This window comes from Antedon mediterranea, chromosome 6 (assembly GCF_964355755.1).
Source record: "Antedon mediterranea chromosome 6, ecAntMedi1.1, whole genome shotgun sequence".
Taxonomy (NCBI): Eukaryota; Metazoa; Echinodermata; class Crinoidea; order Comatulida; family Antedonidae; genus Antedon; species Antedon mediterranea.
The window spans coordinates 20,199,022-20,271,110 of NC_092675.1; the positions used below are offsets into that span (position 1 = coordinate 20,199,022).

General features: G+C 33.7%; 3 protein-coding genes and 1 pseudogene across 3 annotated transcripts; 1 reads left to right on the forward strand and 3 right to left on the reverse strand.

Moving 5' to 3' along the window:
- Nucleotides 1-6,049: 6,049 nt before the first annotated feature.
- Nucleotides 6,050-27,174, reverse strand: LOC140051054 (chondroitin sulfate synthase 1-like). The gene is made up of 2 exons (XM_072096132.1): nucleotides 26,239-27,174; nucleotides 6,050-10,291 (listed from the first exon to the last, which is right to left on the reverse strand). Exons 1-2 carry the CDS (start codon nucleotides 27,034-27,036, stop codon nucleotides 8,747-8,749), a joined length of 2,343 nt encoding a protein of 780 aa, XP_071952233.1. The 5' UTR covers nucleotides 27,037-27,174; the 3' UTR covers nucleotides 6,050-8,746.
- Nucleotides 27,175-28,937: 1,763 nt separating this feature from the next.
- On the reverse strand, nucleotides 28,938-30,162 carry LOC140052464 (uncharacterized). The gene is made up of 2 exons (XM_072098075.1): nucleotides 29,647-30,162; nucleotides 28,938-29,006 (listed from the first exon to the last, which is right to left on the reverse strand). The coding sequence occupies exons 1-2, from the start codon at nucleotides 30,160-30,162 to the stop codon at nucleotides 28,938-28,940; spliced, it is 585 nt and encodes a 194-aa protein (XP_071954176.1).
- An 88-nt stretch (nucleotides 30,163-30,250) lies between these two features.
- On the reverse strand, nucleotides 30,251-31,009 carry LOC140052465 (uncharacterized). Its single transcript, XM_072098076.1, has one exon. It carries the CDS (start codon nucleotides 31,007-31,009, stop codon nucleotides 30,251-30,253), a length of 759 nt encoding a protein of 252 aa, XP_071954177.1.
- Nucleotides 31,010-51,904: 20,895 nt separating this feature from the next.
- LOC140052467 (uncharacterized) lies at nucleotides 51,905-60,597 on the forward strand (annotated as a pseudogene).
- The last annotated feature ends 11,492 nt before the right edge of the window (nucleotides 60,598-72,089 follow it).

Consider the following 72,089-nt stretch of genomic DNA (forward strand, 5'->3'; position numbering starts at 1 on the left):
AACAAAATTTCAATGTTATACCAGGGAAGAGTGAAATTACTCTTTCCTGGTTAATACTAATTTTGTGTAATCATTACAGTCAACAATATTCAGGGGATTCCATTTATTCATTCATTTCTTTATTTCGGATAGTACATCCATATACAAATCAAACAAAAAAAAAAACAAGAAGAGAAACAATTACACTAGAAAATTAACAATATCAGAAACTTCCACAAAAACTAACCTACAATATCCTAAAAAACCAATTTGCACCAACGCTGATGTGGGTTAGATTATTAAAGTATTATTAAGAAGACACTTTTAGTTTCCAAAGTTTCCTTAATTTAATAGGTGTTCTACTAAGTAAAATACAATACATTTATACAAAATATATAACAATTAAAAAAGGTTAGAGAAGGTTTACTTCCTGTCAATTTTATTTTTTTTTAAATGATATAAAAGAATAAGATTTTTTAACTAAGGGACCCTTTGTAAATATCAACAAAAAACCCCAAATCTTCAAACTTAGCCTTTTAAAAATGCATTCACCTCTTTGAATGGTGCTTTTAAAACCAATTTAATAACAACAATTCTTCTTATTGCAATAAAAAGAAACAGACCTCCAATTTACCCTTTGGATGTACAATACCCCATACATAAAGCACTTTATAGATTAACAGAACTGGACATATTTAAGAAAACTCAACAGCCGTGACTGCTAAAAGTTTGTGTCATGGTCGACACAAGATACTGAGTTAAAATCCTGACCCTATCATAAAAGTGATAAAAATCAATAAACTTTAATAGCATCCTTTTGTTAAAAGTTGTGCCACTCACGTGTAATGGTGATGCAAGAATGCAAAAAGAAAAGAAATACAAAAACTATTTATAATATAAAATGAGCAAATAAACTTATAAAATTAACAAATTATACCATAAAATAAAAAACAGCACCTTTATTCAAATACAAGAAAGTACTAAGTATTTATATATTTTGTTAACATTTTGTATCAATTGCAAAAATCACCAAAAAAGAATTACATTCACAACAGCATCGAACATTGAAACACGAGTCAATGCAAAGGTAGTAAAATAGACATGAAAACATAAAATACCAAAATCTATATAAAATATCATCATTAAAATAAAAACGATTGTGAGTACCTAAATCAACACCAGTACATACTAATTAAGTTAAATAACATTCATTTTTCAATTATGATATTATTGTTAAAGTTCAACAAACTATTACTATCAAACTAGTTTGACAAAAAAAGTGTGATATGTACCCAAATATGGTAGTGATATGCCCAAATATGGTAGTGATATGCCCAAATATGGTAGTGATATGCCCAAATATGGTAGTGATATGCCCAAATATGGTAGTGATATGCCCAAATATGGTAGTGGTATCATGTTCATATATAGCATTTGTTTGTCACTTTGATACTGTAGTGTAGACAGAGCTTAAGAATCTGTCTTCTTTGCAGAAATAGTTGAAAGAGCATATCTATATATAAATTTACGTAAGGGCAAAATTCGGTAAATCTCGGTTTATTTCTAGAATTTCTACTCGATGGTATATAAAGTTGGTTCATACTTTCGGTACTGATTTTAACCATCTGATGTAACCCTGTTTACTAATTAAATTGAGTTAGGTAATTAGTTATTGATGATTAAAACGAATTTAGGTTCAACGATTTGCCCCAAATAGGGGTGTTTTCCGATCGTGGTATACACTGTCTAATGGATGTCCATCTTGAAAAATACCCGCCACAAAAATACGAGGAGGCTTCGCATTTTCCTATCTCCTCCTACGATAATTGTTTTTAATAGCTGAAAACTGGTTGAACAGCTAGAGTACAGCATCATAATGTTGAAGACAGGCCGATTTTCTTAAAAAAATACTATTTTGATAGATTTAATATACGATTATACAAATGTATTGATTTGCAATGAATGGAACATTCCAATCTCTGTTTCACAAGTGTCTATTCCCTCAGGCGTCGTAAAGGCAAGTACAGTACTGTATACTCGAAATTCGATCCATTTTTGTTTTCAATCTGTGCTGCAGAGGTTGGATATAATTTTTTTTTAAACAGATAATGAGCTAGCGTTTTCAGTCGCCGTATATTATGTACAAATCTTTATTATTGCAGTTAAACCACCCACATCATCACCTTTCCCTCACTGGCATGAGTAGCGTTGTAAAACCAGTAGAGAATAGGCCTACGGTACATCACATGCCCTAAACGCAGAACAACTTTGGTGGGTAGGGTAGGAACCAACTTAAGTATGAATTGGCTCTAAGAAACAATTGAAAACCATTAGGCCTACTAATTAAGTTGAGTTAGATAATTTAATATTTATTGACGATTAAATCGAATTTATGATTTTCCCCGAATAGAGGTGGTTTTCACAAATTGTTTTACATTATATTATAAACATATACACGTCGTAGTGATGTATCGTTACATGTGCTGTACTATTTCAATCGACTAGGACGGTGATAGTTTCAACAAAGTATTACATCGCAATGTTTTACTGTGTTTAGTGGTATATTATTTGTAAAACATGAAAGCAATTAATATTTCGTTACTAAATGGATAAAGAATATATTTTAACATTGTTCCTCTTTGCACCCATCCTCTTCCCCATCCCTCAACCCTGTCTATTTATTCGTTCCTGTACACGACATGTAATATTATTGTCCTGCGGTACGTACATTTGAAATCGCCAGTTTTTTAACGCTGAAATTATTATGTATTCGAGAACCATCTGTGGGCACGACCTAGATGGTACGCGAGCGAAGCGAGCGTACCATTTAGTATTTATAATTGAGATAATCAGACTCTAAATGCGAAAGGCCTTTTTACAGACTCTTTTAGGGTTTTTTCCATCCTGTAATTCCAGCCAATTACTTGTTGTTGAATGTGTTAAAATAAAAAAGAAATGTCCATCATCATCATCAACAGTACTTAATAGCAATATAATTTCCACTAATGCATTTCCTATTTAATAGTTGTTAAAATTATAAATGAAAAGTGGTGAACCCTAAACTTTCATGGACAAACCACACTTAAAAACTTTAAAACCTTTTAATGAAGGAAGACAATTCAGTTTAGTATTCAATGAATTGAGTAGGATTAACTGTGTATTTAACAATTGACAAATTTGTCAAAAGAAAATCACTATATGAAGCATGCAGTACCATTACAAATGAACTGAATGAATACATCAGCTTGTAACCAACATTATTTACAATATATAGTGGCTTTCCATCAGATCATCTAATCATCAGGGAGGAGAAGGGGAGAGCGCTGAACTGGTTTCCCCCCCCCCCCCCTTCTTCATGGATCCACCTTCCAACTCCCCCTTTTAAAATAAGTTAAAAGTGACTTATAGTTTGCTCTTAAATGTTTCTTATTTCAACTATAATATGCAGCTGATAGACATTCATATCCTTCAACAAGACCTCTTATACCTTGGCCCCATCCATGATGGAAATGAGGTATAGTGCACTGTGTTTCCTCCATTTTCTTATATCTTAGCCTCAGAAAGGTCAGGTACTGTAGGCCTAGATTGACTATTGAATTTATTACAAAACATTATTATATCTAAATATCTGTCTACACTACACTACAAAATGTCATGATGTCATATCACTACCATATTTGGGGTTATCACATTTTTTTGTCAAACTAGTTTGATAGTGTAGACAGAGCTTGAGACATCGTAAAAATGGTCTATAAATTCAGGGGTTGATCCAAAGGGGAAGCCATTGGGTGGAGCGCTTCCCTATTTTAACAGCTAAAAATAACATTAACTTTTTGATATTATTAATAAATTGTTAGCTGATCCCCTGTTTAAAAAATCATAGATCCGTCTCTAAAATTCATTGAAATACGAGAAAGCATCTTTAGCAGTAGCCCCCAGACTGCTCAGTAGGGGTGCTCTGTGGGGTGCTATACCCATATCATACTCACTGAAATCAATGTTTTGTTCAGCCATGACATGTGACAGGATGTAGTCCAATTCCCTCCTGATTTTTGTGCAAAACACCTGAGCATGGGGACAAATATAATGGTTCTCATGTAACATGATAGACAACTCAAACCAGATTTCTTTCAAAACATAAATGCAGAGAATTATGTAATTGATATGTACTGGTAAAATAAAATAAACATATTATATCGCATAATGAATACATAACAGGCATTGGTTAAAAATTGATTTTGATATCAATATAAAAACATGATATTCAATACCACAGGGGTCAGTTATTTATTTCAAGGTATTTGCAATTAGCGAAACGGAATGCCTATTAAACTAAATAGGCAAGTTTAATCCGTGAAACCAGTTAAGCCCATCACTCTAAAGGCTTTCTATTGAATTAAATTGTGGTCATAAATCTATCAAGTAAAAGTATATTATCTATATTTAGAACTTGTTGATTGATTAATAGAAAGTACAAGAATAAAAAATAATCTTGTAAAGTTTATCTTGACAATCAAATAATTAGATAACCTAATTCAGGTTAAATCATGAATTTGGAGTTTCTTGAAATGGCAAAAAAAAATCTTAAATGCATATTGAATTACTAGAATGACATGGAATAAAGATAAACCTAAAGTGCATACCCATATGTAAGTCAATTGGGTCCCTTCTTCCCCTTTCTTGCTGCATCTTACTTTCAGCGAGTGAGTGGACGAGCGGTTAAGACAGTGGAACCATAGCATCAGCAAGGGTTCAATGCTCACTCGCTCCATAGTTCTGGTGGTAGAACGAGTCTTCTCGGCTAAGGACTATAAACCATAGATCCAGTGTACACATCTGCTTCATGTGCACTGTACACACATAAGAACGGTAGAAGACCTGTGTAAAAAGATAAAGCAACAAATCTGTGTCCTCTCCTTAAATAGAAAAAAAAAAACAGGTTAAGGCGGGTTCGAATTTGTGGTGTAAGCGGTGCTAAGCCATGCAAACTGTGGTAAGGCTACTTAACACCAAGTGACAGACAGATCAATACTACTGACATCTGAGACAGGGAACCTGATCTTATTAATTCATATGGATAAACATAATCCCTTCAAATCCCGAGGGAAAGAAGACTTTGCCGAAATGTTTAACATAATCATTCTATAATCTATTCAGATAAAGACGATCAGTAGCATAGCCTCCTTTCTCCTTTCTATTTATGCAGCAGGCATGTGTTTATGCATTTTGACTCATAACACAACATACATAAGTACATCTAACATTCAGAAATAAATAGTGTGTAAATTTGATTGGAATCTGATTATTTAAATGATTATTTGTGACCGTTTGCAGCAATGTCTGCTATACCTGTAGGTTTTCTTTGATTTGTTTTAAAACATTGGATAAAATACAGGGTTGATTGTACGATGGTGTACATTGTCCAGCAGCCTGATGTTTTTGCAGACTGGAAGCGATCAGGCTTTTATGGGAGAAGAAAGTTACATAATATGGAACATCTGGCCTCAAAGCTGAGCTGTCATGGCTGGGAAACATATTGGCACAATTTGCAGCTGGATCTTGCAAAGGATAACCACTAACTGCGGGTCCTAAATGGCACAGTGAAACCACAACAAAGCAACACATAAAATAAAAGCCAGTGTTTTCAACTTGCTATAATTAATTTCAGTAATGTCCGTAGTATACAAAATGTCAGTAACCTTTAACATGTCACGTTAAAGATTCACATATTTTCGAGCGCGAGCTGAGTTGTGTAGTGTTGTTTGACGCATCATGAAAACAAAGGCCACCATTCTCTTTTTTTACTCATACTGTCGTGAAAATGTGTGATTTTTCCATAATTTTAAGTTTATATGTATTTCTATATTTATCTCCATTTCTGTAGGCTCATATTGGATAAAATTTCCGTAGCAATTCGACATTCAGTAGTACTTGAGAACTCTTAAAAAGGAGACAACCAGAAAACTTCTTATAGCTGTCTACATAATGTCAACTTAATCCAAGACCAAAATGGTCCGCAATATTTATACAAATACATCATTCATAAAGACAAAATCATTCTTAATGAAAATTTTATGAAACATTTATTATACACCATCAAAATTACACAATGTATAAAGAGAGAAAAAAATAAATGTATACAAATCACCTATTATTAACAAATTACCTCATGAAAAAAATAAACTGAGGCTGCTATTATACATATTTGTTTATTAATACAAATATCACTTTATCCCTTTTATATATATAATATGTCACCATATTCTTTAATATTTATATATGTACCCTCCTAGCCCTTACATTTACACTTCTGATTTATTTAATTTTTTTTGAATTTGTTAAGTATGTATAATATGTAATTGTTGTAATAAATACAATGGCAGTGAAAAAAGGCCATTTGGTTTATTTCCTGCCTAATATACAATATACCCCTACCTACCAGTAAATAGCTAATTTGGTGTCCCATCTTGTAGATAAACACAACAATCCTGAACTTCTAGTACATAATTTGTTACCTATAGTACTATATCATTTATTTTAAAACCACCTTGGTCCCGACTGCTGCTACAAAAAAATACAATAAATTAAAAAAATAATGCAAACAATGAGTGTAACTTTGTAGAATTTAAAGTTAATATAAATATACGAGAAGAATTAAAGATTTATAAATTCAATTTTTAAACAGTATGATTTATGTTAATAATTATCAAAGATAATAACAGGATTATTTATAATTAAACTGAAGGATTATCTTATTTATTTTTTAATTTATAATTCTTTTCATTGATAATTTATTGTTACGATATCCTGATAATAGCATGCACAATAATTGAAAATTGAATTTCATTTATATCAAATAATACTTAGCAATATTTTGAAGTTTAGTAACAACAAAGGAAGTACTGTACTGTATGTACATACTGTAAATGTCACTTGAAAGGAAATGTAGTAATCATATCAAGCAACCTACATACACCCTTGATCTGAAAAACTCAAACAGGACATGAATTTAAAAACAATAGATTGAACAAGATAAAAGAGTATATAAAATCACCTCATGAAAAATATAAGAGGTTTATCTTCATGTCATAGCTAATATAGATCCTTCATATGGGTTGACCTTTTGTCAAGTTCAAAGGCATATCCCATATGGTAACCAGACTTATAAATATTATTATTCATCCTAGGGTTTAAAGGTCAAAGTTGACACACAAAAAACATACTGTGGGTATAATTTTATATCGCTATGACTTTACACAACCATGGTATAAACAACTAATGGTTTAAAATTTGTTACAAACAATTAAAATAAATTGAATTTTTCACTAAAACAATTATAATTCTTGTTGGCAAAAATACCATGCTTTGTTGTCGTGAATATGGACACATTTATTATCTCTTTTTTTTAAACTCAAAAACATCTTAGACATGAACATAATGTTTAATTGGAGAATAAAACAAATTATACTCGGAAGACATGATTAAATGTAGCACATTCATGGTCAAGGTTCATACATTACAAATAATAATAATATATTTGTAATTTCCTTTCACCTGAATATTATTTTAAAATCTATAAAAATATGATTCAGTTACTGTATACCTAGATGTGATAATATTACTTTCAAAATAAATAAATTTCTGTTACAATTTACAGTACTACATTTTAAGACAGTTATTGAACATGGTTGATCAAAATAGAAACATACAGAAATATCTAATATTTTCTCAGAATTTTGTCTCAAATCCTGGTGTGAATCTGGTAGGTGAAGATTGTGATGGGGTAAGAAAGTTGGGGTTGACTTACCATGCCCATCTTGCTCATGACATTACACATAACTATTATAATTAAAACAAACATGATATTTCCATCATATTCTCCTCACAACCACATTCTAAATTCATTTTAAGAATATGGTTTATACATATTATTGCTAATAATACACACTACAACATCTATTTTACTACTTAAAAGTGTTTAAAATGTAGTAATCAAAACAAGAAATACAATTTTAAAATGTACACATAAATAACTATTTAAATAGACATACAGCTTTTAACAATAAATATATGTCCAATTAAACTATGGAATCACTATCTTTTTTCATTAAAAATTAAAAAAAAAACATATTCTTTGCACATTTCATACTGTAGAAAATTAAATTAATATTCTAGCACCAAAAAAAAAATTGAATAATGGTCATTACAATTTTAATTGAGAAAATGAGTTGTGGTGAAAATGGTGGCAATAGTTCCAATAACTTCAAAGCACTCTTAAGTTCCTAAAAGCCGACATTTAAAATTGCATTGAAATAATATACAAAAATATAGGAAATATGATTTGTGATTTAACAAATGACATAAAAAATATATATACTAAATGTATAAAAAAGAGTTTTGATAACTTTCCCACTCTGAAGATACTCTGCTGAGCAGTAATACTTCAATTTTTTGTGACAGCAAGTTGTGTTATGCTTTAAACTGGGTTCTTTTTCAACATGATGCTACAAACATTTGAATAACATTGTTATATTTCTGATCATAGAAGATTTCTTTTTCGTTTCTATTTAACATGAAAATAAATCTGACACCAATGCAACAGATACTAAGAATTACATTTTGTGTAGTTGCGGAAGCTATCACAAATTCAGATGACAACACATTCAACAAGCATACTGATCAAGGATGATGACACACAATTTAAATAAATCAACAAATAATAAGATGAGTGAGAGAATGCAGAATACTAGCAATACTTTTGGAATCTTCAGGCTGCAGTTGGTTCTTTTTTATACTTATCTAGCATTTTCACAAGTTGTGCATTACTAGCGTATGTCCCAGCTTTTGACCCTAAGCACATATGATACTGACGTTGATCGATGTTTTCATCGCATACTACATTGTGGTAAATATGCACAAGTCCAGGATCAGGTGCACGGAATATAGTTAAATTGCTAGAAACAAATTTTTGAAATAGGTCAACGTCTTCCAGACCCCAACCAATGATTGATGCATCCATCCCGCCTACTGTATTCAGGTCTTCGTTGTATAGACAAACCAGACCATAACCATAATGGCGAAAAAATCCCAAATCTTTCCCAATAACAAGCGGGCTGTTTGGTCGCATATTCTGTCCATAAACTACATTTGGATTATACTGGCTAAAAACTTCGGGAAAATAAACTTGTTTACCACGCTTTGTATTTTCCCTACATCTATCTAGGAAGCCTTCAGATAAATACATATCGACGTCTACAAAAAACATCAACGCATTGCTTAAGTACTGCGAAGCACCAAGTTGTAACGCTAATCCCCTCGAGAAATCGCCAATTGCACGTAGAACTCGCAACTCCGTCCATGGATAGCGTACTTGATAACTAGCGACCAGCTGTTCTATTTCCGCTGACGGATCATTCTCTGGCGCTTTGAATAAAACAATTAAAAGTTTAACGTTCTCTTTTAGTAGAAGGCACGTTTGTTCAAAGTTTGACATGAATCGCTGGAAAGTATCATATCTACCAGACAGAGGCATTATAAAGTGAATTGCCTCTTTGACTTGTCTTCTTTGGTTTAAATAATATAAACTTTTTACTGGCGACAAAATAGAGTTTTGAGATAGACTCTCCGACTCTTTGATAAATTTTTTACTAAGCTCTTCGTTGTCGATGAATTGAATTTCACAGAACGACTGTTGGACATAAAGGTGACGACGCACTGGAAGCTTCCGTGTCTTTCCTTTATGTTTATTATATATAAGTAATAAATCAAGAATGTAATCCACGCCAAAGTGCGGAACTACTCTTGTATATCCATACAAAATTTCTTTAAAATCAACGACTCTTCCTACTTTCATAGAGTTCGCATTTGTAAGCAGCATAACTTGTAGAATAATATCCTCCATAGCAGATACTAATGGCTTGCTATTTCTTTTTCTTGGTAAGTCAGTTTTTTCACTGAATGTAAATTTGGACATAAATTGCCACGCTAAAACATCTTCATGTTTTTCAGGTAAGTACTTCACCAATCCTGGTTTTAAACCAAGTTTAGCGGTAATTGAATCAAATTTTCTTCCACTACGATCAATTTTTTCATTAAGTATGTTTTTCATACTAAGCATTTCTCGGTGTAGGTGGAACTTTTTTAGTTGATAATCCATTGCTTTAATTGACATTAAATAAGTATGTAGACGGTACATATATGGTGTCCGTTTGATGGGATGTAACGTGATAGCTTTGTGAACGTCGGCAGTTCTTAAATTCCCTGTGTATGCGGTGTCCGATTGGCTGTAATTATTGTAGAATAATGACTGCATCTAGAAAAGTAAATTTTAAAAAATTTTAGTTTATGATGGGATTAAAGACATGAATTAAATTAATGCTTATAATATAGTCATTTTGGGTATTGCTAAACACCGCAAACCCCGCAAACCCCCGCAAACCTCAAAAAAAACATAGCAAACCCCACCGAACCAACATAAAAGTGATTGAATCATGTAGTGTACAACCCACTGGGTATATCCATGTAAAAAAAATATTAAATTTCTACTGTTAACAACTTATTTTTGGGGTAAAACATCATTTTTTGGTCAAAAATGATTGTTAAACCCCGCAAACCTCCAAAAAACCATAGCAAACCCCACCGAACCAACATTAAAGTGATTGAATAATGTAGTGTACGACCCACTGGGTATATAAATATTAAATTTCTACTGTTAACTACTTTTTTGCGGATAAAACATCATTTTTTGGTTAAAAATTAGCAATCATTTTTTACCAAAAAATGATGTTTTACCCCAAAAATAAATAGTTAACAGTAGAAATTTAATATTTTTTTTACATGGATATACCCAGTGGGTTGTACACTACATGATTCAATCACTTTTATGTTGGTTCGGTGGGGTTTGCAATATTTTTTTGGAGGTTTGCGGGGTTTAGCAATCAATTTTGACCAAAAAATGATGTTTTACCCCAAAAATAAGTTGTTAACAGTAGAAATTTAATTTTTTTTTTACATGGATATACCCAGTAGGTTGTACACTACATGATTCAATCACTTTTATGTTGGTTCGATGGGGTTTGCTATGTTTTTTTGGAGGTTTGCGGGGGTTTGCGGGGTTTGCGGTGTTTAGCAATACCCGTCATTTTTATCAACAATTCCCTATTTATTGGAATAATGAGAAACTGGTAAACAAATAAAAAATTGTCTATTATTAAACAGTATATCATATTTTTTAATAATATTGTATGACAGACATCAAGTCCGGTAGTTGACTGTCCCATTGTCAGGTATGAGCCTAAAGATAATAATTTAATTTATTATTACATGTTTTAATAATATAGATTGAGTATAATTTCTATTAATTTCTGGACAATAAATTAATTAAGAACCTCGTAAATGTATTCCCTCCCATCACAGAGAGAGGATATTGTTGGTTTATCCAGGTAAGCTTGCACGATATAGACTATTCAGGTTTTAATATCCAATAAATATAGAAGAATAAGGTTGCATAGAAGAATTGAAGGATTTAATTTGATTTTATTCCAAAAATAATTTATAATAATAGTAGCAAGTATTAACAAATAAACATGCACCTAAAACAATTGATACTATAAAAATACAGTGTTAAGTAGGACACTTGAAATAAGAGCATTTTTAAAAACACAACCATACTACTTATATATGCACTCAAATCAACCCTAGTCATCACATAAAGTGCGAATGCTGAACTATAGATCCGGAGGTTGTTGGCTTTGTTTTGAGAAAATCACAAGAGTTCTCAAATATAATAATATGAGTACTGTATTCGGTTCAATTATTTCATTTCATTTATTTATCGGACTTCACAAACAATGTTTACAAGTTTCAATTATGTCACAGTTGGGCAAAACATGTTGTTAGTCTACTTGGCTAATTAGCAACAAATATTTCTTTGTATACGGTAAATAATTATTTTCATAGTTAAAAACTTATTAAATTAAATATATATATTTTTTTCATTTATAATGTAAATAATAACATCAAGAATGAACTATATTCATTATATATTCTGTTTGCTTACTCAACCGTAGCAATTGTATGAAAATTTGACATTAACACAAAATACGCTAAACCCTGAGGAATAATACTAAAGCTTTATGGAAAGAATACAACAACAGGATATTGGAGGGATACTCTTAGAATTGGATAATACACTGAAAGCTGTACTATAAACACATTATACACTTGATCACTTGTGACAATATAAGCACATTACATAATGCAAATTTAGTCCATAGTTACAGCACATCTTTAAGCAGCTGACAATTTTAATATTAGTTGATTTGGTTAAATCAGTTTTACTTTTTGTGTCTGCTTCCCCTAGAGTGGGGTAATATGGGGTGGAGTGGACATAATGTAATTGCAGTAGCCACACCGGTGTAGCTTTTGGTATGGTACAATTATAGTAAGAAAAACTTTGCACATACATGCAGATATGCCAGCCCTAGGGCCAGATAAGATTACCACTGAACATACCTGAACTACAAATGTCCCTACTGTACTTGGGGACCTGTATTTCATAAAGCGAGGGCCTTGACATTGTATGTCAATGTAATTTATCATTGTTAAACATTTATTATGAGGATTTTTAACACAATAATTATTTTTATTACCACCAATTTGGCCTTGGAATATACTATTGCTATCTATTACTATAACTTGTTTTGTACTCTTTTTAATGGAAACAAAGTATTTTTTTAAAATAAAGATTTCAATCACTATCACTAGAAAGTACTTAGACCTTTAAACTGGTTAAAGTATGTACAGTACTTGACGCGAGTTTGAAACCCTTATAAAATAATAAACATTGCCCTGAGGTATGAGAATCTCTTGCAGCTTTCAGTAGTGATGATTATTATCTAGAAAATAATATCTCAATAAATCTCATTGTAAAAAGAATATGCCTCAAGCATTTAACATTAAATTCGCCAATAATTGATTCTTTTTCATTCTCAGATTGCAATGCATTTTTATTACGCTGCCGAAAGTAAAATTCCACCAACCACAGCGACAGAACCCCTGTAGAACGCATACAAAGGTTGTGACGCGGCCAGGTCTGCCAGCTGTCGTCATCTGAAGTAACTTTCAATCGGTGCTAATCAAAGCTTTCCAACAGTGACTGTGGAAAGAGTTAAGTAGACTTGGTCCGTTATACTCTAACATCACATTAATAGTTAATTGATTTCACACATACACACAGTAAGGCTGATTGCATGCATAATTATATACATCTTTATTGGTAATTTGTCATACAGCAGAAAAAATCCAATTCATGTTTGAGTATTAAACCATAATCTAATTAAATAAAGGTGAATAAAGCGAACCTTGAAGAACAGTAAGCAAATTATACTAATTTAAAAATAAATATAAACTATTATGAATATACTGTTGCATTTGGTTAACTAGGAATATGATGAGTAATAAGTTATGACTTCTGGTTAATGCCGCAAAGTTCAATATCTCAATTATGTTCAAAATCCCATTTGTATAAGACACATTTTAGTCATACTACTGTATATACAGTAGTTTTAAAAAAAGGTTACAGTAATATTTAATAATATAAATAATTGTAAATATGTTATATAACATGAACGGCCTATACTTTTAATAGTCGTATTGGATAATATATACTAGTCTTATTCAGGCCTTGTCTTTCTAAAATTGTAGGTGTGCTATAAATGGCACTCCTCAATACATTCATGGGAGCTGTAGGTGTGCCGTTTGTATTTTGTTGTGTAGAAGTTTACCCAATTTTAATGTACTGTAAATCGCACTCCTAAAGGGAAGTTTAGGAGTGTGCTAGGTGAGTAATCGCACTCGCTTACCTCAAAAGAAAAGGTCTGCCTATTGTAGTGCTTAGTCAGTCTGAATCAATATAATATATACAAAAAAATATTGAATCTTAATTTTTCCCTTGGTGTAAGGTAAAATACTTAAATTGAAGTAATTAAAAGTACACAGAAGGACAATGGCCTTGACAAACAGCCTACTATCTTAATACCAATATATATTTTATTTATCAGGCAAGAACTATGGAAATATTGTCAAGCCACTTTTTTGATCACCAATAAATACTACACAGTCTGTTACTATTGAGAATAGCATTAAAAATTAATGTTTTCCTAGCCAGAATCTGATTAAATTATGAATAGATTTAAGTCGTAAAAGTAGAAAGAGTAATATATAAAACATAGTACAGTGGTGCTGTACTACATTATACGAGTACCACTAATAAAAACTACAACACTCCTACTCTCAACTCCTTGGTTTATACAGTCAGTGTACATAGTTTTTTTTCTCTTTTGTGGCGTTAACCACTATTTTATTCATTTCATTCTCAAATGATCAATACAATGATTTTACACTTCATCCAAATATATATTCCCTTGTTATTCTGTTCTGTTGTTTTCTTGTACTTTCTTTTATCTTTAGTACGATTTGATCGAAAACAATTCGGTCAAATATATATATATATATATTTATACTTTTATATGTATTATCCACTTTTTTCATTATTTTCTTTTATTTTAACTATTCCTTTCTACAATAGGTCTATGTCTCTGTACATAGTTACTGAACATTAAAAATATTGTTATGAACTATTCACGACCTAGCAAAACATTAAGGCTAGAAGTCAAGTAGGGTAATTATTTCAATTCAATGGTGAGAAAGTTATGAAGCAGAGTGATTTTGTAACCTGCTGACTTCAGAAGGCCTGCAGATTGTCTTGCTTAAAAACGTCAAGCAAATAGCCTTTGTTTTTTACCTAATTGAACACACACATTAACAGGCTACAAGTTACACTAAATGTGTTCATATAAAATTATGTATCGGAGTGAATTCTTTACAGTGAAGATTAATATAGATCATGTTTTGACATAAAGCGATTCCAATATTCCTTTCCAATATAGGTCACTATGTAGTACGTATAATATGTAGGTGTGAAATAATAATATACTGAGAGTTTATAATTTATTACCATGCTAATTTATTGTTCAACTACTACACTAACAATAACATCCACTCCTGATTGTGCTATTAACACCCCCACAGAATGTTGGTTGGTTTAGTTAACCATGATATCTTTTCATATTACAGTACTTATGTTATATAAATTTCCTGTGTTTGATGAGAGGGCTATTGTCAATATATGTAACTTACTAAAGCTAAACACAAAGTACAGTAGACACAGGCTTTAATTTTGCTACTAAAAAAGTTTATGTTTATAAATGTAAACAAAAAATCCTTTTAAAGTTTTTTTTTTTTACAATTATGTGAAGATGCCAGCAGCCAATTGGTCAACAGATTGGTCAGGCAGATTTTGTAATGTGAAGATGCCAATGGGTAAACAGTCAGGGCTTAAAAATGCCAATAGGTAAACAGAACCTAGGCAGATTTTCACAGTATTTTTATTACCACACTAAAAATACTGCTCAAAGGCACAGTTCCCATTATGAACTTTGTGCAAAATCATGTCAATATCTAGGGACAGTAGAAACATGTTTTGATTTGGAAATTGCTTTTTTTAATAACTGTACAATAATTATGCCAATCAAGATTAAAGAGTGTAGATGTATTTCTGTATATTTTGATACATTTCGTATGTTGGACGTCTAGCCTCTTATGAGTCATAGTACTGTACTGACCATCTGTTTGGGGTTTAAAGGAATGTCAAATAATTTGCAATATTAAAGAGAAATTCTTTTATAAAACAACTTGTAACCTATAATTGCTCTTTCGTTGGAAGAAGGCATTAGCATAAAATGTTGTTTTCATTCATTTTCAACTAGTCTCGAAAGTTTATACAAGTTATAAGCTATAGTTGACACATATTTTCTATATCAGAGTTGCATTGCAGTTTAATTAGTCAAGCTAAAAACTCAAAAGCATTACAAAACAATAGGAAGCTATTAAATGTATTCACAATGTAAAAGTTCACTTTCTACATTAAGGAAATAACTTATGACAATTAATAAATGGTATAATGAATAGAACAAAAGATTAAGAAAATCAGTATAATGGTGCAAGTCCGTAACCAGGGGTTCATAGGGTTTGTTAAGCTCTGTCTACACTATCAAACTAGTAAGTGTAAAGTGCCCAAATATGGTAGTAATATGATGTCATCGTTTCCATATATGGGCACATCACAGAGCTTTAGGAAGTGGTATGATGATGAATAGTATTGAGTCTATCATCTACTGTACTTAACAAACTATGTCTACAGTAATTCAAAGGGATGCTAATTATCTATTAACCAATTTCTTATCAGGACTTGACATCCTAACTTGCAAAGCTATGTGGTAGAGTGCCAAGTCATAGCAAGTTTGAAATTGTCACCCGCTTCACTCAGCTTTGGTCAAATTGTCACTTGATTCACTTAGCTTCGGTCAAATTATCTGAAGATGGTTTGGTTAATGGGTTTTAATCTTTAAAATCCTAAGAGCTAATCTAATAGCTTATGAAATACAGGACCAGGCCACAACAGTTAATCATCAGAGTTTGGTCTAGACATTAGCCAGTGCTGTTTATTCACCGTTAAATCTGTTACAGTAGTACATGATTGTTAATAGTAATACACTGCATGTCTCCGAATAAAATATATTTTTAAAATGTGAGTTAAAAACTACTGTAGTGTAAAGTAATGACAAATGAAAGTAAATGTGACAACTAAACATGGATGAATAATCATTAAAAAAACTATGGAACCCAGTACAGATAGCATATATCTGGGATGGACAAGAACCTCCCTTTCCTACACAACCAATATTTCAACAGTAATAAAGTGATTTTCCTCTCTCCATAATCAATACAGCAATATGCATGTACAGTACTGTACATCTAATGTCATGATTGGGCGCACTGAACTGCGACAGGCATTAAAGTCGGGCGATTTCCTCAATGTAGGCTTTTGGAACATTTTAGCAAGTTCAAGTTCAAGTTCAGAAATGATTTTCCCAAACACATTTGTATGAAAAAAAGTAACAGGAAGACAAACAATTGACATGACATTGAAAATACGATAACTGGCAGCTGGCAATCAATGTCATTTAGATATAATACAGTTGTTTCTGATCCAAAAACAAAATTATTACTTTATCCAATTTGAAAAATCCATCTTTCGAAATTAGTTGTGGTAGTTTTTTTTATCCAAAATTGTTACTATATAAAACTTGGTCTATCCGTTTGTTATGAAATGAAAATTCAATCTTAAATAGTGCATATAAAAGTTCTTAATGCATTGTAAACATTATTAACCCAGTAATTTTAGATCAAACACAGTAAGTACTTAGCCTGTGGGTCACCTATCGCTAACCCCAAGCTTTACAGTAGATAATAAGATTAACGACAAAGTAAAATCACACTATAACCATCTCTAGATCAGTCAGTTACAATACTTCACCTAAATAGATAAAGAAAATGTCATGTACTTGATCAAAAGTAATGCAAATGCACGGTTGATTGACAGTAGCACACTAAAGCTTCCATTAAATTTATATAATAGATTTGTACCCATGGAATGATACACAAGGTTGACTTCCCACAACCTAGACAAAAGCAAACTGATCAAAATCTTGTATTCATCTAAAACGTTTCAGAAGTTCGTTCCAGTACAATACTTAGAGTAAGCTTTTAAAAGTCTACACATTTAAAATAGCTAATTGAATTGGCTTTCTTTATTAAATTAAACAGGTACAAAATACTATTAATAATACAAAAGTAAATTTATGACAATAGTCCATTTTTAGCACACTTTTTAATGAAAGAAATTTTTAAAAAAATTAAAAGATGCAGTGGCGGATCTAGCGGGGGGGGGGGGGGCGTGTGGGGCGTACGCCCCCCCCCCACCTATTTTTTAAAGATTTTTTTTTTTTTGAAAAAAATTAAATAGATTTTAAAAACACGTATCGTTTCGACGGTCATTTTCATAGTGAAAATAGTACGTCGGAGCACATCGTCAGCTTGATCGCATTCCACCAAGCATGTACGTCGAAATCCTTTGTGTACTATCAATCTCTAGCGTTACCAACGATCATTCACAGTTAAGTGTAAAAGGAGCAAGTTGATAAAAGCCACGTGGTGAGCTTGGTCGCGTCCTACTAAGCAGGTCGGCATCCTTTGTGATCGTCACTCCCGTATTGTAGAGTAGCGGTACCTCCGACGATCAATAGAGTTTATGAAGTCACATGGTCAGTGCTACTATACTACGCGCCCATTTATTAAGTACAATAAAAACAAAGGCTAGGACTGTATAGTGCCTATGAAAATTATCCCGTTAGGCCTATATTTTATTAAAACATACTACTATTAAAATATTAACAATGCTGCAGCATTTCATGACCCTTGTTGTTTTATTTGCTTTTCCGTCGATGATTCTCATAAACAAATCGCGATGACAAAAGAGGTGTTTTGTTTTTTTCAAATCACTAAATATAATGTAATGATGATCGAGCCGGACCGCTAATTTTTAAACGATCGTTTAAAGCAGGTCGTTGAATATGCCATGATTTTAATTGTCAAAAACATGATCGTCAGTCGATGGCTCGGAGTTTCGATAAATCTCGCGTCGCATGTGTTACTGTACGTGGTGGTGGAAAACACTCTCAGCAAGTTTCCTTCATTAATATGCATTAACGTGACGTCATTTTACTTTAGCTGCATGGATGGATGCGAAGAAGTAGTCACCGCGATCGACCCGGCGCGCGTGTAAGAAAATAATACCGGCCTAGGCTAGAACAAGTTTATGCTTATATAAAATTAAAAGCTGAAAAACATCGTCGCGTTGTAAAAATATAGATGTAAAGTACAGGCAAGTTGTTAGCTTGCTTTGGTACCCTAGGTAAGTATCAGCTGCATGTTCCACATGTCGTAATTTGCGAGCTTTAGAGTGTTTGGTAAATGACATTATGAGATGTTTGTAAATCGTTTTAAACGAATTACAATGCGCTAGAACGCCAACATTTCCTGGACCCCGACCGGGGCCCCTTGGCGGCCCCCTGGCCCCCAGCCAATGTTTGCTCGCTTCGCTAGCAAGGCTACGCCACCCCTATTTCAAAATCCTGGATCCGCCCCTGAGATGCAAGCCTTGTTCACATTAGACTTGAAAAAATGGTAAATTTTTTACCAAAGTAATGAAGGTTTAGCCTTGTTCGCACTAGACTTGTGGTATCATTTAACACAAAATTAGAACATGTAAGCCATGTTCACATTAGACTTGAAAAATGGTAATTTTTTAACAAAAGTAATGAGGGTTTAGCCTTGTTCGCACTGGACTTGAAAAATGTTAAATTTAACAAAAGTATGAAGGTTTAGCCTTGTTCACACTGGACTTGAAAAATGTTAATTTTAACAAAAGTATGAAGGTTTAGCCTTGTTCGCACTGGACTTGAAAAATGTTAAATTTAACAAAAGTATGAAGGTTTAGCCATGTTCGCACTGGACTTGAAAAATGTTAAATTTAACAAAAGTATGAAGGTTTAGCCTTGTTCGCACTGGACTTGAAAAATGTTAAATTTAACAAAAGTATGAAGGTTTAGCCTTGTTCATACTGGACTGGTAAATTTATCCAGTAATCAAGGTTTATCAGTGAATTTGACAATTGTTTATACTTGGATAATTTCACGCAGATTCCCTTAGCTTCAGTCAAATTATCTGAAGATGGTTTGGTTAATGGGTTTTAATCTTTAAAATCCTAAGAGCTAATCCAATAGCTTATGAAATACAGGACCAGGCCGCAACAGTTAATCATCAGAGTTTGGTCTAGACATTAGCCAGTGCTGTTTATTCACCGTTAAATCTGTTACAGTAGTACATGATTGTTAATACACTGCATGTCTCCGAATAAAATATATTTTTTAAATCTGAGTTAAAAACTACTGTAGTGTAAAATACTGACAAATGAAAGTAAATGTGACAATTAAACAATTAAACATGGATGACTAATCATAGTTTTAGTCCATGGTAAGTAAGTTATACTGGGCAAGTAGTAGTCTGTACAATTCACTGCTGATCTTGGTTAAGAGGGAATTGTCAACTACCATATGAGGGAAATATATGTTTTAACACTACAGTATGACAACCCCCTATTCAGGGGACACTTTTTTGTGAAATGGAGGATAACAAAAATGGGACATATTTCTAAAGTAGAAATATATAGAACCGTACTTTAAGAACCCTATTCAATGGATACTATCCAGTGAAACGAACTATAACAATCTATTAATGCAAAATTTCGAAATATAATTCAAAATCAATAGTTTCACTAGGACACTGAATACAAATTATGTTTACGACAAATTATTTAAGAGTATTAAAAGTGGTATCAGGGGAGTGAACGAGGCGAGACACGAAAACAACCTTGATACTGTAATATTATTTGTAAGTATATATGTCTACAACAGTCTTATTAGTAAATATAGATGACCTATTAAATTGCAAATGATCTTTTTAGGACATCAAGACAAACTTTATTAATTTACAAACAGATTGTAAGGTCTTGTCGTAGTATAAAAATATTCTAAAGTACATGAAATGAATAAAATTCACAATTTTATTTTAAATTGCTTCTTATGATACTTTTTCATTTCTATTGTTCTGTATTGTAAATTAAGTTTTTTAGCTGGACTTACAGGAAAAACAATTTATAATATTGAATGAATATCAACAATAAACACGTCTATCTATCTAAAATAAAATTATTCTCAATTTAATTCAATCAAATTAAGTACCAGTTTTTGTGGTTTTTTTTTTTCAATTAAAAAAACCTGTACTACCTGAACTGTACTACAACAATATTCTAAATACCACAGTACAAAAAAGCCAATAGTCTATTCTGCTGTACAGTAACAGAATTTTGGTGAAACATAATACTGTATAATTTAAAATATAAAGAATGGAATTTGAATGATTTGCCTTCAAGGTATCAAAAATTAAATTGGGTGGAAGGAACAATTCTGATCATGATCGAATCTTTTTTTAAAGGGAATACTATAATCTTTAACACGTTGTATGCAAATTTCGAAGTGTAATTTATGAATCTAATTTTTTTTATAAAACACATAAACAAATGTCTTGAAAATTACGCAAAGATGGTCTTAGAAAAATGTAATATTGATTATCCTATTATTTATAATAAATGAGAACAATCAAAACATCTAAGTATGATTGAAACATGAATAATCATATATATATAATTACTGTAGTATTAGAACAGTAGTATTCCTTGGAGCTTCTCCAGTCATTAAAATTGTACAAAACATGCCTACTGTTCCCTAGCTACTAGCTAAAATGAAACAAATTTATACAGTTGGGCCAACATAATTCGAATACAGAATGTTGTTATATTTTTACAACTTGCCAAATAAGGCATAAATAACATTTTCCTGCCTAAATAATTGCACTCTGCTTTCTTCTATTTCAACTTTTCTTCAAGTTGTTCTATTTATATCCTTCGTAAATCTTGAAATAATATTGCAGAGGTCAAGTTCAATCAGTCTCATTTTACTCTAAATATTATAAAAACAAAAATTAAATTGATAGGCTAATTTGTTTTAATTTTTAAAATATAAATGGGGGGTAATTTGAGAATGTACAGTACCGGGTTTGCAAAGTTTAATTTAAAAGCAATACTACTTATTATTTTTCATTGTTTTTTAACCATTACAATACATACTGTACTTACTGTATCCTTGGCATAATTATTGCTAGTGGCTAAAAGAAGATTCACGTCAAATTCGGTTCAATATGGTTGGCATTTATGAATATTCTTTAGCACATAAAATTTAATTTTCTTAGCAATGGCGGCGTTAACAACAAGTAAAGCAAGTTACTTTAAATCCATTTCCTCTTAGCAATGGCGGTGTTAACAACAAGTAGTAAGTTTTATAAATCTGGCCCCAAATATTATAATATGATAATTTATGATGATATGGTGTATATACAGTAATATACCATTTTAGCACGACTTCTAAAGCACCTTTCAGAATATATTCCTATATCAGACAGCCCACAACTTTGGACTTTTACTTTTATCATGCACAGAACCGGAAAAGAAAATGACATCACATATGAAAAATAATATTTGTTTCCAAGAAAAAAGCAAGAATACTGTTTTAACTATTCAACAGTCTGTGTTATGGAGAAACAGGAAGTAGCGTAATACTTTAACAGGATATCTGAATGCTACGCCATAATTAAATGATGTCTAGACCTAATTTAAATATCATAAAATTTTTCGTCCACAAACACCTTCTGTATCTCTCTTAAGGTGAAACTGTATAGTTCCACTTTAGACTTGAAGAGTTTAGCATACTCGCCGTAGCACTACAGGATCAGTGCCTTGTCTTTTTAAAATTGTAGATGTGCTACAAATTGCACTCCTCAATACATTCAGGGATGCTGTAGGTGTGCTGTTTGTATTTTGGTGTTTAGAAGTTTACAAAATTTAAGTGTGTTGTAAATCACACTCCTCACAAGGGCAGTTTAGGAGTGTGTTAAGTGAGTGATTGCACTCGCTCACCTCAAAAGAAAAGGCCTGACTGATACTATTGCATACATTTTAGTATTTAATACACTACAGTAAAGGTTTTCGGGATTTGATGGGTTTGGCAATACCCTTTATGGATACTCTGATAGGCTTCAGCATGTACATTAACATTACACAAACATACAGTAGCTTTAAAGAAATTTAAACTGTAACCTTTAAATGTTTCCTCACGCCCTTTCACATTTCATTATTTCACATAGAATATTATGTTTTTATAAAACCTAAAAAAACAAGCTAAGACCAGTAATAATAAATATTCCAGTTGCTTTAAATTAAACCTCCAATGGCAATTATTATTCTATAGATAATTAACAGTGGTATCTGACACCGGAGAGCAATATACCGTAAGCTTCTTGCTAATGGGAAAATACCTTCATAGGATATCATAGATTCCCAATCATTTCCGGTCACTTTCTTTTGATCTATTACACTGACCTCTATCACACTGTGCTTATTGTTAAATTTTCTGTACCAAAGCAATGAATAATACATTTCTGCCATGTACACCCTACAATTTGCTATGATACGGATAGCTACAATACAGTAAAAACATGTGAAAAGTATCTTGAGTAAGACTAAGGCTTAGTTTACACTATTAAATTAAAATTAAATATTGTTGACAGCTACCTAAAGTATAGTACTGTTAAGCAATAGTAGAACCATCAAAAATCAAAAACACATTTTTGTGTAGTACTGTATTATTAGTATATTATATCAGCCAAAATAATGAATAATTTATTGTGTTTTATTTGTGTTGTTTATGTTCTCTTCTATACTATAAGTGTGGTGAATCATGAGTTTACTGTTGAATGGGAAAAGAAAATAATAAATAAAATATATTCCACTGTACATATGATTGATATTTCCTGTTCTGAAAATAAATAAAACCGTGGAATTGATTGTGTACAGTCTATGGTTATGGCTGCACCTACTATTATTATTAATATTATAATTATGTACTGTACTTACAATTCACACCATACATTAATTTATATCATGCCTTATTAATTATTTCTGAAGCAGACTTTAGCAACAATGTGACCCAGGGTCAACTAAAATGTATCCAGATGTGTATACAGTACTGTGTATTAAAGGATAAAACATCATATACTGTATGCCTTGTGACACTTATTGTTATTTATAATTAATTAGTTTAGGCAATCAAGCAAATAATGCTACTAGGTAGAATATATTAATTTCAATAATAATAATTTTTATCAGTAAGTCCGCCTAAAGGATTTTGAGGAAAACCAAGTGGTACAGTATGATGACATTAATGATTTTCCAGAAGCATTCTATTTATAATTAATAATTTTATTCACACAGCACCAAAGACATTAGTAGTATTAAGTACAGTTAACAAATTACAAGTCTTGCTGTATTGGCGCAGAAGCAATGGAAAGGTATTTTGTTTAATGTACAAAGCATTGTTCAAGTACTGTATGAATCTAAATCATTTTAATCATTAAGATATCAAAATAAAACATTAAAAGGACACATATTGATACTACAGTCGACTCCGCCTAAGTCGAATCTAATGGGACCGGTATAAAAATTTGAGTTACGCGAACTTCGACTTACAGATTTGTCAAAAAAATGCTAGGCCTAGGTTCACTCACTAGCTGCGCTATGGCTAGGCCTATATAGTGGACCCTGCCCTGTCGCGATCGCGGCCCACGCGATGAGCCTTCTTGAATTGAATTTGCTTAGCTAGCTAGCTAGGCCTAATAAATGCTAAGCCTCTTTATCGACAATGATAAACTGTATTTTTCCGAAACAATACAAAACGTATATTTATAATAAATACATTTCGGTTCTTATTCGAAATCGGTATCTATTGTTTATTGCCATCTGTCTAGCACAAAATAGGTACCCACAAAACGCCGCTCAAGTTCTCAACTCTGAAACAACTCATACACTATACACTAGCGCGAGTTGTAGGACGCCGCCTATACTATACAACCTGCTTGAGAGAACCGATATGGTCCCACATTTTTCCCTCTGTTGTTTGTTTATCGAATTACGTACGTTTCATCGGCTTTTTTAACGCGTTGTTGCCACGTAATTTGTGAATTCGACTTATACGATATAAATCACTAAAGAATGTGTGTGTTCGGACCGCAAAAAGACGTCGACTTAGACGAATTTCGACTTAGAAAAATTCGACTTAGAAATAAAAATTACACAGTATTGTATAGGAAAGAATTGGGACTTTCCTAAAAATTCGACTTTTGCGATTTTTCGACTTACGCGAATTCGACTTAGGCGGAGTCGACTGTATATAGCCATACTACTACTACTGTAGTTGGCGTTTACTGTATAGTCACTCTCATAGACATTGCACCAACATGGTTAACTTAATAAAGGACATGAAAGTCTTTATAGTATTGCATTTCAATTTCAAATCAAGGTGGTGGTGGACCTGGTTAGCGACGTCCACATCTTTAACCCTATAATATGTTGACATGGGAAGACTGTTTACCCATGTTGAAAATGGTAAGATCCTTTTTACCCTATAAATATGTAAAATCATTAATACAACATGTGTGTAATCATAATTAAAATATAAAGCAGTTCCAAGAATGAGATTGGTTATGGCGTGTGGACGTGTGGAAGTTTGGTTCTTCTATCCTACTGTACTGTAGACCTTTTCCAATTCATCAAACAGTTTTTTGAATAAAAAATGTCCATGCCTACACACTGGTTTCCGACTTAATCAAAATATTACTATAAATAAAACAAATTCTGGCTATCCAGTGTTGTACAATAGGGTACAACTGTACCATATGTTTCTAAACCGCACCTGATAGTGTTTTTTTGGATCAGTAGAATAATACAATGACTAATAATACAGTAGATAGAAAATATGTGTGGGTTTCAAATGTGGGGTAGTATGTAAACAAAGAAATCTGTTACTGGGCGTAAACAATTTGTAGTTACTGTAGTTTAAGAAATAAACCAAACTGAAAAGAAGTGTAAAAATTCAGTAAAAAAAAAATTGAAAAATTGTTCATAGTTCACACAAGGATGGAAAGCTTATTCTTCCTTGCATAATACCTCAGGATACATACCACCTATTGCTTCCTGCCTCAACCTTTAATATCTGTGTAACTTAATACAGTACCTTCATCTTCCATGATAATATTCTACTTTGTTTTCATAGGCAGATCAAGGAGGGGTGGGGTGCGCAAGATCCAAGTGCTGTATATTGAAACATTTAATCATAGAACAGAGGGAGACGATCTTAGTGATGGCTAGTTTGTCATTGAGGGACTCTAGACACGAAATAGTTATTTTTACATGTAAATAATTTCTGCTCATTTATATTGATTAATTAAATGTTTTTATGAACTTGAGTAACACTTAAAAATTAAATACATTACAAACAATATAACATTTCAAAGAAAACCATGAGTAAAGACTCAGCTGTAGTTATTAATGGATATCCCATTTCATTAGGGTCCAATGAAAAACAAAATCCCTATCTTTAACAAATTTACCATGTTCGATAGAGTATATTGTAATTCATATCGTATGATACTCTAGTCTGTTATTTATAAATAAAAACACATAATCAGTTTATGCACCTTTATTTATGCATTAAACTCTGCTGAAATAAACAGATATTAATTTTGTTGTGTTGCGTTAACTGTTTAATTTTTCGTTGGCCACATGCTTACCTCAAATGACCAGGTACAATCAACACCAGCAAATTTCTTGACACATCGACCGACCTCGACATCCTCATGCGTACTCCACAAATTTTTTAAGCAATAACTTATATGAGGAATCATACGCCGTAGAGTCTCCCGGCTAAATATCATTCCTGGTCCTCCCATACAAAAATTCTCTCCTTGTTTAAGATACAATAAACCTTCTTCATCTTTACTACCTAGACCAGCTTGTCCAATAAAATGAGTTTTACTACTGTTGATGGACCGAAGGAATGTCTCCATTTTATCTCCACGAACATAAACATCGTCATCTGCTCGCATAAACCATTCATACTCGTCTATATAATTATCATGAATATATTTTAACATCATAAATGACTTCTTTTGTGGTGGATACGAGTCATCTACACTTGTTAACTTTACCACTGGTAGTTGTTGTAAACTCTCATTAACTTTTGATGTTCCACTTGTAAAACACATAACTTTACCAGGTATTGTGTTTGCCCAAGTCCTATGTACAGCTAAGCATCTTGTTGATAAATATTTTTCAGCAGTCATAACACCTACAAATAATAATTTACTACTGGGAGTGGGTTGTTCCCGTGAAGTTCTTTGATGAAGATTTTTCTGTAAGCCTATATCAAACTCTTTAGAATCCAAATGTTTGCAGCCTACATCCTTCGGACTGCCTGGGGAAACACTTACGCCGATTCTCAGCCACGTCGTCAGACAGAAGCTCACGACTAGGCTTACAAGAATACTCCATACTTCCCGTGAATATAACCTGGATCTCCGCATAGCCATATTGAAACTTTGCTTCCTAGCCTGAACAAATCACCGAATCTAACATCACATTTGTATCAAACACCGGAGCACATGTTTATTGAATGTGAATAATAAAAATTTACTATAAATTCCACACTCCATCGTAGTCCAAACAACAATGGTGACTACTTGAGTAGACTGGTAAAAGTACAGTGTGGTCGGGCGGTAATGCAATTGGATGATCAGAAGGTTACGTCATAACTACTTTGCATGCTAAATCAGAAACTTAGTTTACCTTTGACCTAGTTTTAAGTACCACCAACTAACTACCACGAATAACCAAGAAGGAAGGATATTGACATTGTCAATGACAATTTTATTGTTATATCATATCATATTTGTTTCTCAATCTTTAAATAAAATTACCAGGATTGGTGACATTTATAGAAACTTGCGTCAACTCAGAGATTATAGTCATTCATTTTCCGTCCGGGTACGACGGTAAGTATAAGGCCATGGCAGTTACTTGTGGCACCATATGGAGTAATCTTCACTCCATGCTTGTGGTGGTGTACTCGCTGCCTGCTAACAGGCGATGTGAAAATTGTACTCGCGTCCAATAACGACAATGGCCTTTATTTATTACCGTTCTGCATTTTATGGCATTATCAATCAATCAACTTATCAATCAATATTGTGTTCCAAACACTAGTTATAGTTTATTAATTTACAAAATCGAAAAGCAAAAGTGAACTTTTATTTATCTTTATATCCCCTGAATAATTATGCAAATAAGAGCCCATTTTTGCGAGGAAAAAAAAGTATAAAATACACCACTAAACAATGTGTCCACATATACTTCGATATTAAAAATCATATAATCAATCAAGCCATCAAAATATAACCAAGCCTCATCAGTAAAATTTGAAAATTATACAAAATGGGATATTATATATATATATATATATGAACACATATGCAAATATTGTTGAAAAGTGATATTGTACTTTGAATCTTGGTGCCAACCTAATTATAGCTTTAACCATGGAGGTATTTTATACCTCCATGCTTTAACATTAATAAATACTGTATGTCTATTGTATAACTTTAAAAAAGAAATCACAGATATATAGGAAATAATGTTTCTTTGAAGGAATAAAATGTATAGGCCTACTTGATGTCAAACTTTCCAGACGGGTATATCGCTTTAAGAGATGCATGCGCATCAACCAAAGACGAGGTTGAAACATCAGATTCTCTTATGTATAAAGAAATGTCTAATCACTGTTCATTCAAAACAGAGATACTCAAACACATTTATTTATTTTATTTGTTCTTTCTTTAAACTGAAATACACTTTCAATACAAATGTACTGATTTCCAAAGTGGTTCAGTAAACATATTTACAACAAAAATAAAATATAAAACAAAAACAAAAAGAAAGAAAACCGATATAAAACTATTTACAATTGTGAAGGCAAAAGGTTAAATATATATATGTTTTCTATAGTGAAGATTTAAAAGTTGCCAAAGACATATTATAATGGAGTTCTGATTTTATGTTATTTGGTAGAGAATTCCATAGTTTAGTTGATCTTATCTATAAACAAAACTTCTTTTAGCCTGAGAGTTATTCCATGAAGTCATTTTCACATATACCCAAGCACATTATCTATGTATTTTCCACTCTGTCTGATCTAATTAATACCCCTTTTTTTGACACTGCCAAGCTATGTGAAAGTGTTCTCTTCCTTTTATTATTGTATAGTTTTGCAGTTTTAATTTTTGTTTTATTCATAGTCAATTGACTATGTTTTAGTGTAGTGTATTAAGTATATGAGGTTCTACAGCTAATTAAATATGCGAGGTCTTGTACTCACACCTCATAAATATTGGGCATAGGTATGTAAACAAAGACAGATATCATGTATCAAGTTATCTTAATCTCTACAATTCACTTCTATTATAACATCAGTGCTGTGAACATCATAGTCTTTTCTGCAGAGTTTCTTTAAAATTAACATTACCAAAACTCAATTTTGTAATTTGTTAACTGTAGTGTAAGTAAAAATCAATATTACAATTTTCTTGTTATACAATTATGATTTAACCATGTAGGTTTATGTAATGATTTAGTTTGTGTTATTAACATACAGAACAGCATGTACAGTGTCACAATGTAATGGTTATAAGGGACATAAATTATTTTGGACTAGTAGGTTAGGACTAGTAGTTGAACCTGATTGAATGGCATACTGTTACAGTGTTTTGTATAATTATTTTAGTAGGGAGTATCGGTACCTCATTAACAGTCAATGTATAAGGGTTGCAGTGTTGCGTATGTCTTTATACTTTCCGTTAATAATAATTAAACAATTATCTAATCAAACTTCATAATCTAGTAATATAATAAAGCTCTTTTTGAAATCAAATTTTCGTTTTTCATGAAGGTGGAAATAAACGTTAAAACTTTACAAACGTTTCGTGCGTTAGCATCGCACTTTTTCAAGGTAGTGGTTTCAGCTTGGTTTGCCGACACTGATCATGGCATAGTCACGTGATGTTGTTGTGACATGCGCCCTCTCTGAGTTATTTCTTTAATACATCTGGGTGAATCCCAGGGGGGTCCGCCCCGGCCGGCCGTCTCACTTCTAACAGGTCATCATATATGTGTGGCAGCCACTTTCCTCCTTGGTCTCTGTTCATGTTGTTTCCAGTTTTTCTAATTGTAATTGCTTCTTGCCATCCTCTCTTGTTGATGTTTCCCTCTTTCTTTAACACTTTCGCCTCCCAATTAGGTGTATGGTTTTCCTTTATAGCATGGTCTGTGATTGCAGATTTATGTGTAATGTTTGATTGTGACATTCTGCTTGACCTTGTCATGACTCCTTTCATGTGATCTTCTACATCTTTTTTATGTTCTTTTATTCTGTTTCCCAGTTTTCTACCAGTTTCTCCTATGTATATTAAGTTGCAATTCATACAGGGTACACCATACACTACTCCACTTGTGTCCTCCGGCTTAATCTTATCTTTTGGGTGTACTAGATGCGATCTTAATTTGTTTTGGGGTACGAAGTAAGAGTTAATTTTATGGCTAGTGAGCGTTCTACGTATCTTTTCGGATAGCCCTCTCACATAGGGTAAAGCTACGCTGCCACGCATGTCTTGTTTGTTTTCTCCTTTTTTCTGGCTATTTTCTTTTTTTTTGTGTATCACTCTATTGATGGCCCAATTTGGATATTCACATATATTAATTAAGTACCTTTTGGATGTGCTTCATCTCTTCTCTTTTGCTCTGCTGTGTTGTTACAATGTTTTGGCATCTGTCCACTAGTGTGTTGATGACGCTCAGCTTGTGCTCAAGAGGATGCCTTTTTGATTTGAAGTTTAAGTATTGGTCAGTATGTGTGGGTTTCCTGTAAATCGAAGTTTTTGTAGTACCGTCAGTTTTTAGGGTGATGAGGCAGTCCAAGAACGGAAGAGTGTTATCGGTAATTCTTTCTGTAGTAAACTTGATACTTTTAGTAGGGTCTATGGTGTTAAGATGTTTGTTAAGATCTTCTATAGATTCTTTTTTGACTACAGCTAACACATCATCTACATACCTTCGCCAATAAGTGGGTCTGATGTTGTCATTTGCCCTGCTTATGGCCTCAGTCTCCAACCATTCTAAAAACAGGTTAGCAACGATTGGGTTAATTGGACTTCCCATAGCTATGCCAGATTTTTGCCTGTATATGATGTTTCCAAAACTAAAGTATGCGGTGTTCACGACCAGAGACAACAGTTTCATAACATCTTCTACTTTCAGTTTTGTACGGTTTTGTAGCGTTTGGTCAGCCCTCAAGCATTCATATATTATTTCCAGTGATTTTTCTGTAGGGGTTTTTGTAAACAAAGACACTACATCAAAAGAAACAAAGGTTTGGTTAGGTGACACATGAAGATCTTTTAGTTCGGTGGCTAGTTCTTTAGAGTTGTTTATTGAGTGTGTGGTGTTGCCAACCATTGGTTTTAGAATATCTCTTAGAAATTTGGACACCTCATAGTAAATGGAGTCTATGCCGTCAACGATTTGCCTCAAAGGCCAATTTGGTTTATGAATTTTAGGTGTGCAATATAGCCTCGGAGTTTTTTCCGCTGTCGGGAATAATTTACATTTTTCCCCATATGTGATTTTTTCACTTAAGCAATCTATTTAGGGTGTTCACCAAAGCACGTTTATATTTTGGAGTGGGGTTTGATTTGAGTTGTTCATATACTTGGTCGTCGGATAACATCTCACTAACCTTAGCTTTATAACCTGTTGTGTTTCTACAACCGTAGCACATAAATTTCCATTTCACACCTGATTCAGAACCCGGAAAGTGTCAGACACTGGTTGCGTGTATTTACACTGCAAAATACCAACCCGTGTAAATGTTCTAGATTAATTGAAATATCGCCCTCTCATGGATGAAGAGACACCCTGTAACGGTCTGCTCATTATCACCTTACTTTTTTTATGGCAATACAAACAAATTGTGTCTACTCGTGAAAAATAATATTTCTGAAAAAAAATAACGAACAAATAACTATACATTTAATTTAATTATTTAATATGTGAAAAAAGAAAAAAAATCTGTCTTAATTGTATGTAAATTAAATACTATAGTGAGCAAGGATAGCAACCAACCGGAAAAATACGCTGGACTGTTTACACCGCGAATACGCAAGTACATAAGTTTTTTCCAGGTTGACTTGATGCGGAATACATTGCACATCACTTAAGGGCCTTTCACACCTGTTCCGGCATGGTTCTGGTTCGGCGAATCGAACGGCAATGTTTCGTTTTCACTATGCTCCACATGGCTATGCGCCAATCGATATGCGCATGGCCGCGTAAAAATGAAACATTGGCTTTGCCAGCGCCAGACTGGAACCGTGCAGACGGGCCCTTTACCCGTGTGGTTCAGCGACCGGGTTGACTTTTTACGTTGTTTAAACCGGCCTGAATTTCTGCGTCCCAGGTACAATTCGGGTTACTTAATTCTGGATCAACTTGATTTGAGTTGTTATTTGTCCTAGACTCCTACTGTAAATTCAAACTATACTTTCAAATGATGTTTTTATTTATTTACAATATAATTTTGTACACAATTTTAATTTCAGTGATTTTTTTTATGAATGTAATTTCTTTTTTTCAGTGACTTCTTGAAAGTGTACCAATACCCAGCGGTTGACAACCGGGGCAAGTCAGGCTTACAGTACTTATGCCATCTGTGAATAATGAATTTATACAAATGTGAACATTGTGGAGATAAACTTCAAACACACCAAGAGTTTAAATTTCTTCGATGTCAAGTGAACATTGTTAGACTTTGTCTAGATTTAAATAGTGGATGGAGCAGACATTTGGGAGAGTACACACAAGAGACGCCATATGAATGTGTACATTGTGGAAAGAAATTCAACCAGAATGACGATTTGAAAAAACATTTGAAAATGCACACAGAAAAGACACCATATGAATGTGAACACTGTAGGAAGAAATTCAACCAAAATGACGATCTGAAAAGACATATGAGAATACACACAGGAGAGAAACCATATGAATGTGAACATTGTGGGAAGAAATTCAACCAGAATGACGATCTGAGAAAACATATGAGAATACACACAGAAGGGACACCATATGAATGTGAACATTGTGGGAAGAAATTCAAAGACAATGATGATCTGAAAAAACATTTGAGAATGCACACAGAAGAGACACCATATGAATGTGAACATTGTGGGAAGAAATTCAAAGACAATGATGTTCTGAAAAAACATTTGAGAATGCACACAGGAGAGAAACCATATGAATGTGAACATTGTGGGAAGAAATTCAACCGGAATGACAGTTTGAAAAAACATATGAGAATGCACACAGGAGAGAAACCATATGAATGTGAACATTGTGGGAAGAAATTCAACCAGAATGACGATCTGAAAAAACATTTAAAAATGCACAAAGAAGAGACACCATATGAATGTGAACATTGTGGGAAGAAATTCAACCAGAATGACAAATTGAAAAAACATTTGAAAATGCACACAGAAAAGACACCATATGAATGTGAACACTGTAGGAAGAAATTCAACCAAAATGACGATCTGAAAAGACATATGAGAATACACACAGGAGAGAAACCATATGAATGTGAACATTGTGGGAAGAAATTTAAATATAAAAGTAATTTGAAAAGACATATGAGAATACACACAGGAGAGAAACCATATGAATGTGAACATTGTGGGAAGAAATTCAACCAGAATGACGATCTGAAAAAACATATGAGAATACACACAGAAGAGACACCATATGAATGTGAACATTGTGGGAAGAAATTTAAAGATAAAAGTAATTTGAGGAGACATTTAAGAATACACACAGGAGAGACACCATTTGAATGTGAACATTGTGGAAAGAAATTTAACCAGAATGACGATCTGAAAAAACATATGAGAATACACACAGGAGAGAAACCATATGAATGTGAACATTGTGGGAAGAAATTCAACCGTATTGGGAGTTTGAAAACTCATTTGCGAATACACACAGGAGAGACACCATTTGAATGTGAACATTGTGGGAAGAAATTTAAAGATAAAAGTAATTTGAGGAGACATTTAAGAATACACACAGGAGAGACACCATATGAATGTGAACATTGTGGAAAGAAATTTAAAGATAAAAGTAATTTTAGGAAACATTTGAGAATACACACAGGAGAGACACCATATGAATGTGAACATTGTGGAAAGAAATTTAAAGATAAAAGTAATTTGAGGAAACATTACACACAGGAGAGACACCATATGAATGTGAACATTGTGGGAAGAAATTTAACCATATTGAGAGTTTGAAAACTCATTTAAGAATACACACAGGAGAGACACCATATGAATGTGAACATTGTGGGAAGAAATTTAACCAGATTGAGAGTTTGAAAACTCATTTAAGAATACACACAGGAGAGACACCATATGAATGTGAACATTGTGGGAAGAAATTCAACCAGATTGGGAGTTTGAGAAGCCATTTGCGAATACACACAGGAGAGACACCATATGAATGTGAACATTGTGGAAAGAAATTCAACCAGATTGGGAGTTTGAAAACTCATTTGCGAATACACACAGGAGAGACACTTTGAATGTGAACATTGTGGAAAGAAATTTAAAGATAAAAGTAATTTGAGGAAACATTTGAGAATACACACAGGAGAGACACCATTTGAATGTGAACATTGTGGAAAGAAATTTAACCAGAATGACGATCTGAAAAAACATATGAGAATACACAAAGGAGAGAAACCATATGAATGTGAACATTGTGGGAAGAAATTCAACCGTATTGGGAGTTTGAAAACTCATTTGCGAATACACACAGGAGAGACACCATTTGAATGTGAACATTGTGGAAAGAAATTTAAAGATAAAAGTAATTTGAGGAAACATTTGAGAATACACACAGGAGAGACACCATTTGAATGTGAACATTGTGGAAAGAAATTTAACCAGACTGGGAATTTGAGAAGACATTTGAGAATACACACAGGAGAGACACCATATGAATGTTAACATTGTGGAAAGAAATTCAACCAGTTTAGGAGTTTGAAAATTCATTTGCGAATACACACAGGAGAGACACCATATGAATGTGAACATTGTGGGATGAAATTCAACCAGAATGACGATCTGAAAAAAACATTTGAGAATACACACAGGAGAGACACCATATGAATGTGAACATTGTGGAAAGAAATTTAAAGATAAAAGTAATTTTAGGAAACATTTGAGAATACACACAGGAGAGACACCATATGAATGTGAACATTGTGGAAAGAAATTTAAAGATAAAAGTAATTTGAGGAAACATTACACACAGGAGAGACACCATATGAATGTGAACATTGTGGGAAGAAATTTAACCATATTGAGAGTTTGAAAACTCATTTAAGAATACACACAGGAGAGACACCATATGAATGTGAACATTGTGGGAAGAAATTTAACCAGATTGAGAGTTTGAAAACTCATTTAAGAATACACACAGGAGAGACACCATATGAATGTGAACATTGTGGGAAGAAATTCAACCAGATTGGGAGTTTGAGAAGCCATTTGCGAATACACACAGGAGAGACACCATATGAATGTGAACATTGTGGAAAGAAATTCAACCAGATTGGGAGTTTGAAAACTCATTTGCGAATACACACAGGAGAGACACTTTGAATGTGAACATTGTGGAAAGAAATTTAAAGATAAAAGTAATTTGAGGAAACATTTGAGAATACACACAGGAGAGACACCATTTGAATGTGAACATTGTGGAAAGAAATTTAACCAGAATGACGATCTGAAAAAACATATGAGAATACACAAAGGAGAGAAACCATATGAATGTGAACATTGTGGGAAGAAATTCAACCGTATTGGGAGTTTGAAAACTCATTTGCGAATACACACAGGAGAGACACCATTTGAATGTGAACATTGTGGAAAGAAATTTAAAGATAAAAGTAATTTGAGGAAACATTTGAGAATACACACAGGAGAGACACCATTTGAATGTGAACATTGTGGAAAGAAATTTAACCAGACTGGGAATTTGAGAAGACATTTGAGAATACACACAGGAGAGACACCATATGAATGTTAACATTGTGGAAAGAAATTCAACCAGTTTAGGAGTTTGAAAATTCATTTGCGAATACACACAGGAGAGACACCATATGAATGTGAACATTGTGGGATGAAATTCAACCAGAATGACGATCTGAAAAAAACATTTGAGAATACACACAGGAGAGACACCATATGAATGTGAACATTGTGGAAAGAAATTTAAAGATAAAAGTAATTTGAGGAAACATTACACACAGGAGAGACACCATATGAATGTGAACATTGTGGGAAGAAATTTAACCATATTGAGAGTTTGAAAACTCATTTAAGAATACACACAGGAGAGACACCATATGAATGTGAACATTGTGGGAAGAAATTTAACCAGATTGAGAGTTTGAAAACTCATTTAAGAATACACACAGGAGAGAAACCATTTGAATGTGAACATTGTGGAAAGAAATTTAACCAGATTGAGAGTTTGAAAACTCATTTAAGAATACACACAGGAGAGACACCATTTGAATGTGAACATTGTGGAAAGAAATTTAACCAGATTGAGAGTTTGAAAACTCATTTAAGAATACACACAGGAGAGACACCATTTGAATGTGAACATTGTGGAAATAAATTTAAAGATGTATTGTCCCTTTGACTAATTCTAAAAAAATAAAAAATAAAAGATTTCGAAAAAAGGTGGGTCATTTTGAAGTATCATAATAGTTATTAACTATCACCAAAAATTTGTCGAAAAAAAAATCATTTAACTGAAATACAGACGTTTTTTTGTTAAAAAAATAACTTTGACTTCCAGTCAAAGTTTTCAATCAAAACATATCCCATAATGAAACGCGCTTGTTAGGCTACTCTGTATGCATAGTCATAAAACTTCCTCACGATCTGTGTGAAAATACCTTCTGAACTGTGACGAGTTGTAAACAATCCTAATTAGCATATGCATAATGCGTACTCGCGGTTTGAAATCTTTGTTTACTTTCGCTCGAGACGATTTTCCAGACAAATGTAATCAAATTAATTTACCTGTTAATTACGTAAACTTGTTGTTTTTGGCTCGAATTTTCGACTTTAAGTGAATAACTTTAATATTACTTTGATATGGCCAATTTAAATTTAGAATATTTTGACCTTCATTTTTTTGTGTTTCAAGGGACAATACATCTTTAACCAGATTGAGAGTTTAAAAACTCATTTAAGAATACACACAGGAGAGACACCATATGAATGTGAACATTGTGGAAAGAAATTTAACCAGATTGAGAGTTTGAAAGGCATTTGAGAATACACAGAGGAGAGACACCATATGAATGTTAACATTGTGGAAAGAAATTCAACCAGTTTAGGAGTTTGAAAATTCATTTGCGAATACACACAGGAGAGACACCATATGAATGTGAACATTGTGGGATGAAATTCAACCAGAATGACGATCTGAAAAAAACATTTGAGAATACACACAGGAGAGACACCATATGAACGTGAACATTGTGGGAAGAAATTTAAAGATAAAAGTAATTTGAGGAAACATTACACACAGGAGAGACACCATATGAATGTGAACATTGTGGAAAGAAATTTAAAGATAAAAGTAATTTGAGGAAACATTACACACAGGAGAGACACCATATGAATGTGAACATTGTGGGAAGAAATTTAACCATATTGAGAGTTTGAAAACTCATTTAAGAATACACACAGGAGAGACACCATATGAATGTGAACATTGTGGGAAGAAATTTAACCAGATTGAGAGTTTGAAAACTCATTTAAGAATACACACAGGAGAGAAACCATATGAATTTGAACATTGTGGAAAGAAATGTAACCAGATTGAGAGTTTGAAAACTCATTTGAGAATACACACAGGAGAGACACCATTTTAATGTGACCATTGTGGGAAGAAATTCAACCAGATTGGGAGTTTGAGAATACACACAGGAGAGACACCATATGAATGTGAACATTGTGGGATGAAATTCAACCTGACGATATGAAAAAAACATTTGAAAATACACACAGGAGAGACACTTGTATGAATGTGAACATTGTGAAAAGAAATTAAAAGACATTGATAATCTGAAAAAACATTTGAGAATGCACACAGAAGAGACATCATATGAATGTGAACATTGTGGGAAGAAATTCAACCAGAATGACGATTTCAAAAAAGATTTTAAAAAACATCTGAGAGTACACACAGAAGAGACACCATATGAAAGTAAACATTGTGAGAAGAAATTCAACCAGAATGACAATCTTAAAAAAGATTTGAAAATACACACAGGAGAGACACCATATGATTGTGAACATTGTTGAAAGAAATTCAACCAGAATGACTATCTGAAAAAACATTTAAAAATACACACAGGAGAGAGACCATAATATGAATGTGAACATTGTGGAAAGAAATTCAAGCAGAAATGACATTTGAGAAGACATTTGAAAATACACACAGGAGAGACACCATATGAATGTGAACATAAAAAGAAATTCAAACTTCAAAGCAATCTGAAAATACATTTGAGAATACATATAACACACAGGAGAGACAGCATATGAATGTGAACATTGTAAAAAGAAATTCAACTTGATTGGGAATTTGAGAAGACATTTGAGAATACACACAGGAGAGACACCATATGAATGTGAACATTGTAAAAAGAAATTCAACTTGATTGGGAATTTGGGAAGACATTTGAGAATACACACAGGAGAGACACCATATGAATGTGAACATTGTAAAAAGAAATTCAACTTTGGGAATTTGAGAAGACATTTGAGAATACACAAAGGAGAGACACCATATGAATGTGAACATTGTGGAAAGAAATTCAACCAGATTGGGAGTTTGAAAACTCATTTGCGAATACACACAGGAGAGACACTTTGAATGTGAACATTGTGGAAAGAAATTTAAAGATAAAAGTAATTTGAGGAAACATTTGAGAATACACACAGGAGAGACACCATTTGAATGTGAACATTGTGGAAAGAAATTTAACCAGAATGACGATCTGAAAAAACATGAGAATACACAAAGGAGAGAAACCATATGAATGTGAACATTGTGGGAAGAAATTCAACCGTATTGGGAGTTTGAAAACTCATTTGCGAATACACACAGGAGAGACACCATTTGAATGTGAACATTGTGGAAAGAAATTTAAAGATAAAAGTAATTTGAGGAAACATTTGAGAATACACACAGGAGAGACACCATTTGAATGTGAACATTGTGGAAAGAAATTTAACCAGACTGGGAATTTGAGAAGACATTTGAGAATACACACAGGAGAGACACCATATGAATGTTAACATTGTGGAAAGAAATTCAACCAGTTTAGGAGTTTGAAAATTCATTTGCGAATACACACAGGAGAGACACCATATGAATGTGAACATTGTGGGATGAAATTCAACCAGAATGACGATCTGAAAAAAACATTTGAGAATACACACAGGAGAGACACCATATGAATGTGAACATTGTGGAAAGAAATTTAAAGATAAAAGTAATTTGAGGAAACATTACACACAGGAGAGACACCATATGAATGTGAACATTGTGGGAAGAAATTTAACCATATTGAGAGTTTGAAAACTCATTTAAGAATACACACAGGAGAGACACCATATGAATGTGAACATTGTGGGAAGAAATTTAACCAGATTGAGAGTTTGAAAACTCATTTAAGAATACACACAGGAGAGACACCATATGAATGTGAACATTGTGGAAAGAAATTTAACCAGATTGAGAGTTTGAAAACTCATTTGAGAATACACACAGGAGAGACACCATTTTAATGTGACCATTGTGGGAAGAAATTCAACCAGATTGGGAGTTTGAGAAGACATTTGAGAATACACACAGGAGAGACACCATATGAATGTGAACATTGTGGGATGAAATTCAACCTGAGGATATGAAAAAAACATTTGAAAATACACACAGGAGAGACACTTGTATGAATGTGAACATTGTGAAAAGAAATTAAAAGACATTGATAATCTGAAAAAACATTTGAGAATGCACACAGAAGAGACATCATATGAATGTGAACATTGTGGGAAGAAATTCAAACAGAATGGGCACTTAAAAGCTCAAATGAGAGTGCACACAGGAAAAAAATCAAAAAATCATAATGGCAGGAGAAGACATTTGAGAGTGCACACAGGAGAGACATTTTAAACATTGTGGGATGGAATTGTTCATTGATAATTAAGTTTTGTGATCTTTTTTCTCTTTAATTGTTTTATATTTTCAATATCATTGAATATTATAGTATAGGCCTAACTAATATATCTTATCAGCTCTGTCTACACTATCAAACTTTATGAGACTAAAACGTGTAGACATAGCTTTAGAGAACTTTTTTGTAATTGTTTTTTTTTCTTTTGATGTTTTATTTTCTGTTTAAAAATAAGTTTTTTGAGCTGTGATCGTTAAAATGTTATATTTGTTGCATATTTTATATATGTTTGTTGAATTCAACATAAAGATATTGTATGATGTGTTTATGAATAAATATACAGTACCTTGAATTATTATATTGTGGGTTTTTCTCGATATACCTTCATCCTTTAAATCTTTTAGGAAAAAAAAGCACCATTATTATAAAGAAGGTCCATCTATTTTTATTTTGTGAATATTCTGTGAGACTCGACTAAAAAACCATGTTTTGTGGTATATGTTGTCATTGTACGTATGGTAAGTTAAGCTGAGCTTTTTCTCCATGATTACTTTAAGTATGCGAACTCAACCAATCCAAGTCTTGAAATTTAAGAAATTATTGTAAGATATGTAGTAACACTTTTAAAAAACTTTTTGGAAATTATTTATTACAATTGCATATGTATTTAAACAAATAGAGGGACTAGGCATCGGAATCTTAACACATTTCTATTTATATTTCTGACATAACTTAAGTATTCCTAAAATTGAGGGCGCCAAAAATAAAATTTAGGAGATTGAAAGGAAGCGGGAAGCCACAAACAAAAACAAAATTGTGGTGTGCTCCCTAGCACGATATGGTTATCTGTGGTACCACGACATCAAATGCTTTGATGTTATCGCCTCATGATGTGTGGTGGAAAGGGGGACGTTTAAATCTGTGAACCCTAAACACAGAAGCTCGCATAGCTTTAACTCTATTCCACCGACCGACAAGAGATCGATTCAACACGACGCTCTGCCGACTGAGCTATCCGGCCCTCTGGTTTATCGCAAGGCTAAAACTAGATTCGTTTCTTCAAAATTACGTCATGAATATGCAAATTTATGACGTATAAGACTATACTATTGTCACCCTTTATTACTCATGTACATTGTTGCATAACAGATAGTGCTCTAGTAACTATCGTTTGAATTCTCTCAACTCTAATAGCTGGGGTTCAACGATTCTCTACGGATTTTTAAAAAAAATAAATATAAATTGTTTTTATTTTATTTTGAAGGAGAGATATTTAGAGAGTCAAATTAATTTAGGATAATCATATATATATATTTATATATTTCCATATTTCGAAGTCTAATTTCCGGGCACCTGCAGGCTGGTATACATTTTTTTAAACATGGAGAAATTATTATTATTATTTGTCATTAGGGTAGCCACGCCCCAGTAATAGCATGGTCCCTCCTTCTGGTTATCTGAGTTCGAAATTCACTTCAGTTTTGGCAGCTGGTGATATTTTGTATACACTGTTTTGTACATCGACCATAAACAAATGATTATGAAATGGTAGACAATTCCGTTTAGACATTTATTAGCTGTAATTTTGGTCGAAATGAAAGAGAGAGACTTTTGCGAAACAACCAACACAACCACACCTTTCGTTGTGTTTTCATTGCTTACTTTTCATCATTGATTGTTTCAATTTCTTCATGCCCGTGGCGTCTGTATCGTGTACAAACGAGTCGTAATTATTTGTTTTTAATGAGAGCAATGACGGTGCTACATCCCGATCAAACAAATTATTTATAAAATTCAGACCAGGGACCAGCCCGAAACGTTTCGGTGACTGCTGCAGCTCAGGGGATGTTAGAAGCTAGACAAGAAATAATGTCATGGCCGCCTCATTTAATGCACAGCTCTCATTTTCTAAAAAGAGACAGACGGAGGCTAAAAAATCGAAAGCCTTTGCGGCAAAATGACGTCAAAAGGCGGCCTATCAAGTGTCTTGTGTGTACTGTCAAGCCGCTGCTGTTAAAGTTTCACGTCATTCATTTTGCTGTCATAGTCCTGAATGTATTCTTAAAGATGTATTGTCCCCCAAAAACATGAAAAATCAAGATTAATTAAATCAGTCTTTGAATAGGTTATTTTGTAGTTTTAATAAAGTTAATCACTTCCGTAGAAAAAAAAACTTTATGTTTCATTTATAAAATGACAAACTAAATGGTTAAATTCAACCAAAAATACATTGGCTAGCAGTCAATTTGACTAATTTTTGCTTTCAATTTGCAGTGTTTTTTTAAGGTAGGCCTAAATACATTTTTTTCGATCTGATTTTTTGGTAAATGTGGATAACTATTTTGTGACATTAAAATGGAATATTCAACAACAAAAAATTTCAATAATTATTTTTTTCAGGGGGACAATACATCTTTTAATATGTGAAAAATGTTTCCAAATTATATTTTGGCAACATTGCCACGACCGGTTCTAAAAAAGTTTTATTAAGCCCACTTTATTCAAGTTTCCGTACGAAACACAAGTGCTGCACAAAAACAGTTTATTCCAAAAATAAAACTTTATTTTTAAATACATATATTATATATACAACGATATATTTAGTGTAGACAACACAATAAAACATTCTTAATATCAGGTAAAAAATAATACTGTTTCTTAATTGCTGTCCTAATGCAAATAAACACATAATAATAATTACATACACCCTGTATATTAGTACTTAAAATATCGATAGGCTTTTTCAGTTGTTGGGGCATACTGTACATTCTGGAAACTTAATTATAACAAGATTTTTTTAAACACATTTATTATAAATTTATTATATTGGAAGGTATGCTTGGTTGAATTAATTTGAAAAATCATTTTAAAAATAGGCCACGTACCAAATTATAACATTACATAAACTCATTACAAAAATACATTTGTAGAAAATATTCAAAATAGCCTATAAGGAAGATTAGGAGCTTTTTTCCGTTAGGGTCCTTTCATGTGACTTATCAGGATTTAATCCAAATACTCAAAAAAACTGTTTTTGTCTTTGTGAAATCGTTTAGTCTTAAAGAGATGGATATATTGTTTACTGTAATATTTCTGAATACGCAAACATGAATAGTAGCATCAAATACTTGGGTAACATATGGTAAGAAATGATTGTTTTAAGAAAAAAAAAAAGGGGGGGGGGTATAAAGGTATAAAGCACACATGCAGTGTGGGTTTTTTGTTCGAATTTAATTTAAAAACCAAATAGTAATAAATAATGTAATTAAAACTACATCACTTGTGTAGTGGCGTGGACGAATGTAAAAATAGGAAAGTTTGCACTTTGTTCGTTACACAAACTTATACATTTTGCGCATCCACCACGAGTAAAAAACGGAATTGCACTGGGAAGGGTTTTAATACTACATCTAAATTAATTAATTATCTGCCATCTTTGATCCAATCTAAATTTTCCACTCTTAGCTGTTCGTTTTACAAATAGTACATATTTTTGCTATCACACGCGCCAATACCATGGGGGTATCATAAGGGAAGCTCAGTTTGACTACATTTGGGCGGTCTACCTATAGTAAATCAATGTAGACCTATGGATGACATTTTTCCGAAAGAAATTGATATAGGCTACCACGGTACTCGCATCTGGTGTAACATTCAGACGGCTTTTTACTATATTGGATAAATGGAACGTGTTTTATCTATTATTATTTTGATTAAACTAAAGCCACTCAAAAACTAAAAGCCATCCTGCTATAAAGCACTGATCATTTCTTCGTCGTCTAAGTTTGTAAAGGGGTTCTCAAGTGGTGTAGGCTACATGGGTTCTCAAGTGGTTAACATGTAGCTGTCCCTGCTCAACGCAGAATTGCGACACAACGCGATATCATCACTAGATTGGATTGTCTTAAAAAGGGTAATTCCGGGCATTTTTTTAAGGGGGGATTATTTCACGATGCGCGTTGTTCTTTACCGCTGACGAATAATAAAGTGGGGTTATTTAAAGTTTATATTTTATCCCTGGAGTTACTTTAATTTTAATGCTTTTGTGAACGTCTTTCATCGTAGCCTTCGCATTTTATATTTTTACATCAACCCAACCCCTTCCCCCCGCAAAACCGACGAATTTCCGATGTAACTAGCTAGTCGCAATAAATATTTGTTGTTATTAATGCCGCGAAGTATCCGGTGTAATGCACTCGTGGTATCTTCTTCTCTCGAGTCGATAGGCCCTAGGGTTAATTTTTAAAACAGCAAAGTCGACAACGAAACTCCGCTGAATACATGATATTTAGCAAGTGCCTGGGGAAATTATGATCAATTCTGCAGTGTTTTCTATTATTTTAGTTAATTTATAGAGAAAGACACTTTATCTCACAAAAGCCGACTTTTCAACAGTCACGTAAACTTAAAACGGTTAAAGAAAACTCATTTCCGTGGCCAGCAGGGTGTGTAAAACTTGTAGAATAGGCTTAGAATATTATGCTTAATGATGCGCTTTAATATTTGACTTGTACTGAATATTCGTCGTATAATAGAAAATAATTCGATTCTCAAACAAAATCCGTTCGTGAACACGGACCACCACGACTCTTAATTTTAGCGGTGGTGGTCTCTAGTCGACACTACTCTAACATTTGGCAAGTAGAATTTAAAATACACTGAATCTTTGGTGCGAACAAAATAAAGAAACGGCCTCTATTCTCGTCATCTAACTTGTCTTCATCAGTGATAGTGGTTACCTTGATTCTGCTTACCTATGTTGACGTTACTTGAATATTCAAGTACAACATTGGTTCTATTGTAATATAATTGAATAATATAACAATTTATATAGCGCACATATACACTAAAAGTGCTCAAGACGCTATTACAATTGAAGTGAATATGCCCAGAAAATGTAGCACGAGAAAACCGACGTCACAGTAGAACCTCAAGAGGACTAAAATCTAGGCCAAATTTCAGGGGTAGCAAGCGTGTATAAAAATCTGAATGTTCATGCAGTATTATGTTTTACAATTACGACGAATACATTTAAAGTTAGACGATGTATTCCTAGTCCGCAAGTCATATAACTCGGTTCCTATTTTTGGACGAAAGCGCACCGCCAGTAATTTGACCAATCACGTCGCGATGGATCATCCGAACTGTCGCTTGTGATTGGTCAATTCACAATCCCGTTACGCCTATGTCACACCTTGCGTTCAAATAGGAACTAAGCTTGTACGGTACTTATAGTACTTATTTTGGGTGTATTTATTCCGCATTGCTGTTCGCCTTAAAATGTTGTTCGATCATCTGCGATATGCACAATATCATAATGGCATCAAATTTATGAATGTGATCGAGTGGGTATACTGTACCTGTGAGTCTTTTTTTTAAACCATAGACCTACATTTCTTCTTTTTTTCTTCTTCGCCGTTTTAATTTAATTGAAACTATAACTATGAAATTAATTAATGATAAAATTATCGAACTGAAAAACAGAATTAATATTCTTGTAGGCCTCCATACTGTTGCATTTGTTGATACACATAAAACGAAGTAACGTTTCCAAGAAACATGACATTAACGTATTGGAAATGGAAAAACACACCTATTAAAAGTTTTATTCAAAGTGTATTGTCCACTAAGCAAATATTTTATTTCGCGAGAACGCAATGCGTATAAATATTTTCATCTATTGTGCTTTTTGACACGAAAAAATGACATACCGACCTAACATCAGAGTTCATAGGATGTTCGATTCGCGGAAATATATCGCTTTGTGAAAAACGAACCCACGACATACGTGTGTTAACACGACGCTCAGACGACTGAGCTAAATTACTGATCATTTTGGTTTTAGCAAGGTTAATAGGATATTTATGACGTAATGATCAATTACGTAATACACGTATAAATAGACTATTATCAGCTTTTCAGTCATGTACTTGGTGGCGTAACGGGTAATACTCCGTTTTGAGTGCTATCGGCTGGGGTTCGAACCTCGTCGGATATTTTTTTTTAATGAATATTGGTTTTTTTTTAAAGAGAGATAAATAATAATAATAATATATAACACAATTAGAAACTCCAAAAAACAACAATTTAACTAATATCTTTTCTCTAACACATAAGTTTAAAACTAAAAAACAAGTAAAAAATAGATTATATAAATTATTTTAAAAATATCCTAATATGTCATTAATAAAAGAATTTACAAAGAACCTTCAACCAATAATAGTTTAAATTGACGTTAAATAAAGCACCGTCCGTATACACTTGTTGATGTGTATAAACGCACACCGTCACTGCGTACGTATACGCCTATGAATGACAGCCTCGTTATGAAGACGTGTCACATGACAAACGTCTTCAAATATTCACAAACATTCCACCAATCAACTTAGTGACTTATTTCTATTTTATATTACTGTGCTCCACTGTTGCTAAATTTGGTCCACTGAACCAGTTACCGTAGTACTATTTCTATTTCTATTTCGGAAGTAAATAAAGGCATAAATGGCGCTCCGTAGAAGTAGAGAATGTTCGATCGTCGAAATGACACTCTGAATATACCTCCACATTTTGGGGATTTGGCATTATTTTTCCCAATCTGGCATTATTGAGACAGGCTACAGAGTACAGCATAATTTAAATTATCAACGCTGACCAAAGAAGGAAGGATATTGACATTATCAATGACAATTTTATCCATCTTTAAATAAAATTACCAGGATTGGTGACATTTATAGAAACTTGCGTCGTCAACTCAGAGACTATAGTCATTCATTTTCCGTCCGGGTACGACGGTAAGTAAGGCCACTTGTGGCATCATGCATGATGGAGTAATCTTCACTCCATGCTTGTGCTGGTATACTCGCTGCATCCTGCTAACAGGCGATGTGAAAATTGTACTCCCGTCCAATAACGACAATGGCCTTTATTTATTCGCGCGTTATTTATTACCGTTCTGCATTTTATGGCATTATCAATCAATCAACTTATCAATCAATATTGAAACACTAGTTATAGTTTATTAATTTACAAAATTGAAAAGCAAAAGTGAACTTTTATTTATCTTTATATCCCCTGAATAATTATGCATATAAGAGCCCATGTTTGCGAGGAAAAAAAAGTATAAAATACACCACTAAACAATGTGTCCACATATACTTAGATATTAAAAATCATAATCAATCAAGCCATCAAAATATAACCAAGCCTCACCAGTAAAAATTGAAAATTATACAAAATGGGATATTATGGATATATATATATATCGTATCCAGATATTCACCCCCTGGACATTTAGCCCCCGTAAAACTACCCCCGGACAACCACCACCTGGACAACTACCCCCTTAGGACAACTACCCCTTTAGGACAACTACCCCCTGGACAAATATCCCCGGACAACTACCCGCTTAGGACAACAACCCCCTTAGGACAACTACCCCCTGGACAACTTTCCCCGGACAATTACCCCCTAGGAACAATTACCCCCTAGGAACAATTAACCCCACCGGGTAATTACCCCGCGGACAACTACCTCTGACACAATACTCCCCGTAGGACAACTACCTCCTGGACCTGGACAATACTCCGAGGGCAAATAATCTTTTAGCACAACTACCTCCGTAGGAAAACTAACCCCTGGACAACTACCACCCAGACAACTATCCCTTTAGAACAACTAACCCCCGGACTGACAACTACCACCACCCAACATTCTGGATGTTTTTGGATTGCTTGAAAAGGGAACAGGCAATGAACGAAGTTGTGATCGGGTAAGCCCAAGCTGGTGCGCCACCTCCGGCGCAACGCAGAGCGTACAGACAAACCAATCAACGTATTCTAAGGCTAGTAGAAGGCTATGGCGGTAGAGACACTTTAGATTTTTTAAGGGGTGTCTTCCATAACCTGCATTATGGTAGTTAGTAGCCTTCAACATACCTTTTTATACTTTGTTTTTAAGTCAGTATAATTTTGATTGTCAAAATACTTTTCGCACTTGGTATCAACAAAAAAAGTCCCGAAAATGGGATCATCTGGATTATTAACTCTAATGAAACTTAGTCTTTAAATATGGCTGGAAATATCATATTTGACATTTTGACCTTTTTATTCTTTCTATGTCTGTAGGAATTTAATGTTGGTCTCATATTGTTCAAAATATCAATGTTTCTATGTACTTCAATGAAAATGTTTCATAAAAAATGACATGAAATGCTACCTTTGATTGTTGACATAATTTTTGCGTCAGGACAATGCTTCGATGACCACTGGTCTTAAAAGAATTAATTTTTGTCTCAAATTTGTCATGTATGTATTTTTGTACACTTGATGAATAATATCACTTTTGATATTTGACCTCAATGTTCACTCACCGAATAAACGGCGATCTTTAAATAAATTCCTCTCAAATAAACGGTGACCATGTCACTCCCATGAAACATCATATGGAATAATCGGCATCTATTTCCATTAGATTATACCCCTCCCATCGAATAAACAACTTTCTTCCAATAAATGTCCACCTAAAAACCACCTGAACAATAAACAGCCCAGGCCGTTTTTTCAATAAATACGGTACTTTAAATCTAGCACATCTAGGGTCTAGCGTGCTGTTAAACAGAATAATCGGTTAAAAACGGGTGTTTCGAAACTAGAGACCCGAGACCAGAGACCACAGACCCACTACGAAAAGGGAGACCTAAATATACGAAAAGGGAGACCCACGTACGAAAAGGGAGACCCCACTATACGAAAAGGGAGACCCTAATATACGAAAAAGGAGACCTAAATATACGAAAAGGGAGACCCAAATATACGAAAAGGGAGACCCAAATATACAAAATGGAGTAGTTGTCCTGGGGGTATTTGTCCTGGGGGTATTTGTCCAGGGGGTAGTTGTCCTAAGGGAGGGGGTGTTGTCCGGGGGGTAGTTGAACCGGGGGTAGTTGACCGGGGGTAGTTATCCTAAGGGGGTAGTTATCCTAAGGTAGTTGAACCGGGGGTAGTTGAACCGGGGGAGTTATCCGGGGGGTTGTTGTCCTAAGGGGGTAGTTGTCGTCCTAAGGGGGTAGTTGTCCTAAGGGCGTAGTTGTCCGGGGAGTAGTTGTCCTGGGGTAGTTGTCCTAAGGGGGTAGTTGTCCGGGTGGTAAACATCGGGGGATAACTGTCTAGGGGGTAGGTGTCCTAGAACCATATATATATATATGAAAATGTTGTTGAAAAGTGATATTGTACTTTGAATCTTGGTGCCAACCTAATTATAGCTTTAACATTAATAAATACTGTAGGCCTATTGTATAACTTTAAAAAAGAAATCACAGATATATAGGAAATAATGTTTCTTTGAAGGAATAAAATGTATAGGCCTATACTTGATGTCAAACTTTCCAGACGGGTATATCGCTTTAAGCGATGCATGCGCATCAACCAAAGACGAGGTTGAAACATCAGATTCTCTTATGTATAAAGAAATGTCTTATCACTGTTCATTCAAAACAGAGATACTCAAACACATTTATTTATTTTATTTGTTCTTTCTTTAAAGCCCCCTTCCCTACGTTTTTTAGATCTAATTTAAGATCACAAACTATATTTAATGTAAAAATAATACTATATGGTCCTATTGCGATAACTTTGTCTTTAAAAGGTTTAAAATGTGAAAAATAAGTCGATTCTAATAATTATAGCGGCCCGCTATAAATCCCAAAATGCATTGCGCGCGGATTGATATTTTTGTTTTTCACCTGTAATTCGCCCACTTTTCGATCGATCGTGAGGCCAAAACAAATGGAAGACTCCTAACTTTTCAGCAAAAATACCGGGTTTTCCCCAATTTGTATCAACGGAGTCTGGCAAAAATAGAAAGACAATTAATGCAGCAACTATACAACGTCAGGCTAGGTATATAGCTAGCGTACGATGTTCGTACGTTACCGATGTTTACCAGCTAGGCCTACAGAACTAAGGCTAGGCTAGGCCTAAGACCGTCCACGAGAGGTCGATCGCCGCGAGCTACTTAGGTAGTGCATTGTTTCTCACTTTTTATCATAATTTACCATAAAACGTACATTTAAGACAAGGAATGACATGGTTTAATGTTTTTAAAGTGATATATATGTATTATTTTCCAAAAAACGTCCAAAATTGCAGGGAAGGGGTCTTTAAACTGAAATACACTTTCAATACAAATGTACTGATTTCCAAAGTGGTTCAGTAAACATATTTACAACAAAAATAAAATATAAAAGAAAAACAAAAAGAAAGAAAACCGATATAAAACTATTTACAATTGTGAAGGCAAAAGGTTAATACATATATGTTTTCTATAGTGAAGATTTAAAAGTTGCCAAAGACATATTATGGAGTTCTGATTTTATGTTATTTGGTAGAGAATTCCATAGTTTAGTTGATCTATAAACAAAAGTTCTTTTAGCCTGAGAGTTATTCCATGAAGTCATTATTACACATATACCCAAGCACAATATCTATGTATTTTCCACTCTGTCTGATCTAATTAATACCCCTTTTTTTTACACTGCCAAGCTATGTGAAAGTGTTCTCTTCCTTTTATTATTGATATTGTATAGTTTTCCAGTTTTAATTTTTGTTTTAGTCATAGTCAATTGACTATGTTTTAGTGTAGTGTAATATGAGGTTCTACAGCTATATTAAATATGCAAGGTCTTGTACTCACCTCATAAATATTGGGCATAGGTATGTAAACAAAGACAGATATCATGTATCAAGTTATCTTAATCTCTACAATTCACTTCTATTATAACATCAGTGCTATGAACATCATAGTCTTTTCTGCAGAGTTTCTTTAAAATTAACATTACCAAAACTCAATTTTGTAATTTGTTAACTGTAGTGTAAGTAAAAATCAATATTACAATTTTCTTGTTATACAATTATGATTTAACCATGTAGGTTTATGTAATGATTTAGTTTGTATTATTAACATACAGAACAGCATGTACAGTGTCACAAACACAATGTAATGGTGTGGCCAATCAGATTATAAGGGACATAAATTATTTTGGACTAGTAGGTTAGGACTAGTAGGTTAGGACTAGTAGGTTAGGACTAGTAGGTTAGGACTAGTAGGTTAGGACTAGTAGGTTAGGACTAGTAGGTTAGGACTAGTAGGTTAGGACTAGTAGGTTAGGACTAGTAGGTTAGGACTAGTAGGTTAGGACTAGTAGTTGAACCTGAATGAATGGCATACTGTTACAGTGTTTTGTATAATTATTTTAGTAGGGAGAACCGGTACCTCATTAACAGTCAATGTATAAGGGTTGCAGTGTTGCGTATGTCTTTATACTTTCCGTTAATAATAATTAAACAATTATCTAATCAAACTTCGTAATCTAGTAATATAATAAAGCTCAATATAAAGTAACAAATGTCAAGAATAAGTAAACGACAGAAAATAAATATTCCTTTGCTTTATAATTAATCAGTACATAAGTTCACAATACGCAAGTACATAAGTTCGTTCCAGGTTGACTTGATGCGGAATACATTGCGCATCACTTAGGGGCCTTTCACACCTGTTCTGGCATGGTTCTGGTTCGGCGAATCGAACGGCAATGTTTCGTTTTCACTATGCTCCACATGGCTATGCGCCAATCGATATGCGCATGGCCGCGTAAAAATGAAACATTGGCTTTGCCAGCGCCAGACTGGAACCGTGCAGACGGGCCCTTTACCCGTGTGGTTCAGCGACCGGGTTGACTTTTTACGTTGTTTAAACCGGCCTGAATTTCTGCGTCCCAGGTACAATTCGGGTTACTTAATTCTGGATCAACTTGATTTGAGTTGTTATTTGTCCTAGACTCCTACTGTAAATTCAAACTATACTTTCAAATGATGTTTTTATTTACGATATAATTTTGTACACAATTTTAATTTCAGTGATTTTTTTTATGAATGGTGGGTAATTTCTTTTTTTTCAGTGACTTCTTGAAAGTGTACCAATACCCAGCGGTGGAAAACCGGGGCAAGTCAGGCTTACAGTACTTATGCCATCTGTGAATAATGAATTTATACAAATGTGAACATTGTGGAGATAAACTTCAAACACACCAAGAGTTTAAATTTCTTCAATGTCAAGTGAACGTTGTCAGACTTTGTCTAGATTTAAATAGTGGATGGAGCAGACATTTGGGAGAGTACACAGAGGAGACGCCATATGAATGTGTACATTGTGGAAAGAAATTCAACCAGAATGACGATTTGAAAAAACATTTGAAAATGCACACAGAAAAGACACCATATGAATGTGAACACTGTAGGAAGAAATTCAACCAAAATGACGATCTGAAAAGACATATGAGAATACACACAGGAGAGAAACCATATGAATGTGAACATTGTGGGAAGAAATTCAACCAGAATGACGATCTGAAAAAACATATGAGAATACACACAGAAGAGACACCATATGAATGTGAACATTGTGGGAAAAAATTCAACCAGAATGACGATCTGAAAAAACATATGAGAATACACACAGGAGAGACACGATATGAATGTGAACATTGTGGGAAGAAATTCAACCGGAATGACAGTTTGAAAAAACATATGAGAATGCACACAGGAGAGAAACCATATGAATGTGAACATTGTGGGAAGAAATTCAACCGGAATGACAGTTTGAAAAAACATATGAGAATGCACACAGGAGAGAAACCATATGAATGTGAACATTGTGGGAAGAAATTCAACCAGAATGACGATCTGAAAAAACATTTAAAAATGCACAAAGAAGAGACACCATATGAATGTGAACATTGTGGGAAGAAATTTAACCGGAATGACGATTTGAAAAAACATATGAGAATGCACACAGAAGAGACACGATATGAATGTGAACATTGTGGGAAGAAATTCAACCGGAATGACGATTTGAAAAAACATATGAGAATGCACAGAGAAGAGACACCATATGAATGTGAACATTGTGGGAAGAAATTCAACCAGAATGACGATTTAAAAAAACATTTGAAAATGCACACAGAAGAGACACTTTATGAATGTGAACATTGTGGGAAGAAATTCAAAGACAATGATGATCTGAAAAAACATTTGAGAATGCACACAGGAGAGAAACCATATGAATGTGAACATTGTGGGAAGAAATTCAACCACAATGATGATCTGAAAAAACATTTGAGAATGCACACAGGAGAGAAACCATATGAATGTGAACATTGTGGGAAGAAATTCAACCAGAATGACAGTTTGAAAAAACGTATGAGAATACACACAGGAGAGAAACCATATGAATGTGAACATTGTGGGAAGAAATTCAAAGACAATGATGATCTGAAAAAAAATTTGAGAATGCACACAGGAGAGAAACCATATGAATGTGAACATTGTGGGAAGAAATTCAACCAGAATGACAGTTTGAAAAAACGTATGAGAATACACACAGGAGAGAAACCATATGAATGTGAACATTGTGGGAAGAAATTCAACCAGAATGACGATCTGAAAAAACATTTAAAAATGCACAAAGAAGAGACACCATATGAATGTGAACATTGTGGGAAGAAATTTAACCGGAATGACGATTTGAAAAAACATATGAGAATGCACACAGAAGAGACACGATATGAATGTGAACATTGTGGGAAGAAATTCAACCGGAATGACGATTTGAAAAAACATATGAGAATGCACAGAGAAGAGACACCATATGAATGTGAACATTGTGGGAAGAAATTCAACCAGAATGACGATTTGAAAAAACATTTGAGAATGCACAAAGAAGAGACACCATATGAATGTGAACATTGTGGGACGAAATTCAACCAGAATGATGATTTGAAAAAACACTTGAGAATGCACACAGAAGAGACACCATATGAATGTGAACATTGTGGGAAGAGATTCAAAGACAATGATGATCTGAAAAAACATTTGAAAATGCACACAGAAGAGACACCATATGAATGTGAACATTGTGGGAAGAAATTTAAACATAAAGGGAATTTGAGAAGCCATTTGCGAATACACACAGGAGAGACACCATATGAATGTGAACATTGTGGGAAGAAATTCAAAGACAATGATGATCTGAAAAAACATTGGAGAATGCACACAGAAGAGACACCATATGAATGTGAACATTGTAAGAAGAAATTTAAACATAAAGTGAATTTGAGAAGCCATTTGCGAATGCACACAGAAGAGACACCATATGAATGTGAACATTGTAAGAAGAAATTTAAACATAAAGGGAATTTGGGAAGCCATTTGCGAATACACACAGGAGAGACACCATATGAATGTGAACATTGTGGAAAGAAATTCAACCAGAATGGGATTTTGAGAAGACATATGAGAATACACACAGGAGAGAAACCATATGAATGTGAACATTGTGGGAAGAAATTCAACCGTATTGGGAGTTTAAAAATTCATTTCAGAATACACACAGGAGAGACACCATATGAATGTGAACATTGTGGGAAGAAATTCAACCATATTGGGAGTTTGAAAAGACATATGAGAATACACACAGGAGAGAAACCATATGAATGTGAACATTGTGGGAAGAAATTCAACCAGATTGGGAATTTGAAAAAACATTGGAGAATGCACACAGAAGAGACACCATATGAATGTGAACATTGTAAGAAGAAATTTAAACATAAAGGGAATTTGAGAAGCCATTTGCGAATACACACAGGAGAGAAACCATATGAATGTGAACATTGTAAGAAGAAATTTAAACATAAAGGGAATTTGAGAAGCCATTTGCGAATACACACAGGAGAGAAACCATATGAATGTGAACATTGTAAGAAGAAATTTAAACATAAAGGGAATTTGGGAAGCCATTTGCGAATACACACAGGAGAGACACCATATGAATGTGAACATTGTGGAAAGAAATTCAACCAGAATAGGATTTTGAGAAGCCATTTGCGAATACACACAGCAGAGACACCATATAAATGTGATTGTGGAAAGAAATTTAAATATAAAGGGAATTTTAGAAGCCATTTGCGAATACACACAGAAGAGACACCATATGAATGTGAACAATGTGGGAAGAAATTTAAATATAAAAGTAATTTGAAAAGACATATGAGAATACACACAGGAGAGAAACCATATGAATGTGAACATTGTGGGAAGAAATTCCATCAGAATGACAATCTGAAAAACCATATGAGAATACACACAGGAGAGACACCATATGAGTGTAAACATTGTGGAAAGAAATTCAACCAGATTGGGAGTTTGAAAACTCATTTAAGAATACACACAGGAGAGACACCATATGAATGTGAACATTGTAAGAAGAAATTTAAACATAAAGGAAATTTGAGAAGTCATTTGCGAATACACACAGGAGAGACACCATATGAATGTGAACATTGTGGGAAGAAATTTAAATATAAAAGTAATTTGAAAAGACATGAGAATACACACAGGAGAGACACCATTTGAATGTGAACATTGTGGAAAGAAATTTAACCACATTGGGAATTTGAGAAGACATTTGAGAATACACACAGGAGAGACACCATATGAATGTTAACATTGTGGAAAGAAATTCAACCAGTTTAGGAGTTTGAAAATTCATTTGCGAATACAAACAGGAGAGACACCATATGAATGTGAACATTGTGGGATGAAATTCAACCAGAATGACGATCTGAAAAAAACATTTGAAAATACACAAAGAAGAGACACCATATGAATGTGAACATTGTGGGATGAAATTCAACCAGAATGACGATCTGAAAAAAACATTTGAGAATACACACAGGAGAGACACTATTTTAATGTGACCATAGTGGGAAAAAATTCAACCAGATTGGGAATTTGAAAATTCATTTGAGAATACACACAGGAGAGAAACCATATGAATGTGAACATTGTGGGAAGAAATTCAACCGGAATGACGATCTGAAAAGACATATGAGAATACACACAGGAGAGAAACCATATGAATGTGAACATTGTTGGAAGAAATTCAACCGGAATGATGATCTGAAAAAACATATGAGAATACACACAGGAGAGAAACCATATGAATGTGAACATTGTGGGAAGAAATTCAACCAGATTGGGAATTTGAAAATTCATTTGAGAATACACACAGGAGAGAAACCATATGAATGTGAACATTGTGGGAAGAAATTCAACTAGATTGGGAATTTGAAAATTCATTTGAGAATACACAGAGGAGAGAAACCATATGAATGTGAACATTGTGGGAAGAAATTCAACCAGAATGACGATCTGAAAAAACATATGAGAATACACACAGGAGAGAAACCATATGAATGTGAACATTGTGGGAAGAAATTCAACCGGAATGACGATTTGAAAAAACATTTGAGAATACACACAGGAGAGAAACCATATGAATGTGAACATTCTGGGAAGAAATTCAACCGGAATGACGATCTGAAAAGACATATGAGAATACACACAGGAGAGAAATCATATGAATGTGAACATTGTGGGAAGAAATTCAACCAGAATGACGATCTGAAAAAACATATGAGAATACACACAGGAGAGAAACCATATGAATGTGAACATTGTGGGAAGAAATTCAACCGGAATGACAATTTGAAAAAACATTTGAGAATACACACAGAAAAGACACCATATGAATGTGAACATTGTAGGAAGAAATTCAACCGGAATGACGATTTGAAAAAACATTTGAAAATGCACAAAGAAGAGACACCATATGAATGTGAACATTGTGGGAAGAAATTTAACCGGAATGACGATTTGAAAAAACATATGAGAATGCACACAGAAGAGACACGATATGAATGTGAACATTGTGGGAAGAAATTCAACCGGAATGACGATTTGAAAAAACATATGAGAATGCACAGAGAAGAGACACCATATGAATGTGAACATTGTGGGAAGAAATTCAACCAGAATGACGATTTGAAAAAACATTTGAGAATGCACAAAGAAGAGACACCATATGAATGTGAACATTGTGGGACGAAATTCAACCAGAATGATGATTTGAAAAAACACTTGAGAATGCACACAGAAGAGACACCATATGAATGTGAACATTGTGGGAAGAGATTCAAAGACAATGATGATCTGAAAAAACATTTGAAAATGCACACAGAAGAGACACCATATGAATGTGAACATTGTGGGAAGAAATTTAAACATAAAGGGAATTTGAGAAGCCATTTGCGAATACACACAGGAGAGACACCATATGAATGTGAACATTGTGGGAAGAAATTCAAAGACAATGATGATCTGAAAAAACATTGGAGAATGCACACAGAAGAGACACCATATGAATGTGAACATTGTAAGAAGAAATTTAAACATAAAGTGAATTTGAGAAGCCATTTGCGAATGCACACAGAAGAGACACCATATGAATGTGAACATTGTAAGAAGAAATTTAAACATAAAGGGAATTTGGGAAGCCATTTGCGAATACACACAGGAGAGACACCATATGAATGTGAACATTGTGGAAAGAAATTCAACCAGAATGGGATTTTGAGAAGACATATGAGAATACACACAGGAGAGAAACCATATGAATGTGAACATTGTGGGAAGAAATTCAACCGTATTGGGAGTTTAAAAATTCATTTCAGAATACACACAGGAGAGACACCATATGAATGTGAACATTGTGGGAAGAAATTCAACCATATTGGGAGTTTGAAAAGACATATGAGAATACACACAGGAGAGAAACCATATGAATGTGAACATTGTGGGAAGAAATTCAACCAGATTGGGAATTTGAAAAAACATTGGAGAATGCACACAGAAGAGACACCATATGAATGTGAACATTGTAAGAAGAAAGTTAAACATAAAGGGAATTTGAGAAGCCATTTGCGAATACACACAGGAGAGAAACCATATGAATGTGAACATTGTAAGAAGAAATTTAAACATAAAGGGAATTTGAGAAGCCATTTGCGAATACACACAGGAGAGAAACCATATGAATGTGAACATTGTAAGAAGAAATTTAAACATAAAGGGAATTTGGGAAGCCATTTGCGAATACACACAGGAGAGACACCATATGAATGTGAACATTGTGGAAAGAAATTCAACCAGAATAGGATTTTGAGAAGCCATTTGCGAATACACACAGCAGAGACACCATATAAATGTGATTGTGGAAAGAAATTTAAATATAAAGGGAATTTTAGAAGCCATTTGCGAATACACACAGAAGATACACCATATGAATGTGAACAATGTGGGAAGAAATTTAAATATAAAAGTAATTTGAAAAGACATATGAGAATACACACAGGAGAGAAACCATATGAATGTGAACATTGTGGGAAGAAATTCCATCAGAATGACAATCTTAAAAACCATATGAGAATACACACAGGAGAGACACCATATGAGTGTAAACATTGTGGAAAGAAATTCAACCAGATTGGGAGTTTGAAAACTCATTTAAGAATACACACAGGAGAGACACCATATGAATGTGAACATTGTAAGAAGAAATTTAAACATAAAGGAAATTTGAGAAGTCATTTGCGAATACACACAGGAGAGACACCATATGAATGTGAACATTGTGGGAAGAAATTTAAATATAAAAGTAATTTGAAAAGACATGAGAATACACACAGGAGAGACACCATTTGAATGTGAACATTGTGGAAAGAAATTTAACCACATTGGGAATTTGAGAAGACATTTGAGAATACACACAGGAGAGACACCATATGAATGTTAACATTGTGGAAAGAAATTCAACCAGTTTAGGAGTTTGAAAATTCATTTGCGAATACAAACAGGAGAGACACCATATGAATGTGAACATTGTGGGATGAAATTCAACCAGAATGACGATCTGAAAAAAACATTTGAGAATACACAAAGAAGAGACACCATATGAATGTGAACATTGTGGGATGAAATTCAACCAGAATGACGATCTGAAAAAAACATTTGAGAATACACACAGGAGAGACACCATTTTAATGTGACCATAGTGGGAAAAAATTCAACCAGATTGGGAATTTGAAAATTCATTTGAGAATACACACAGGAGAGAAACCATATGAATGTGAACATTGTGGGAAGAAATTCAACCGGAATGACGATCTGAAAAGACATATGAGAATACACACAGGAGAGAAACCATATGAATGTGAACATTGTTGGAAGAAATTCAACCGGAATGACGATCTGCAAAAACATATGAGAATACACACAGGAGAGAAACCATATGAATGTGAACATTGTGGGAAGAAATTCAACCAGATTGGGAATTTGAAAATTCATTTGAGAATACACACAGGAGAGAAACCATATGAATGTGAACATTGTGGGAAGAAATTCAACTAGATTGGGAATTTGAAAATTCATTTGAGAATACACAGAGGAGAGAAACCATATGAATGTGAACATTGTGGGAAGAAATTCAACCAGAATGACGATCTGAAAAAACATATGAGAATACACACAGGAGAGAAACCATATGAATGTGAACATTGTGGGAAGAAATTCAACCGTATTGGGAGTTTAAAAATTCATTTCAGAATACACACAGGAGAGACACCATATGAATGTTAACATTGTGGGAAGAAATTCAACCATATTGGGAGTTTGAAAAGACATATGAGTATACACACAGGAGAGAAACCATATGAATGTGAACATTGTGGGAAGAAATTCAACCAGATTGGGAATTTGAAAATTCATTTGAGAAAACACACAGGAGAGATACCATATGAATGTGAACATTGTGGGAAGAAATTCAACCGGAATGACGATTTGAAAAAACATTTGAGAATACACACAGGAGAGAAACCATATGAATGTGAACATTCTGGGAAGAAATTCAACCGGAATGACGATCTGAAAAGACATATGAGAATACACACAGGAGAGAAATCATATGAATGTGAACATTGTGGGAAGAAATTCAACCAGAATGACGATCTGAAAAAACATATGAGAATACACACAGGAGAGAAACCATATGAATGTGAACATTGTGGGAAGAAATTCAACCGGAATGACAATTTGAAAAAACATTTGAGAATACACACAGAAAAGACACCATATGAATGTGAACATTGTGGGAAGAAATTCAACCGGAATGACGATTTGAAAAAACATTTGAAAATGCACAAAGAAGAGACACCATATGAATGTGAACATTGTGGGACGAAATTCAACCAGAATGACAATTTGAAAAAACATTTGAGAATGCACACAGAAGAGACACCATATGAATGTGAACATTGTGGGACGAAATTCAACCAGAATGATGATTTAAAAAAACATTTGAGAATGCACACAGAAGAGACACCATATGAATGTGAACAGTGTGGGAAGAGATTCAAAGACAATGATGATCTGAAAAAACATTTGAAATTTCACACAGAAAAGACACCATATGAATGTGAACATTGTGGGAAGAAATTTAAACATAAAGGGAATTTGAGAAGCCATTTGCGAATACACACAGAAGAGACACCATATGAATGTGAACATTGTGGAAAGAAATTCAAAGACAATGATGATCTGAAAAAACATTTGAGAATGCACACAGAAGAGACACCATATGAATGTGAACAAAGAAGAAATTTAAACATAAAGGGAATTTGAGAAGCCATTTGCGAATACACACAGGAGAGACACCATATGAATGTGAACATTGTAAGAAGAAATTTAAACATAAAGGGAATTTGGGAAGCCATTTGCGAATACACACAGGAAAGACACCATATGAATGTGAACATTGTGGAAAGAAATTCAACCAGAATGGGATTTTGAGAAGCCATTTGCGAATACACACAGCAGAGACACCATATAAATGTGATTGTGGAAAGAAATTTAAATATAAAGGGAATTTTAGAAGCCATTTGCGAATACACACAGAAGAGACACCATATGAATGTGAACATTGTGGGAAGAAATTTAAATATAAAAGTAATTTGAAAAGACATATGAGAATACACACAGGAGAGAAACCATATGAATGTGAACATTGTGGGAAGAAATTCCATCAGAATGACAATCTGAAAAACCATATGAGAATACACACAGGAGAGACACCATATGAGTGTAAACATTGTGGAAAGAAATTCAAGCAGAAATGGTATTTGAGAAGACATTTGAGAATACACACAGAAGAGACACCATATGAATGTGAACATTGTGGGAAGAAATTCAAACAGAATTGGCACTTAAAAGCTCAAATGAGAGTGCACACAGGAAAAAAATCAAAAAATCATAATGGCAGGAGAAGAAATTTGAGAGTGCACACAGGAGAGACATCTTAAACATTGTGGGATGGAATTGTTCATTGATAATTAAGTTTTGTGATCTTTTTTCTCTTTAATTGTTTTATATTTTCAATATCATTGAATATTATAGTATAGGCCTAACTAATATATCTTATCAGCTCTGTCTACACTATCAAACGTTATGAGACTAAAACGTGTAGACATAGCTTTAGAGAACTTTTTTGTAATTGTTTTTTTTTCTTTTGATGTTTTATTTTCTGTTTAAAAATAAGTTTTTTGAGCTGTGATCGTTAAAATTTTATATTTGTTGCATATTTTATATATGTTTGTTGAATTCAACATAAAGATATTGTATGATGTGTTTATGAATAAATATACAGTACCTTGAATTATTATATTGTGGGGTTTTCTCGATATACCTTCATCCTTCAAATCTTTTAGGAAAAAAAAGCACCATTATTATAAAGAAGGTCATCTATTTTTATTTTGTGAATATTCTGTGAGACTCCACTAAAAAACCATGTTTTGTGGTATATGTTGTCATTGTACGTACGGTAAGTTAAGCTGAGCTTTTTCTCCATGATTACTTTAAGTATGCGAACTCAACCAATCCAAGTCTTGAAATTTAAGAAATTATTGTAAGATATGTAGTAACACTTTTTAAAAACTTTTTGGAAATTATTTATTACAATTGCATATGTATTTAAACAAATAGAGAGACTAGGCATCGGAATCTTAACACATTTCTATTTATATTTCTGACATAACTTAAGTATTCCTAAAATTGAGGGTGCCAAAAATAAAATTTAGGAGATTGAAAGGAAGCGGGAAGCCACAAACAAAAACAAAATTATGGTGTGCTCCCTAGCACGATATGGTTATCTGTGGTACCACGACATCAAATGCTTTGATGTTATCGCCTTATGATGTGTGGTGGAAAGGGGGACGTTTAAATCTGTGAACCCTAAACACAGAAGCTCGCATAGCTTTAACTCTATTCCACCGACCGACAAGGGATCGATTCAACACGACGCTCTGCCGACTGAGCTATCCGGCCCTCTGGTTTATCGCAAGGCTAAAACTAGATTCGTTTCTTCAAAATTACGTCATGAATATGCAAATTTATGACGTATAAGACTATACTATCGTCACCCTTTATTACTCATGTACATTGTTGCATAACAGATAGTGCTCTAGTAACTATCGTTTGAATTCTCTCAACTCTAATAGCTGGGGTTTAACGACTCTCTACGGATTTTTTTTAAAAATAAATATAAATTGTTTTTCTTTTATTTTGAAGGAGAGATATTTAGAGAGTCAAATTAATTTAGGATAATCACAACGATATATTTAGTGTAGACAACACAATAAAACATTCTTAATATCAGGTAAAAAATAATACTGTTTCTTAATTGCTGTCCTAATGCAAATAAACACATAATAATAATTACATACACCCTGTATATTAGTACTTTAAATATCGATAGGCTTTTTCAGTTGTTGAGGCATACTGTACATTCTGGAAACTTAATTATAAAAATATTTTTTTAAACACATTTATTATAAATTTTTTCAATACACGCCCTTATATTGGAAGGTATGCTTGGTTGAATTAATTTGAAAAATCATTTTAAAAATAGGCCACGTACAAAATTATAACATTACATAAACTCATTACAAAAATACATTTATAGAAAATATTCAAAATAGCCTATAAGGAAGATTAGGAGCTTTTTTCCGTTAGGGTCCTTTCATGTGACTTATCAGGATTTAATCCAAATAATAACAATCTTTGTGAAATCGTTCGTTTATTCTTAAAGAGATGGATATATTGTTTACTGTAATATTTCTGAATACGCAAACATGAATAGTAGCAGCAAGTACTTGGGTAACATATGGTAAGAAATGATTGTTTTAAGAAAAAAAAAAGCGGGGGGGAAGTTAAAAAAGTATAAAGCACACATGCAGTGTGGGTTTTTTGTTCGAATTTAATCTAAAAAACAAATACGTAGTAATAAATAATGTAATTAAAACTACGTCACTTGTGTAGTGGCGTGGACGAATGTAAAAATAGGAAAGTTTGCACTTTGTTCGTTACACAAACTTATACATTTTGCGCATCCACCACGATTAAAAAACGGAATTGCACTGGGAAGGGTTTTAATACTATACATCTAAATGAATTAATTATCTGCCATCTTTGATCCAATCTAAATTTTCCACTCTTTTAGCTGTTCGTTTTACAAATAGTACATATTTTTTGCTATCACACGCGCCAATACCATCGGGGTATCATAAGGGAAGCTCAGTTTAACTACATTTGGGCGATCTACCTATAGTAAATCAATGTAGACCTATGGATGACATTTTTCCGAAAGAAATTGATATAGGCTACCACGGTACTCGCATCTGGTGTAATATGCCTATTGCGACATTCAGACGGCTTTTTACTATATTGGATAAATGGAACGTGTTTTATATAAAGCACTGATCATTTCTTCGTCGTCTAAGTTTGTAAAGGGGTTCTGAAGTGGTGTACATGGGTTCTCAAGTGGTTAACAGGTAGCTGTCCCTGCTCAACGCAGAATTGCGACACACCGCAACATCATCACTAGATTGGATTGTCTTAAAGGGTAATTCCGGGCATTTTTTTAAGGGGGGATTATTTCACGACGATGCGCGTTGTTCTTTACCGCTGACGAATAATAAAGTGGGGTTATTTAAAGTTTATATTTTATAAATTTTATCCCTGGAGTTACTTTAATTTTAATGCTTTTGTGAACGTCTTTCATCGTAGCCTTTGCATTTTATATTTTTACATCAACCCAACCCCTTCCCCCGCAAAACCCACGAATTTCCGATGTAACTAGCTAGTCGCAATAAATATTTGTTATTATTAATGCTGCGAAGTATCCGGTGTAATGCACTCGCGGTATCTTCTTCTCTCGAGTCGATAGGCCCTAGGGTTAATTTTTAAAACTGCTAAATCGACAACGAAACTCCACTAAATACATGATATTTAGCAAGTGCCTGGGGAAATTATGATCAATTCTGCAGTGTTTTCTATTCCTTTAGTTAATTTATAGAGAAAGACACTTTATCTCACAAAAGCCGACTTTTCAACACATTCACGTAAACTTAAAACGGTTAAAGAAAACTCATTTCCGTGGCCAGCAGGGTGTGTCAAACTTGTAGAATAGGCTTAGAATATTATGCTTAATGATGCGTTTTAATATTTGACTTGTACTGAATATTCGTCGTCTAATAGAAAATAATTCGATTCTCAAACAAAATCCGTACGTGAACACGGACCACCACGACACTTAATTTTAGCGGTGGTGGTCTCTAGTCGACACTCTAACATTTTGGCAAGTAGAATTTAAAATACACTGAATCTTTAGTGCGAACAAAATAAAGAAACGGCCTCTATATTCTTGTCATCTAACTTGTCTTCATCAGTGATAGTGGTTACCTTGATTCTGCTTACCTATGTTGACGTTACTTGAATATTCATCAAGTACAACATTGGTCCTATTGTAATATAATATAATAATATAACATAACAATTTATATAGCGCACTTATCCACTAAAAGTGCTCAAGACGCTATTACAATTGAAGTGAATATGCCCAGAAAATGTAGCAAGAGAAAACCGACGTCACAGTAGAACCCCACGAGGACTAAAATCTAGGCCAAATTTCAGGGGTAGCAAGCGTGTCTAAAAATCTGAATGATCATGCAGCACATTATGTTTTACAATTACGACGAATAAATTCAAAGTTAGACGATGTATTCCTAGTCCGCAAGTCATATAACTCGGTTCCTATTTTTGGACGTAAGCGCACCGCCAGTAATTTGACCAATCACGTCGCGATGGATCATCCGAATTGTCGCTTGTGATTGGTCAATTCACAATCCCGTTACGCCTATGTCACACCTTGCGTTCAAATAGGAACTAAGCTTGTACGGTACTTATTTGTAAAGTTTTTTTTGTGTATTTATTCCGCATTGCTGTTCGCCTTAAAATGTTGTTCGATCATCTGCGATATGCACAATATCATAATGGCATCAAATTTATGAATGTGATCGAGTGGGTATACTGTAGGCCTACCAGTGAGTCTTTTTTTTAAACCATAGACCTACATTTCTTCTTTTTTTCTTCTTCGCCGTTTTAACTTAATTGAAACAGACTAAAGCTATAACTATGAAATTAATTAATGATAAAATTATCGAACTGAAAAACAGAATTAATATTCTTGTAGGCCTCCATACTGTTGCATTTGTTGATACACATAAAACGAAGTAACGTTTCCAAAAAACATGACATTAACGTATTGGAAATGGAAAAACACACCTATTAAAAGTTTTATTCAAAGTGTATTGTCCACTAGGCAAATGTTTTATTTCGCGAGAACGCAATGCGTATAAATATTTTCATCTATTGTGCTTTTTGACACGAAAAAATGACATACCGACGTACCTAACATCAGAGTTCATAGGATGTTCGATTCGCGGAAATATATCGCTTTGTGAAAAACGAACCCCCGACATACGTGTGTTAACACGACGCTCAGACGACTGAGCTAAATTACTGATCATTTTATCAATTACGTAATACACGTATAAATAGACTTTTATCAGCTTTTCAGTCATGTACTTGGTGGCGTAACGGGTAATGCTCAGTTTTGAGTGCTATCGGCTGGGGTTCGAACCTCGACGGATATTTTTTTTTTATGAATATTGGTTTTTTTTTAAAAGAGAGATAGTGACACTGTATTGTCGAATATGGATGGCACCATACCGGTAGGTATTCAAATATGCTTAATCGATGTAAAAATACTTTTAAAATAATAATTCATCAATTCTCATCTTTTTCTTATCTCGTAAAAACTTTTATTACAATTCCTTGGAAGTCATTCTAAGAAATAATACATCACCTGAAACCTGTAATAATTGTATAATATAAAATATTACACATTTTCTGTATGTAGTAGGTAGTTTAAGCGTATACACACATTCTCACGATGCCATTGCGTACACATTGTGATGACAGCCTGGTTATGAAGACGTGTCACATGACAATCACAGTAAAATATTCACAAACCAATCCGATCGGCCTACACATTCAATGTCATTTCATTTCATTTCATTTATTTATTTCACTTTACAACTATATAAATATACAGTGGAGGAGCCTAAAAGAAAGCAAAGCTTGTGGTGAATAGGCTCCTCAAAACAAAACAAAAATAAAATAGAAATAATATATAACACAATTAGAAACTTAAAAAAACAACAATTTAACTAATATCTTTTCTCTAACACATAAGTTTAAAACTAAAAAACAAGTAAAAAATAGATTATATAAATTATTTTAAAAATATCCAAATATGTCATTAATAAAAGAATTTACAAAGAACCTTCAACCAATAATAGTTTAAATTGACGTTAAATAAAGCACCGTCCGTACGTATACACTTGTTGATGTGTATAAACGCACACCGTCACTGCGTACGTATTATTATACGCCTATGAATGACAGCCTCGTTATGAAGACGTGTCACATGACAAACGTCTTCAAATATTCACAAACATTCCACCAATCAACTTAGTGACTTATTTCTATTTTATATCACTGTGCTCCACTGGTGCTAAATTTGATCCACTGAACCAGTTACCGTAGTACTATTTCTATTTCGGAAGTAAATAAAGGCATAAATGGCGCTCTGTAGAAGTAGAGAATGTTCGATCGTCGAAATGACACTCTGAATATACCTCCACATTTTGGGGATTTGGCATTATTTTTCCCAATCTGGCATTAATATTTGAGGCTACAGTACAGCATAATTTAAATTATCAACGCTGACCAAAGAAGGAAGGATATTGACATTATCAATGACAATGTTTAAATATTAAACTAATACAGTATTAATAAAATATAAAATAGGCCTAACATACAATAAATATTCAATTTTTAAGGTCTACCACATGACAATAACATAATTTACAGAGTATAGTGTAGTAGGTACAACATAAATATTTGTATTGTAATTCATCTAAATCCTCTCCAACATACATATATTTGTAATTCAATATTTTGTTTTAAATAATTAAATTATAGTTTGGGTATGACAATGTCGGTAGGTACCGGTGTCATCTTTTTATCCAGTTCACTCTCAGTTTGAAGTCACAAAGACAAAGAACTCTGCATCATCAACGATTCCTGAAAGTGTCAGAAAAAATAATAAATATTATTTAAAAAAATTTTTAATGTCAAATGGAAGCTGTATTTTATTAATTAATATTACAGTATTTGCTATTATTATTTATAATAATCTAGGCCTACTAGTAGCCTAGCTAGGCACCTATTGAGCCTAATAAATCAAATAATAAATGAAAAATAAAATAATAATATTAATACTGATTGAAAACAAGTATTTTTTGGGGGGATCAGATCACCAGGCTAGGCCGGCCGCGATTTTTTTTTTCGTACATAAGTTGGGGACCCCCTCATGAAACGTCACAAAATAAACATGAATAATTCATCAGTTAAATTTTCTTGTTCCGTGTGCACCCAAGCGTATTGCGGTACGATTCTAGGCCTATCTCCGCTGTTGTTGCGGCGTGCGATTCCATAGAAGAATAGCTGCGTTTTGTGTGGATTGTCGAAATAATCAGCCTTTAGTTTATGGTGTTTTTTAATAGAATAACGTGTTAAAAATTATAGTTTCTATTAATACTATTAGGCCTAATTATTAGTCTCTAAAGCCCATGTCTATTATAGTAGTCTGTGTGGGTGTGTGTGGCGTGTGTGTTAGGTATGACACAGTCCGAGTAAAGTCAGAAAAATTAAACAATAATCCTTACATAAAAATACATTTTTTATTCTCGTGGGTCTAGTCTTCCCATCTCATGTGTTCATATACGCGCATTTTTAAAGTTCCTTTGAGTACATGCAAATTGTTTGATAATAAAATAGCAGAATTAAAAAAATACAGCACACAAATTATACACATTCTTTATTCTTGTGGCTCTAAGCTTTCTTTGGGCTATGTCCAATGAATTACTACTTAGTGTAATGTCTTGCCTAGCTGTCGATTAGCCTCGACTCGACACATTTTGCATAGTGGTGTGTGTGTGAAGAAGAGTGCGCGAAGGCAATCACATGAATTGACTTAGAATCCTAGGCCTACTGTAGAAAGTATCGTATCGCAGTTGTGTAATCACTTCTTGTTACTATACGCTTGGGTGCACGCGGAACAAAAAATTTAACTGATGAATTATTCATGTTTATTTTGTGACGTTTCATGAGGGGGTCCCCAACTTATGTACGAAAAAAAAAATCGCGGGCGGGCTGCGATTTTTTTTTTCGTACATAAGTTGGGGACCCCCTCATGAAACGTCACAAAATAAACATGAATAATTCATCAGTTCAATTTGTTGTTCCGTGTGCACCCAAGCGTATAGCAACAAGAAGTGATTACACGCACGACTAAACTGCGATACGATTCTTTCTACAATAGGCCTAGGATTCTAGGTCAATTCACGTGATTGCCTTCGCGCACACAAAATGTGTCGAGGCTAATCGACAGCTAGGCAAGATATTAAACTAAGTACTGTAGTTAATTGGACATAGCCCAAAGAAAGCTTAGACCCACAAGAATAAAAAATGTGTATAATTTGTGTACTGTAATTTTGTAATTCTATTTTATTATCAAACAATATGCATGTACTCAAAGGAACTTTAAAAATGCGCGTATATGAACACATGAGATGGGAAGATTAGACCCACGAGAATAAAAAATGTATTTTTGTGAAATGTTTATTGTTTAATTTTGCTGACTTATTACTCGGACTGTGTCATACCTAACACACACACGTCACACACACCCACAGTACACAGCTACTACTAGAATAGACATGGGTTTAGAGACTAATAATTAGGCCTAATAGTATTAATAGAAACTATAATCAGGGAGTTGTTATTAGAACACGTAATTCTTTAGTAATAAATTATATTAAAAACACCATAAACTAAAGGCTGATTATTTCGACAATCCACACAAAACGACGCTATGAAATCGCACGCCGCAACCACAGCGGATCGAGATAGGCCTAGAATCGTATCGCAGTTGTATTGTGTAATCACTTCTTGTTGCTATACGCTTGGGTGCACACGGAACAAGAAAATTTAACTGATGAATTATTCATGTTTATTTTGTGACGTTTCATGAGGGGGTCCCCAACTTATGTACGAAAAAAAAAATCGCAGGCCGGCCAGGACCAATGATACTCGTAATCAGTACAACTTAACGACTATCGGATCAGCATCAACACAGTACAACACACGTCTCGCTATCGCCTATACTGACACACGTGTCTCGCGTTGCCGAAACCACGCTCACAGCTAGAAAATGTACCTACCTTTCGAGGCCTGAGAATACACCAACAAATTTTGAACAGGATAGAAATATATCATACTCGATTAAACTAATATTATTCTTGATAAAACAATTGATTATAATTGTTTTAATTTGTTGGGATGCACCTCCGACTATTCAGAAAATGGACAACAAAACAGTAGTCAAATCGTACCACATTTATAAATTTCACGAGTCCCGACTTCAGTCGCCGAATGTATTGTATTAGCTTCGGTTTCTTTGAAGGAAACCGATTGGTTATTCAATTATACTTATTAGGAAATGCTTTTACCATAATAGGTAATGTTGGGCGGTTCTTAAATATTCATGAGAGCTTAAAATAAAACAGCACTTATTTGCTAGGCGACGAAAAATCGTGGTTTCAGTTTTCAACGATAGGTGGCGCTTCAAAATCGTCAATGCGGAAGTAAGTCGATTTTACACGATTTAACGGTCAAAACGCGAAGTGGCTTTCCCACTGTCCACATTTTGGGGATTTGGCGTTACTGTATTTTTCGCAATCTGAGACAGGCTCATAGTTGCCATTTCTGGCATTATTATGCTTTTTGGCATTATTTGGAGGCCCACGGCATCTGGCATAATGCCGCGGCTGTATTTAGCCGTTTTTAGCATAATCTGGCATAATTTTGTGTTTTTTGAACAACCAAAAAAATAATATACCACAGAACAAAAATAAAATATTTTGTTAATACATATCACCTTACACAATATCATATCGTAAAAAAACAGATCTGTTCGGGTTTTCCGTACAATAGTTCTTCCATCCTTTCGTTTCGGACTTCATCGACTCTTCGGATAGGAAGGCTGCTCGAAAACTACCGTGTGTGCGATATAGGCAGCACAACAAATCCGAAGAGGCTAGCTATTGGCCAATTATGTTGCTCTATTTCAGAGATCATGCGGGTTATTGGATCCCCAGATATAGAGACAATTGAACGAAAACATTATGAAAGGGGTTTTGTTTTTTCAGTTCATAATTATAAGTGGCCACACCCCTACCCCAACCCTTAAAATGGCAATTTCCGGTAACTAGAAGCTCTAATTTTAAAAAGAATTTCTTCTAGAGAATTTGTTTTCCATATTTCAAATTATGTTCCATTTGCATCGTCGTAGCAACCCTATATTTCAAAATGTTCTTCACCTCTCAGTGACCATGATGGGGCGAGGTCCTAGGGACTCTTATACATTTTTATTTAAAATTAAGTGCAATTTCCGGCCATCTAGCAGCTCTATTTTTCCAATTTGTTTTACCTCAGCCCCAACCATGGTGGGGCTGAGGTCCTGGAAACACTTAATATATATTTTTATTTCCTATTTTAAATTATAATTTGCACTTTCAAAACTATCATGGGCTAAGATCCTTTTTATTTCACATTTGAAATTAAGTGCCATTTCCGGCCATTGAGTGAGCAGCTCTATTTTTTTCATATTTTCTTACCTCAGCCCCAACCATGGTGGGGTTGAGGTCCTGGAGACACAATTAATATATATTTTGATTTCCTATTTTAAATTATAATTGCCATTTTCGAACTATGGTGGGCTAAGATCATGGAGACACTAATAAATATATTTTGATTTCATATTTTAAATTAAGTGCCATTATATTTCCGGCCATCTAGCAGCTCTATTTTTCCAATTTGTTTTACCTCAGCCCCAACCATGGTGGGGCTGAGGTCCTGGAAACACTTAATATATATTTTTATTTCCTATTTTAAATTATAATTGGCACTTTCAAAACTATCATGGGCTAAGATCCTGGAGGTATACTAATAAATATATTTTTATTTTATATTTGAAATTAAGTGCCATTTCCAACCATTGAGCAGCTCTATTTTTTTCATATTTTCTTTCCTCAGCCCCAACCATGGTGGGGTTGAGGTCCTGGAGACACAATTAATATATATTTTGATTTCCTATTTTAAATTATAATTGCCATTTTCGAACTATGGTGGGCTAAGATCATGGAGACACTAATAAATATATTTTTTTTCATATTTTAAATTAAGTGCCATTTCCGGCCATCGAGTAGGTATTTTTTTCCAAATTTTCTTATCAACCATGGTGGGGCTGAGGTCCTGGAGACACTCAAAATAATTTTTTTTATTTCCTATTTTAAATTATAATTGCTATTTTCTAATTATGGTGGGCTAAGATCCTTTCATATTTGAAATTAAGTGCAAAGATCCCGGCCATCGAGCAGCTCTCATATTTCAGTTCAAAAATTATAAATTTCCATGGCTGTGTAACAGGTTTTTTTTTTTTTGGGGTGGGGGAGGGGGTGGGGGTTGGTGTTGGTGTCAATTGCAATTACCATTTTCGCACCCCAGATATTTAGAATTATTAGTTATTACTCACAAAACTAAAAATATAAATTTTGTACGACATGGGGATACAATTTTAGGCCCTATTTTGTGTCAGTTGGGGTTTTACAAACGTTTATTAGACATAAAACCGTTGGTGGCGCTGTTTAGGGCCACATTTTGGGGATCTGGCATTATTTTTCCCAATCTGGCA

Coding starts and splice junctions, on each gene's coding strand:
- LOC140051054 (XM_072096132.1), bottom strand. CDS start 27,036: ATGGCTATGCGGAGATCCAGGTTATATTCACGGGAAGTATGGAGTATT. Junction 10,292..26,238: donor ATTGTACCTGGTCATTTGAG/GTAAGCATGTGG, acceptor TTACTTTTCTAG/ATGCAGTCATTATTCTACAA.
- LOC140052464 (XM_072098075.1), bottom strand. CDS start 30,162: ATGCGTGGCAGCGTAGCTTTACCCTATGTGAGAGGGCTATCCGAAAAG. Junction 29,007..29,646: donor TATATGATGACCTGTTAGAA/GTGAGACGGCCG, acceptor TTAATTTTAAAG/AAACTCTGCAGAAAAGACTA.
- LOC140052465 (XM_072098076.1), bottom strand. CDS start 31,009: ATGGTTGGCAACACCACACACTCAATAAACAACTCTAAAGAACTAGCC.